The sequence below is a fragment of the Saccostrea cucullata genome, unplaced genomic scaffold (genome assembly GCF_032062105.1).
Source record: "Saccostrea cucullata isolate Sc308-1 unplaced genomic scaffold, CSIRO_AGI_Scuc_v1 ctg3502, whole genome shotgun sequence".
Taxonomy (NCBI): domain Eukaryota; kingdom Metazoa; phylum Mollusca; class Bivalvia; order Ostreida; family Ostreidae; genus Saccostrea; species Saccostrea cuccullata.
Window position 1 is genome coordinate 1 of NW_026926190.1, and position 60,519 is coordinate 60,519.

At 32.1% G+C, this 60,519-nt stretch overlaps 3 protein-coding genes across 3 annotated transcripts; all 3 read right to left on the reverse strand.

Moving 5' to 3' along the window:
• Positions 1–1,846: 1,846 nt before the first annotated feature.
• LOC134271029 (uncharacterized) lies at positions 1,847–22,453 on the reverse strand (the record flags this gene model as incomplete). Its single annotated transcript, XM_062753294.1, has 11 exons — positions 22,405–22,453; positions 19,442–19,741; positions 16,706–16,834; positions 9,607–9,705; positions 9,224–9,322; positions 8,398–8,612; positions 7,735–7,984; positions 7,100–7,267; positions 6,012–6,170; positions 3,496–3,657; positions 1,847–2,061 (listed from the first exon to the last, which is right to left on the reverse strand). Coding segments are annotated over exons 1-11 (1,845 nt in total), but the record flags the coding sequence as incomplete, so codon positions are not given.
• Positions 22,454–23,348: 895 nt separating this feature from the next.
• LOC134271036 (uncharacterized) lies at positions 23,349–41,540 on the reverse strand. Its single transcript, XM_062753301.1, has 13 exons — positions 41,458–41,540; positions 38,825–39,124; positions 38,301–38,429; positions 33,799–33,897; positions 33,336–33,431; positions 31,128–31,336; positions 30,721–30,970; positions 30,415–30,480; positions 27,906–28,073; positions 27,611–27,772; positions 27,190–27,348; positions 24,946–25,107; positions 23,349–23,647 (listed from the first exon to the last, which is right to left on the reverse strand). Exons 1-13 carry the CDS (start codon positions 41,486–41,488, stop codon positions 23,349–23,351), a joined length of 2,130 nt encoding a protein of 709 aa, XP_062609285.1. The 5' UTR covers positions 41,489–41,540.
• Positions 41,541–46,556: 5,016 nt separating this feature from the next.
• LOC134271037 (chorion peroxidase-like) lies at positions 46,557–54,835 on the reverse strand. Its single transcript, XM_062753302.1, has 10 exons — positions 54,678–54,835; positions 54,075–54,271; positions 53,749–53,928; positions 51,370–51,534; positions 50,890–50,991; positions 50,530–50,640; positions 48,773–49,256; positions 48,435–48,653; positions 47,113–47,376; positions 46,557–46,635 (listed from the first exon to the last, which is right to left on the reverse strand). Exons 1-10 carry the CDS (start codon positions 54,833–54,835, stop codon positions 46,557–46,559), a joined length of 1,959 nt encoding a protein of 652 aa, XP_062609286.1.
• Positions 54,836–60,519: the final 5,684 nt, after the last annotated feature.

Below are 60,519 nucleotides of genomic sequence, written 5' to 3' on the forward strand. Positions count from 1 at the left end.
GTTTATTTTTAATGTATACTAAGACATTTTGAAATTAGAGATACATTTAACTTTATGTAGGTTTTTTTCATATAAAACATGTTCTCCAGTCTGTAATAAAATTGCACCATAGTTAGGAAATAAAAAGTATCATTTTATTACTTTGAAAAAAAAATCCATGTGGAATAAAATAAATGTAAAAAAAAGAGTAGTCAATTGCTGTAAAATGTAAACATATCATTAACAAGGTACATATATATACATATTAATGTAGTCTAATTATATATTTATTATAATATGCAAAAACGGAAGCTGTCCCAGTAAATTGCGAACATTTTCATTATGCTTTGTTTTACTAAAACTATAAAGCTAAAAATTAGAGTACATCATTATCAAAACCTTAACTGACATTGTTCTTCATAAAAGTAAAAAAAAAATGGATTGCACCGATCACCAAAATTTAACAACTTTTTATTCCTGTTTTTATATGCATATGCCATCAAAGGCCTACAATAATTTGTCAAAATAACAAAAAGATCAAAAACATGCAGAAATTACAATTTTTCTGTTATGTTGAAATATTCACGCTTTTCTGGGACAACCCTCGAAGGTTTCTATTCAAAATAAATCTTGAAAACGCTGTCATAAGTGCAGATTTTTAAAGTAAATATTGTGAATTAATTCAGCTATCAACATGATTCAAAATATGTATTTTTCTATTATCACTATAGACTATGGAGAAATGGAATTTGTCTTCATTTCCAAAGGGCATGGAATGTTCAAAAACGTCTACTCCGGACATTAAAGTATATAATACAAACAAATCGGTATCCTACCAAAGCTGACAGTTGTGGGTTTGAATCGCGCTCTGGGAAATGGAATTCATATAAACCAAGGTCCGGGGTCGCAGGAGGTGCTGGCATGAAAAAGATCCACCACTGCTCATTGACTCTAAGTGCCGAATATAGGACACAATTTTCAGTTCTCAACCGGCAAGTGTTGGTGTCATAAAATTCTCAAGATGAGCGTTAAACAACACACAGTCAATCTATCAAAATTGATTTGCAATTGGTGAGCCATTGTTGTTAAAACTAGAGAACAAAACATAGCAGGTGTATATATCTTTTGTAAGTGGAATTCAATAACATTACATCTTTCGGGTGCAATCTATGGTCTAGTTAATCACCTTCTTATCATGTAATATTTGCTTCAAAAAGTATCGGCTAATCCTGAAAATGTAAATCAAATTCTTAAACTAAGGACCACAGAAATTATGAAGGTATTTCATGAATTTTCAAAATTGTCCGCTCCAACATTACTGCGTTATTCTTAATTTCTTCTTGTGAACTTCGTTTGAAAATTTCTATTTGAGAAGTTATGACCAAGAAGTTAAACATCGCTCTCACTCACAATAAAGAGGTCATTAAATGAAATGCTTTTAAAATTGTACATGGAAAAACAGTACATGTTTCATAACAATCAACATTTCATTGTTAATTTTCTCATATTACATATACTGGATTGCCATCTGATGAACAAAGCGCATCAGGTGTTGTCTAAACTCATTTTTAACAAATCATATGATATACTGTAAAATCACATATTATCGAGGGGTCAATTTTTCTTGGGTTGAGGAAAATATATTGGTTCAAGGGGATTTAAATTCATGGGTGAAGAATTGTTCAATAGTAATATATATGAAAAATTGCATTTCGTGTTGGTCCCTTTTACCTTGAAAATCACGCAAATTAAACCCCCACAAAGATAAGTAATTTCACAGTATTTATTTAATTTCATCTCTCTTTTTCCGACGATGACAAAAAGTCTTATTTATTTTATTACACATGTTGCTGAAAACATCAATTACATCCGGTAATATTAAGGCTGTTATCGTAAAACTTATCAGAAAGACGCCAACACTTCCTATCTGTACGGCGCTTGGACGAGATTCGTATACACTGATCAAACTTCTGTTATAGGCACTGGTGTTTGATTTATCTACGGAGAGATTCTTCTTCATATTTTTTATCCATTCTGCAAGGGTCTCATTGGTTATGTAGCTTCTGAGTCTCTTTGTTGTATCTAAGAAACGATACAAACCCTTATTTAAGCGGCATTTTAGATAATAAATCAAATGATATGAAAATTGAAAATAATTACATGTTTATTACATTTAAAGAATACATGAAAAACAAGATGTGTTTGTGAAACACTATGCGCCCGGTGGCAACAAAGTTCAAAAATATTTTTAGCAGAGAAGTCACAGTCAAGGTCACAGGGTCATTGACCTTGGTGTCAGTTGAAAGAGCTTAATTAGTGAAGGAAGCATACCAAATATAAAGTCTCTATCTCTCATGGTTCAAAAGTTATGGCGAAAGTTCTAAAAAGCTATTTTTAGCATACAGATCAGTCAAGGTCACAAGATCATGACCTTGGTGTCATTCGAAAGAACTTTATCGGTATAGTATGCATGACATATATGAAGTGTCTATCTCTCATGGTTCAAAAGTTATGGCGAAGGTTAAAGTCGAAAACAGACAGACAGGCAAACAGATAAACAGACAAACAGAGAAACAGACAGGACAAAAACAATATATGCCTCGGATCTATCGATCCGGGTGCATAATAAACAATTATCCCTCAGAGATCGATTATTTGGGAATTATTTTCATTTTTGGGGGGTGATTATGTTTACTTTAAACACAATTCTGTTGGTTTGGAAATATAAAAAAAAAATCTATGAACATGTACGTTGACAGCAATTGTGTCGAAGTCACAAGTGCTTGTGGACAGGATTATCACTAACCCCACCCCACCCCAACTCCCGTTCTTTTCAATTTAAAAAAATATCTGATTTGTTTTCCTTATTTCTAATATCTGACAACTTAATCTACTCGTATATGTTTCTTTTTGAAAACCATAGAAATATATCAGTTATATGCAATTTCTATTCTTTCTAATCGTTCGATTTTCCCAGGTGGTACCTCAATGTAAACAAACCGGACTTACTTTCCGTCTTCCTGTATATATAAACGTGAAACGACTGTCAATAGAAATTGCATATAATTGATATATTTCTGTGTTTTTCACAAAGAAACATATGCATTAAGTTGTCAAAGATTAGAAATAAAGAAAAAAAAATCAAATTTATTTTATATTGAAAAAAGGATAGATAATCCTGTCCACGAGCTCCTGTTGCCCAAGTGAGAGAAAAGGGGACCCATAAAATTTACGAACATTTGTCTTCCAGAAAGTCTGATGATTTTCTCAGTGTTCAATGTTCTTATATATTACATGCATGTAACTATTTGCTGGCAAAACAAAACAAATAGAATATGTATCCAGGGAAATATATTTTTATTTATGTATTCTTATGCTTATAGGCAAGCTCACCGTAGCTTGTTTTTGCTAATTTTGTATAAGTCAAATAAAACACTTTCATAGAGATGAATAATGTCATTTATTAAAATGACGGTATAAATGTGAAAAATTTAATTATTTATGAGATAATAGTACCTTGACACTGCAAACTGGTATTAGTCCACTTTCCAAACATACATGCTATTTTATTGTCAGCATTTGTTGGTCTGTATCCATAGCTACATGCATACATGGCTACGTCATTTTCAACAAGATAATCAGCATTTGTTATATTAGGAACTGGACCGCATGACGACGCTGAAAATATACAATGAGGTAGAGAAAAAATATAACACCCGTTATCAATGTTTAACTGTCGTTATTGTTAAAAGTAAATTTGCCATTATTTTGTGAGTGGGTTGAATTGACGTGCCACCATGATTCTGGTTTTGAAGAAAAGATATATATGAATATCAAATGATAAAATGTAATCTAAAATGCAACTATCAATGGATATGAAATATGAACACAATGAATTATTTGTCTTTGTTCCTACATGAATAAGTCCGGCGAGGCTCTGGGAGATGATTGATTATGCAATGTGAAACCCTAATTAAGAGATGATTATATGATCCGCCTTTGCTAGGGCAATTTAATTCTTTTTTTTTTATTTTCTGATAATCGTAATTCTAACTGTGTCGCAGAATCTTTACTGTGTCGCACGAGTAAAATAATTTGAATCGCTACTGTGTCAGGAAATGCACAGAAAAACAGCCATTGGAGAAACCTGACATGGATATTCCTCTTGACAAGACATTTCAATCGGTATATATATTTTTGACCCTTTGACCCAGAAGTTTGACTTGCATTTGAGATATTTCAACCTTCGCAATGAGATGCAATACGGGGGTATTAGTGTTTAACAAACGAATCTTGTTAAGCCCACGTAATCGAATATTCGTGGATATATATGTTTTGTCCTCACCGTCTCTCTGTCTGCCTGTCTGTCTGTCTGTTTGCATTTTACTTTGTCCGTATATTTTTGACAGGATGGGGCCATAGCTTTCATATTTCACTTATCCTTGTGACAAGAACTGTATTTGAGTACCACAAAATTTGACCACTTGGCCTTGACCTTGGAGTTTTACCCAATTCGACAAAAAAAAAAACAAAGTTTAACCTTGGCCAAAACTTTTGATCAATTGGTGCTAGGGATTTTATGGTTCACAAAGGTGTTCACCCTGACAAGACCTTTAATTTAAACAATATTTTTTTTCACATATGTTATTGTGAATAGGATTGGGCAGCAAGCGCGGCCTATTTTAGCCCTCTCCCTACATTAAGGTCAAGGTACAAACAAATAATGATAATAAGAAAATGTACAAAAGAAGAGAAAAAAAAAAACAAAAATGAGTAAAGTAACAGAAAAAAATACAGAAGAGGTCATATAAGGAAAAATTGTATAAAAGAGAAAAATAGAATGAACAAAATAACAAAAAGAGCAAATTACAAGGAGGGGGGGGGCGCAAAATACAAAGTAGTACCGGTGTAGGAATATTTCTAACAAATAAAAAATCAAATCTATATACATGTATGTATATGACAGTGTTTTATATAAAACGTTTTGTTGTTGCTATAAATGTATCTACAGCTTCAAATATTTGTATATTAACGTCAAGTCTATGATTACAACTGCCAGTTAACAATAAATCACATTCAGGGATAAGGTCACAGTTTATAATATTATGTATTGATTGAAAAAGTACACCTCTTGGAATTGTAAATTTTGGACAAACAATAAAGTAATGATAGGCATCTTCAATACAGTCTGTACAATGTTCACACATTGGAGTTTCTGCTAAATGTTGATTATACAAATCCGCTTTCAAATTACTAGCATTATTCCTTATCTGGCAATGTATTATGTTATATTTTCTTATTCCAAAATTAAAAAGTTCATTACTTTTTCTACAGAAATAAGAATTTAAAAGATTCTTGAATGAACATATTCCTGGGGCATTTTTAATGTAATCTGACAAGATATTCCAAGACAAGACCTTTTGATGAGTATAGATATTTTTAACTTTTGACTTTGACTATAAACCTTGACCCCTTTTCTAAACACTTTACTTTAACATTGACCATGCCATTTGAACAATCATTACTAGGGCTATCATATTTCACAGGAATATTTCTTGTGAAAAGACCTTCCATTTGATACCAAAATATTTGATCTTTTGACCTTATTGTTAGACTTTCAATTGAGAAACTTCTACAATTGCATCGGTGTTTCACTTTTTCGTTTTATTGTTTGCATATTCTATTCGAAATTGTATAGTTCGAAACTATAAGAATTGTCAATTATATAAAAAATGAGCATTGAGACATACTGCACAGACATCTTAAACAAACGACGTCATAGTGAAATATATTTTGAAGTATGTTCAAAGTGTTTTATTTATACAAATATCTTTTCATTTTCACGCTATCAAACTACTAAACCCTATTTAATTACTTTATGTCAATGATACTTACATATGTATAATAATTATTTTAAAATATTCTAAAATTACAAATCATTGTTTTAAAAACAATTTTTCGAAAGTTAAAACAAAGTTTTATTTTAAAAAAACAAGGATTTGGATAGCAAAAAAATAGTGATATCCTCCTACCATAGCAGGTGAAGTTTGTTTTCTGCCACTCAGATAGTAAGCAGTTTATTGAGTTGTTTCCAGATTTTTGAAGAAATCCCTCGCGGCAGGAGTATAGAGCAACATTCTTAGAGACCATGACGTCAGCGTTAGCAATGGTTGGTGGATCAGGACAAGATTCTGTATCGAATACATGCATGTATTGAAATTATATTAATTATTTGATATTTATAAATACAACATATTTATTCATTAACACGATTTACAATTTATATTTACCTTTCTGACTCAAAATGCTTTTAAAATATGATTTGGTGGATACCATTAATACAACCTTTTGTAAAAGATATATTTATGACTTTGTAAAGACTAAACAAAGTGTAACATAAAATATTTATATCGAGCGCAGCAAGCGTCGGAAAACGACGCTCGTCAAGTCGAGCTCTGACGACAACGCCTGTGTGAAGAGAAAATTCGGACTACTGAACATTCATTCGATAGAATTTTTCCGCAGTAATTTGGATTCACAATGCATCGTTTCGTACAAAAAGCTAAAGCAACGTTCTCACCTCACGAGAATAATAAAAAAAGTTAAACGAATAATAAACTTTCCTCGATTTAATTAATTTGTTGCAAAAAAAATTCTTCAATAAAACAGATTTTCATTAAATTCAGCACTGTTCAGGCTTCGATTTGGTAAAGCAACATGCATTCGACGTTGACGGTGCACCGTCAACATACTATTATTTATGAAATGCAATTCAAGACACTTTTTATTTGTAGAAAATGTAAAAAAGATCTTAATCCTTACTTATACATTTAAAGTCAGTGGACGGCCAGGTACTGTTTCTGCATTCAATGACGTCAACTGCATTTTTCATGGTAAAGTATCCCGTTAAGCAGTGATATATTGCTCTATTGTCCTGAACAAGAACTGCTGCATTTTCAACAGCGGGAGGTGATGAGCAGATGACTTCATATTTAAAAAAAAAATATGTCAGAATTTGAATATTTTAATCCTTGTGAATATATGAATATTTTTTCATTGATTGAAAATAGTTTTTGAACTACCGGTATTACATATTTTGTATATCATTTCAATAATATACCTTTGCAGAACATTGACGTCATAGACCATGAGCCATCTACACAGTAAGTTATTACGTCATCAGAACTTTCAGTGAACCCAGCCTTACAAGCGTACAATGCCTTACTACCATTAGTTACCCCATTATATAGTTTATGTGCATTGGCAATGTCAGGAGGGATTGGACATTCTAAAGTGTAGCATTCAGTACCATATAATAAATTAAATCCTGGGAAAAATGAAGTCAAAGAATTTTAAAGAAAACGAAATTTGAACAAAGAATATGGTTGACAATTGTCAGTTTAATTTAATTCTCTATTGTAATGGTCAATTAACAGCGTTTGAAAAAATAGAAGAATATTACAATACAATATTGTGGAGAAGAATTATACCTGTAGATATGCATCTCGCCTTTGACCAATCAGACGAGCATAATTCCGTACCATTACAAGGCGTGCCTACATAGAAGGAACCCTGTATTATTTGATAATTAAATAAACGGAATTCTTCTTATTATTATTTTCTTTTATATCAATATATATAAATAAAAATTGATGTCTAATGCATAATATTTTTCTGCGGGAAGTAGAGAACAAAGAACTTAAATTGAAAGAAAGTGTCATGATTTGATTATTTACTAAATGATTAAATACTTGCCTGTAATGTCAATAATTTTAACAATGACGTCAACAACGTCACTTTCTTGATTACTTTGCCCGTTACCCCACTTTCCACCCAGGTAAACCAAATGTCCATTTGTATTTGTCTGGGATGGTCTCCAGAGCATAACTTCTGTCTCATTGTATCCGTATATTATAGCTCCATATGGGTCATTAGAGGCATCAATCATAGCGCTACCGCCAGCATGAAACATGAATTCCTCATTGTTTTGAGATAATACCTTCATCTGAGAGAATTCAGCGGGAAACAAGTGTATAGAAAACATGGAACAAGGTATATAAGATGTATTGCATTGTAACTTTAATTGTATTTCCTTTTACCTATACTGACCATTTCAACTCCTGAAATTTATTTAGATAATATACATTCCCAGATGCGATTTTAGAATCAAATTCATTTAATCATTTGCTTGACAATAAATGGATTACTAGTATAATCATTAGAAACTCCAAACATTCTGTCATTTTGATGAATAAAACAGTATATATCTTTTTCAATCATAGGAAAAACTCAACATATTGAGGAAAGAGTTTTAAAACGACACTCAAAACTAAAGTAAACTGTTAAAACTAGCGTAAATAATGAATATGACCTGTTTAATATTGGACTATGTTTACATCCCTTAAAATTTATACTTACCAAAACCGAAACTAATGTTGAATCTAGATTATACACTGAATCCAGGCTCACTCGCTCGACAGTGTTTGTGTCGCTCTTATCTAGTGTGAATTGTGTAGAGAAATGTTTATTACAGGAATCCAGTATCCAGGCCTTGATATACAGGCTAGCAGTGTCACCTCTAAAGCTCTCTGCTCGATCTCCCCATCCATCGTGTGCACAAGCCACGGGATTTCCTAAAAATTACGTGAACATAATTCATACTGTATTGATTATTATATGAAATTTAATATTATGAAATTTTAAAAATAACCCACCTACCCCCAAATAAGATTATTTTTATTTGTTTGTTAAACGTCCCTATTAATAATTTTTCACTCATATAGAGACGCAAAATAATTAGGTAAGTGTAGGTATTCACATATTAAAACAAAAAATAGAAATACTGGTTTCTTTTTAAAAGAAATAGATCGTATTTAACAAATCAATTAGTTATCATATCTTAATTGATTGTTACACAAAGGGGATATATATCAAATAAGCATTATAAGCTAAGGTTCATAATTTCTGTTGGTGATCTGGTGCATGCAAACTGATATGTTGATGATTAAAAAAAATCAAATTTGTAAATCCAGGCAAATTTATTTAACCAATTGAAAGAAGATTGGTACATTTTTTTTTAAATTTCCATACAATGTGGATTAGGATCCGTCATATTTTAAAAAATCGAAACAAGTAACAAACCTTTTTTAATTAAAAATGTGCGATGAACAAGTTTATATTTAATTAAATCTACTTGTAATTAATATGATAGAGTGATAACAATGCTCACAGAAAATATTCTTACCAGACATAGACCACAGACGGATTTCGTGGTCGTTAAATGCAAAAACTGTCCCACAGATAGTTTCACGAGTTTTAAATACTTGTGAATTAAATGTCACACCTAAAATAAAATACCATAAACAGATGCATAAATGAATCATACTGGTTCTTTATTGTAAAATGCAAAAAGTTAACAAACATGAGAAAAATACTGTGGAATCATTTCATTCGTGGGGGGATGGGGGGTCAATGATTGAGGATAAACAAAATTTAAGTCAATATATATGTTTACAAAATAGTTGTTCGTGGGGATTTAAAATCTCGAGTTAGTGAAACCGACGATCATTTGGCCTCCACGAACATTGATGATTCCACAGTGTGAAGTAACAATTCAGCTAGACTCACCTGCTGCCTCGGAAACATAGCCATTGGTCATCTTTAACTGTACAACAACAAAATCTGGGTTTTTACCAAGACCGTGTGTAATAGTCTTATAACTCTCTCCTGGTTGAAAAAGAATTTCGTTCATTTAATTCTGGATTTTTAACTTTCCAAAAAAAAAATTGACCAAAAAAATGTGTGTATTGAATCATGTAAAACTCTACCAAATAGGTATTCTCATTTCAAATTAAATATATGTAAGTAATAATGGTTTCTAGAAATGTGGATATATTTTCTTCCTGTCGATAGGGCACAAATAGCTTATGTCTCCAGCTTTAATTTGATCTGAGAAGCGCAGAGCAACGAGCAGCGAAATTTAAAAATGTCTTATCATATACATAATACATTTTTGATGTTTAAAAAATACTTTTAAATATTGTTTTATTTTACTTAATAAGCTTTTTTTTTTAATTTCGTATAAATGCTCATATTAATTTTAATTCATAAAAAATTATAAACATATGATGTGTTTAAAATTAAACTTACATAATGCTCAGGAGAATACTTATGTATATATGACAGATATATGTATAGATGTGTAAGGCTCCAAAATGCGATGGTGTCGCCAAAGTCCGATGGTCTCGCCAAAGCCTCATGGTTTGTTGTCGTTACGGACGCCAAAGTCCGATGGTCACGCCAAAGTCCGATGGTTCGTTTCCTATGAGACGCGCTGCGCTGAAGTGTGTTGGTGTGACACGCCAAAGCCCGATGGTGCGGGAAAAGCTTTTCACGTTTATGACGTCATAGTATTCGGACGACAATCTTTGAACGTATTCAAAACCCAAAGAAAAAAATTGAAGCGGTGGTTTGTCCAGATGATGGATATATCTTTGAAAAAGTTAAGAAGAAGCGGCAGACAAATGACACAAGTCCAGAGCAGTTTTGGTCCCTTATGAAAGATGTCGAAAAAATATGCAAGTTAAAGGCAGAAAATCCCGAATGGTGAGCAAAAAAAAATTAAGGAGGAGCTAAGTATTCAGATGGGGGAAACAAGTATACGGAAATATGTGTCAAATTTTATATTTGACATTGATACAGAGTCCACTTTCTACAAGAGCTCGAAGGTAAGCGAGGTACATAGAAGAGTTCTATCCAAGGATCAGCTGATCGTCGACCACAGAAAAAGTGACGCCATCTATGAAGCAATAAGGAAAATTTTCCCGTCACTCGGGAAAACATTTATTTAAACAGCATGTAGAATGTAACAAGTGTCTTGCAACAGTTGATCTGCCAAAAACGGACAGGACGAGACGGCCCATTCCGGCATCATATCCAAACAGCAGATGGCAGATGGACCTAAAGAAAATGCCACCATGTAGAGGATTCAATTACATTTGTAACATAGTGGACCGTTACAGCAGCTTTGCTTTTGGAGCCTGTTTAAAGCAGAAAGCAGCAAAAGAGGTTTCGGGCGTTCTTCTGCGCTTTATCTACATATTCGGACCTCCAAGGATCCTACAAACAGATAACGGGAAAGATTTAAATAACACTGATTTATCGGCCATAATGGATGGATTTAAAACAAGACATGTAAATGGTAGACCTTACCATCCCCAGTATCAAGGTATTTTTTCTCTCGCTGCCATTGTTTTAAAATTTCTTATAATAGTTAACTAGTATAATAGTTTTTAGATTTACTACAGTTGTAAACATGTCAGGTTAATCAAAATTATTACATCAAAAATTTCATTTTTAATTAAATTAAAACTTAAGTAATATAGAAATGTAAAATAAAAATTCCCAGAGTAGTGTAAGCAAGAGTTAACACATTTTACAGGTCGAGTCGAAAGATTTGATAGAACTGTGATGGCATTCTTCAGGACCCAATTTGTCGACACCAGCGACTGGCCAAGGAACCTGGAAGTGTTTTATTATAAGAACAACATCTGCGTCTACAAGTCTACAGAGCCAATGACACCTCATCAGAATTTTTTAAAGAGACCAAACTTCTCTGTCGTAGTTGAAGAACAGGTAAAAATAATCTTAGAGTTGTATAAAAAAAATTTTAACAATGTAAAAGAGACACATCCCAGATAAAACAACCCTGATAAGTCTAATGGGGCACAAAGAATAACCCTAATCAGTCTAATGGGGCACAAGGACTAACCCTAATCAGTCTAATGGGGCACAAGGAATAACCCTAATCAGTCTAATACGGGCACAAGGACTAACCCTAATTAGTCTAATGGGGCACAAGGACTAACATTAATCATTTTAATACGGGCACACGGACTAACACTGATCATTTTAATATGGGTACAAGGACTAACCCTAATCAGTCTAATTCGGGCACAAGGAATAATCCTTATCACATGGAAGAGGGGGGAGGGGCTAAATTAATCGTATAGTCTGCGATTTATAATCTGTCTCTCTCAGTGATTATACAAGGAGTATCCCCAACGGATCTGCTGAAATGCGAGGATTAACCTACATTCCCCCCTCCCCCGATAAAATGCGAGGTTCTTACCGTAATCGTAATTATGCACTGATCATGAGCGCAGAGATAGTAGGACCCCCCTTTCCCTTCATTTAAAAAACTTTTCTAATGCTTAATGACAAATGAGGAGTTGTAAATCAATTTTGTCATAACGAATGATGATAAAGAAACGATCCGATTTTAAACATTTCTATATTGGTTAATGACAAATGTAGAGTTTAAATTAAATAAAAATTTTGGAGTTTTAAATTAATTTTGTTATAACAGGTCACCACTGGAGATCTAAATACGCTTCCGCTGGATTTGTCTCTCCAGCCCCGTGAAAGCAGTAAACCACTGCAAGATGTAACAAACTCTCAGATTATACGCAACGCTAAAAAAATACAGGTATATCGAACAGCAATGCACTATCATATACATTTAGGCTAAAAATACCGAGTAAGGAATTCGAATACATTTTGATTTCAATACTATTTTGTGTTTTTTGTGAATGATTTCTACACAATATTAAAGATGCACTTTAAGCCGTTTCAGTCCGCTGTAAGTCCATGTAAGTCCATCCTACAAAGATTTGAATACCCGGCTATTCCAGAACCCCTCAGTCAGCAACAAAAGAAGATATTTTGACCCTATTTTGCCCCATGAAAGCTGTAGGACTAAATTCTAAATTCTTTGCATTGGAAAATTGAAGAACAATAAGATAATTATTATAGACAAATTAAATGATTTTTAAAATTATCAAATTTATCCAACAGAATCCTGACCACTGAAACAACGACTTGTATCCACTTGAACTCTTTCCTAAAAAAAAAAAAGAAACAGTGACTGTAGCAACTCTGTAAAAGGGTTGATCCCATTGTGGACGGCATCGTAGATTTTAAACCGAATTCGGCGCTTTCTGCTGGTGCAAACGTTTTCCTGTCGGGCTATTGGAGGAAGGGACGAATAACTAAAATTGACATGGATGATAGCAAAGGAAAAGTGTACACTGTGAAGGACTGCTAGAACTGTAAAATTCACCTTTTGTCTAATTATCTAATACTCCTAACATGCTGTAAATTATAGATATATTTCAACAAATTTACAATTTAGGGTCTGGGAATAAATTTTATTCTGGATCTAGATGAAATATTTGTATTATGTTATAATTATTTATTTAGATCTACCATTGTTCATTGTTTTTGTGTATTTCATTGTACCATGGCATTACGTGGCACCGCAATTTGGCGCCATAGCATGATGACGTCACAAATATCTATCCTCTTAGTACCATCGGATTTTGACGTGCGACCCCATCGGACTTTGGCGACTGCTCGTGAACCATCGGACTTTGGCGTGTCAAAACATCGGAGTTTGACGCAGACCATCGGGGTTTGGCGTGATCATCGCACTTTGGAGTCCCATCGCACTTTGGAGTCCTACAGATATATCTTTTATGTTTTCCAAACAAACACAACTGTCCACAGAATATACTATGCAATCCAATGAAAGATTGTATAAATTATATATTAAGTTACAGAAATTTACTTAATAAATCAAGATATAACTTAGTAATGTTTCATTTTGGTGAATGTTTTATATGCCGTAAAATTTAAGCGGATTCGTTTATCTATGGGCAAAATATTAAAATACAGAAATACAATATGGGAGTTTATTAAAAAATAATATTACTTCTTCTCTTTTCATGTACCTTAATAGAAATGACGTCAGAGTCAATGTTTCAATGTTGTCTTTTTCAAAAAATTCAATAACTTCAAAATGAAATATCGCAATTGCTTCGGGTTTTCTCAAACAACAAAAACTTATTACAGACATGCTCTGTGGGTAAATCCTCCGCTTTGCGTTGGCATTGTTACAATTGAAAGTTTTAAGAATTTTAAAACAATGTTCTTTTTCGTTATTTCATCTTATCTAGCTTTAGAAACACAGTGATCAATATGCGTCTGCAAATCCACCCGTTCAAACGATAAACAAAACTTATTAAAATGCTCAAAGAAGAATGGAAGAATGGAAGAATGAACTTTCATTGCGTTGTGTTGTATGTACTTTTAATCACGATTTCTTCATATAAACGAGTTCATACAGTATGATATGAAAGTATATTCTGCATCTTTCATGTCTTAATTAACATTCACGCGGAGTTAAAGCATTCCTCTAGCGCGTTTAATAGTTAGTCGATAAATTCATTGATCCTTTTGGTTTTGTTTTTGTTTGAATAGGTTCAAAGAAAGTGGTATTAATGAATCAGGTCTCAATGTAAAGATTCTAAAAATATACATTTATTCCTTTAGAATATGCTAAATCATGCATGTTTTTTGGAGCTTTTTCAAATCTTATCTAGTTTCAGAAGTTTATATTTTGACTTTTTTTGTTTTCTCTGATGTTTTGCAGATAAGAGTATAAGAAATATATACATTAATATCAGCGTCATCGTGAAAAACGCACACATAGAAATATTTCGTAATTATATATTTTATTTCATTATTTTGTTACTACAACACAACGATTTTTTGTTTTCTCAGTGTGTTTGTATAATTTTTGATGTTTTGCAGCATCTTCAAAAATTTTTTTTTTAATAGAAAGAAATGTTATAAATATGATAGTGAACAATTAGTTTATATACATTAATACTAGAGAAAGGGAGAAAGAAAGAGCGTCGAAAGAATGAAGAACTCAATTATACAATAAACAACTGTATCAAATAGATTAAAATAGCATTGCAATTAAAAGGATTTGGAATGCAAACTTTTCACAATCTGGAATTCATAGTTACCACATCATAGTGAAAGGCGCAACGTGATCGCTTACAACGAAATCAGGGTCATATAATGGTAACCTTTCAATTATCCAAGCAAATGTTCACTTACGAGGATTTGGAAGTATCTCGAAATTCAGTTACGGAAGTAGCCTGCCAGGAATTGAAAAATCAGTACAGTAATATAACAAGTACTTGCTTTTAATTGTTTTAAAACGTGCGAGCTTGTTTTTTTTATTTTTTCTAATTTGGATTGGGAGTATAAATAACTGATTCAAAATGAAGGGTTTGGGATTGTACCAGTACACTGTAACATAGTTCAACTTTGAATGAATATATTGAATAATTTTGATAGATACAAGTCATAAATGATGTTTACACTTAGGCTTGTAGCACCTGACATTTTCAATCTAAATAAACTCTGATTTCATGACTAATGAAACCATTTCTTTTACAATGGAACATATGGAGATGACGAACAGTATTCAAGATCAAAACAAAAGTCCATAAAACAATACAAAACAGGAGCTGAGCAAACACGGAACTCAAAACATCAGAGGTTGGATCAGGTGCAATTGAGGAGTGAGCATCCTCGGCCGACCGGTCACACCCCTGCATGTTAGCTCCTTGTCATTATGGGGAAATTAATTTTGAAAGATATGAATAACCATGACGATTTCTTTGATTTTCGTTCATTATTGGAGAAAATGCAGCTATAATATTAATGTAATGGCATTCATTATGTTCTTTTGTGATCAACAGAGTAAAGATGAAAAATGATTAGAAATAATCCTAAAAATTATAATAAGGTGGGAGAGTTGGAAAATGCAATCGCATTCATATTATTATAAATTCTCGGTATGGGCTCTATAATATTATACATTTACATTTGAAAATGTTTTCCTTTACATAACACTACTGAAAGCAATGCGTATCTATAACCGTATAAATACCAGTGCGGGGTGAAGGGGTAATAGATGTGCGTATGGATAAACGTTCGACGTAATTTCTCAGTGACGCCATAAAGGGTCGACGCATGTTCAGTGGATTACATACATGCCGTAGGGTTTGAAAAATAATGCATTTCACAAGTTAAAGGTCACAATCAGGCAAATATAAAGTATGAATAAGTCACTAACGTAAATATAAGTAATAAGTTATCATTTTAAAACATCTATCGGGCTATAAAAACGGTTTGGTACGAGATTAAATTCATCATAAAGCCCTTTGGGCTTTGTGGAATTTAACCTTTTGGAATTTAACCTTATTTTGATATACCTTATTTCTTAAATGGGAATGATCACAGCAAAATGTTTTGAGTATAGAAATGATATAGATATATTATTTTATCTTAATTGGCCTTGATACATGTATATGACCAAAATTATATTAAAGTGACTTCAGTATCCGATGAAGCGTTCATAACTTTGCGTCGGATGAATTCTAAATAACTGTGTTTATTTTAGTTGTTTTTTAATGTTCGATATGTTTGATCAATGCATAATTCTCATGGCGGGTGCGACCTGTAAATTCTCATGGCGGGTGCGACCTGTAAAATGTGATTCTAACTTCTATTCCTGAATAGATACAAAGATATTGCCCGTCCCATTTTTTTTGTAAAAGACGCCAAATTTAACGTATTTCATATTTCACCTCGAAAATTATTTTCATTGAAAAAATTGATTTATTTTATAAATTAACAAATTTTTATAATTAAAATGACCTGAATGTATAATTCACTTCTATTATTTAAACTTTTAATTTTCCGTTATCAAAACCGTTGCCATGTGAAAATTTCAGAAACCACGAAGATAACGTTTTTTTTTATGTTTTTGATACAAAATTCATCATTGAAAAAAAGCAAAGCTTACCTTTTGAAATACTTTCACTATCATTACTTGTGAATTTCGCGGGTGGTAGATCACACAATCCCCATACCTTAATCCTAATAAAACCTACTGAATAATTTCCTTCAAATGGTCCAGAGAATGCAGATCCACCTAAAACATAATTAATACTAGAACTCATCGTTGAAGCTATACGCATTATATAAATATTGTACATTTTTATACATATTTCCGGTTTATGTAAAAAATTATATATTCCTGAATGCTTGTTTAGTCTGTCTTTTTTCTTGTGTTTTCATGTACGAGGGCTGTTCGAAAAGTTCGAGGACGTTGTCAACCTTCATTATTATTATTTACAATATAATATGTAAAAATATTTGTTTTGTTGTTATGTGAAGTTTTATTCAATAGAAGAGAAATCATTTACTTCATTTTAAAATCAACATGTTTTTTTTTACCCACGGAGCACACTTAACGGCAACGTCATACCATAGCGTCAAGAATTTAAAAAATATCCTACCCCTTTACATTGCACACGGTATAAACCAATGTCCACTCATTGCATCCTTTTTCTCATACTTGACAAGGATAAGCAACTCTGAAGCGCCTATAACATTCCAACTTTTTAAAAAGTTTTTTAAAGTTTTTGTTTCAGATTTTTACAGTTAAACAGTTTCTTCACAGATTGTCTTCATCCGATACAAAGTCTCTGTCACTCAAATACTGTCTGTGTTATTTGTACACACATGCACAACTTGCATGTGACATATTGTTTTTATTCCATCAACATATTCAGAGTTTATTCTGGAGTTTTGAACTGCTCCGCGATCCGATCTTTGCATATTAATAATCTGGATACGTTTTGAATAAATCATTCTTTTTAAAAAAATAATATACATCATTTGGATTATTTGTTAAAATATTTCTACTAAATTTGGATTGCAAATGACGTCAAATAAAAAAAAGACAAAAGTCCAGGAACTTTTCGAACAACCCTCGTATATACCCCGAATTTTCCATGATTCAACTTCAGCATAAAATTTTGCAGTTTATCCTAGCAACTACCTACAACTACCGTTTAAGCTCGAATGAATGTTTTAAATTAAGGAGGAACGCCACACCAACTTTTTATTTTATAGATCTCTGAGTCAACCTTTTTAAACAATGGTTTCAGCATTGAAAGGTCGACATTAGCTCTTAATTATTTTATATGAAATTTTTTGTACTTTTTCAAAGACAATTAAAAAAATTATTTACATCCAAATAAGATGCTTTCTTTAAAAATTCTGCTGTAAATGAATGCATCACAAATATTTAAAAAATTAATTTCTCTAAAATTTCTCAATTTCGTTTCAATTTCTTTTTAAAATATGACTGACAAACATGTTGTCCTTAGTTGTGACTAGTGTTATGGTGTTTTTAACCATAGGTTTAAAAAATATTCACAAATAATTTTTTTTATTTTCATAAATATTTTTTTATAAAAAATTAAAAAGTCTAACCAACATTTCTTCACATATTTTATAAGATATTTATATGATACATTCATTTACAGCAAACTTTAATTAACTCGAAAACAACTTATTTGGCTACAAATAATTATTTTTTTCATTTTCTTTGAAAAAAATACAAAAAAATTAATGTAAAATAGTTAAAAGCTAATATTGGCCTTTCAATGCTGAAACCATTGTTTAAAAAGGATGACTCAAAGATCTATAAAATAAAAAGTTGGTGTGGTATTCCACCTTAAATGTATTTAAATTATAAATTAAATTTACATGTATTTTGAACTTTTTTTCAAATGAAATCTGTGTCTAGCTCCCATGAACTACCTTCATTGAGAAATGTTATGATTTCATAATATAATAAAATTGTCATAATCTTCATAAGTATGTAACACTTGACTTTGTGTAATCCAATTATGCAAGTCGGCTTTGAGGATCTGTGATTGGCTGAAGCTGATCATGTGACCGTAAACAACACTATATAATGAAGCGCAGCTAAGCAGCGGGTTCTTTTAGCCGGATTGCCAGAAGGAAGAAGACGCATATTTCGGCGAAAAGGTTAGTTGGGTGAGTGGCCTAGTACTACTGAGGCTTACCACAATATTCTATCAATACTAGGTGGATTGCCTGACGATCAAGGCTTGCCACAATAAAAAAGTTCATATTGTGTCACTAACCATTTAGAGGCCGACCATAGAGGGAAGTTAACGTTCAATGGCTTGTCTGGTGACCTCTCTAGATAGTGTACATGTAAGTCTCTGATAGCACTGGATGACTGTTCTTCCTGAATAAGGGCAATTCAGTATTCTCTGTTGTCAGCTGCTGACCACTAGGAGATTAGGACTTAACATCGTGACTGATACTACGGGCATGAATAAGGCAATGCTGGTGTTGGTCTGATGGCAGTAGGTGAACCCTGTTACTTTTGTAAATATAAGGCCCACCTCCAAGTGTTATGTTCCCCTAAGTAAAGGAAGGGCCATATTTGTATATATTTGCAGGCCAATCATTTTATCCAATGATTTTTAAGAGGAAAATCATTGATTGTAAATATCAATCTTTACCGAGATCCTCGAATCAACCAGGTACGACCCCTACGACAACACAATTTACATGTCCTTATAACTTTAAATTCACGAAACTAGTAATTTGTCTGTAAAAATATAATTTGGGATCATTACATTTTTTTCATTTACAAAATCATCCTTGGGGGATAAATATCAAAGCAGTACAAGATTCTTCAATAAACTTTTACCTGTGAATATAAGTACTCCCTTGTTCGAATGGTTATTTCTTACAGGGACAAATATTTTTACATGATTCTCATTGTAAATATAAACAACACCACCGTAGATATTGTCAACGTCATCGTCTCTTTGTGCTGATCCAAATGCAGGGAAAGTGACGTCATATCCGTTTTCTTGAATTTTTACCTGCACCTCAACTTTTGCAGGCATCTGTCCTAGGGGATGTTCAATGAGAAATGGGTCAGATTTTTGTGATTCAACTTGAATCCAGTCGCTGATGTATACAGAATATACGCAACACTCTAATGCTAAATAAAAAAAATAAAACACAAAAGTATCAACAAACAAAAAGTGGGAACTAAAAAAAATATATATATATATATATTTTATGTATGCATAATATAAAGAAAAGTGAATTGATAATTGAGCTCTTTTTTTACATAGTTTTCCCCACAAATTGAACTAAAACCGATATGCATTCTAATGTTTTCAGTGTAAAAAGACATTAAATAATGTTTAGAGCGTTAATCATCTTTTCTAAATAAATATATTTGGTATCAGAATCTTTAGCATATAAACATGATATCAGAAATATATTGAACATGAATACATTTTTCTGTGATTTGTCGACACAAAGTACTATCTCGCAAAAACGCAAAAATGAAATAACGCAAACATTTCATGATCAGAATTACCTCCATTGCTCTAATCAAAATTTGATCTCTCCTCCATTAATTTCATAGATAAATCAATATCTTCAATCTATTTCTCCACGCCATACAATCATATAATAAACATAGTTTAACAAATATTTATTGATCACAAATATTAAATAATTATTTATTGCAAACAAAGATTCAATAAAAAAACATTATCTTTTCCCATTTTTCTTTGTGGATGAAACAGCATTCAATAAAAAAAAATGGTCCCGCTTTCTTACATTTCATTAAATCTTACTGAAAAAATGTAGCTGTTTGGTAAAATGCGGTTATAGTTTTTAAATTCAGTTCTTTATATTCTGAAATAAAAGTGGAAGGAGAGAGAAAAAATGAAAATGATAATCAGGTAATATGTCTCATGCCTAGGTCACATTTAAGACGATGGTCGGGCGACTAAATTTTTCTGGTCTTGTCGGCTGAAAGAACATGATCGGCCGACACAGTATCGGGCGACACGGAGCAGTCACATTATTTCCTAGGGACACCGATGACTTGGATAAATAACACAAACAATCTTTTTTCTTTAAAAATCAGCAATATTTTTTCATAGATCTATGTTTAGATAGGTGATGCAAGTAATGTTTGCGAGGCAAAGTGGCAGAATCTTATAAAATTGTTACTCAATGTTGAAAATGTGTGCAAAATTTTGTATGGAATTGCATAAAAACGAAAAATGGCGCATATCTAAACAGCAAAGAATATTTAAGATTTCTTCATATCTTATGGAATAATTATTAATGTAATATATATCAATCCATGCATCAAAATTTTGTTTGTGTTATGTATCCTTAATAGATTAAATATTCATAAGTCGGCCATTTGTCGCCCGATCATCGAGCTCTGAGCTACAGTTTGATTGTAAACGTCGGCCGAACTAATGAACACCTTTATTGTCGAATGACGGACGACCGTCTTTATAAACTGACTCCCGATGGTCGGATGATGATCGAAGGTTGGTCGACGGATAACTTCAATTGAAAAATCGGCCACCGACGCAGAAAAAATTATAAATTGGACCGATGGACACAAAATTGGTCGGCTGACAATAAAAGAGGTCAAAATCGGGCAAGACAGCGGCTGATGAACTGCCGACTGTCACCCGAAGAATCTCATATTTGCTTCAAAACCCGTCGGCCGTTGGTCGTTTTTGGAAATGTGACTGGGGTTTTACAGTAGACATTTTCGTTATTCTTAAAGTTATTCAACTTTTATAAACAGATATACTTCTACTGAAAATCGCTGTGAAAAGCTGATATCTACCAATTAGTATACTTTGAAGAGTTTTAACTTTTTGTTCATTTACTCATTTAGTGGTTTGAAAATTTTAATCATAAGAACATGATGAAAATCACAAATTAACTTACTGGTTAGAAAGAAGAATAATCCTTTCATTGTGTTAATCTGATTTTACATTGTTTCTTCTTCAAAAAAGCAACCCATTGATATCCGACGATACAAAATTGACGACCGGAGGCGTGAAAAAAGATTCTAAGTCATGTGATCTGGATTAATTTTTATTTCATCTTTGGTATTGATTAACTATCATAAAATGCATATAGACATTTCACAGGTGTTAAATATTAATTAACGTACTCGAAGTAGATGTAATATTATTTCATTTATAAATGGGTTTAAATACCATTTTGATCTAAGGTATTATATCCACTCTTTGTGCGTAATGTCAATACAAGAGGAAAAATATTATACAATATGCAAAAACGGAAGCTGTCCCAGAAAATTGCGAACATTTTCATTATATTTAGTTTCACTTAGACTATAAAGCTAAAAATTAGAGTACATCATTAACAAAACCTTAATTGACAATGTTCTTCAAAAAAGTAAAAAAAAAATTGGAGTGCGCCGATCACCAAAATTTAACAACTTTTTAATCCTGTTTTTATATGCATATGCCATCAAAGGCCTACAATAATTTGTCATAATAAGAAAAAGATCATTTTTCAAAAGCATGCAGAAATTATAATTTTTCTGTTAATTTGAAATATTCACGTTTTTCGTTTTTCTGGGACAGCCCTCGAAAGTTTCTATTCAAAATAAATTTTGAAAGTGCAGATTTTAAAAGTAAATATTGTGAATTAATTCAGCTATTAACATGATTCAAAATATGTATTTTTCTATTTCCATTAGAGGCTATGGAGAAATGGAATTTGTCTTCATTTCCAAAGAACATGGAATGTTTAAAAAAGTCTACTCTGGACATTAAAGTATATAGTACAAACAAATCGGTATCCTACCAAAGCTGATAGTTGTGGGTTTGAATCCCGCTCTGGACATGGAATTCATTTAAACCGAGCTCCAGTGTCGCAGTAAGTGTTGGCACGAAAAAGATCCACCACTGCTCAATGACTGTAAGTGCCGAATATAGGACACAATTTTCAGCTCTCCACCGGCAAGTGTTGGCGTCATAAATTCTCAAGATGAGTGTTAAACAGCACACAGTCAATCTATCAAAATTGATACGCAATTGGTGAACCATTCGTTGTTAAAACAAGAGAACAAAACCATAACAGGGGTATATATCTTTTGTAAGTGGAATTCAAGAACATATTTCGGTTGCAATCTAAGGTCTAGTTAATCACCTTCTTATCATGCAATATTTGCTTCAAAAAGTATCGGCTAATCCTGAAAATGTAAATCAAATTCTAAAACTAAGAACCACAGAAATTATGAAGGTATTTCATGAATTTTCAAAATTGTCCGCACTAGCATTACTGTGTTATTCTTATTTCCTTCTTTTGCACTTCGATTGAAAATTTCTATTTGGGAAGTGATGACCAGGAAGTTAAACATTGCTCTCATTCACAATAAAGAGGTCATTAAAATGAAATGCTTTTAAAATTGTACATGGAAAAACAGTACATGTATCATAACAATCAACATTTCATAGTAAATTTTCTCATGTTACATGTTCTGGATTGCCTTCTGATGAACAAAGCGCATCAGGTGTTGTCTAAACACATTTTTAACAAAACATATAATATACTGTAAAATCACATATTTTCGAGGGTTCAATTTTTTGTGGATTGAGGAAAATATATTGGTTCATGGGGATTTAAATTCATGGGTGAAGAATTGTTCAATAGTAATATATCTGAAAAATTGCATTTCGTGTTGATCCCTTATACCTTGAAAATCACGCAAAATTAAACCCCCACAAAGATAAGTAATTTCACAGTATTTATTTAATTTCATCTCTCTTTTTCCGACGATGGCAAAAAATCTTATTTATTTTTTTACACAAGTTGCTGAAAACGCCAATTACATCCGGTAATATTAAAGCTGTCATCGTAAAACTTATCAGAAAGACGCCAACACTTCCTATCTGTATGGCGCTTGGACGAGATTCGTATACACTGATCAAACTTCTGTTATAGGCACTGGTGTTTGATTTAACTACGGAGAGAGTCTTCTTCATCTCTTTTATCCATTCTGCAAGCGTCTCATTGGTTATGTAGCTTCTGAGACTCTTTGTTGTATCTAAGAAACGATACAAACCATTATTTAAGCCGTCTTTCAGATAATAAATTAAATGATATGAAAATTAAAAAGAATTACATGTTTATTACATTTAAAGAATACATGAAGAACAAGATGTGTTTGTTAAACACTATGCGCCCGGCGGCAACAAAGTTCATAAAATATTTTTAGCAGATAAGTCACAGTCAAGGTCACAGGGTCATTGACTTTGGTGTAATTTGAAAGAGCTTAATTAGTGACGTAAGCATACCAAACATAAAGTCTCTATCTCTCATGGTTCAAAAATTATGGCAAAAGTTCTAAAAAGCTTTTTTTTAGCATACAGGTCAGTCAAGGTCACAAGGTCATGACCTTGGTGTCTTTCGAAAAAACTTTATTGGTGGAGTATGCATACCATATATGAAGTCTCTATCTCTCATGGTTCAAAAGTCATGGCGAAGGTTAAAGTTGACAACAGACAGACAGACAAACAAACAGACAAACAGATAAACAGACAAACAGACAGGAGAAAAACAATATGAGCCTCTGATCTATCGATCCGGGCGCATAATAAAAAAAATTTCCCTCAGAGATCGATTATTTGGGATTATTTTAATTTTGGAGGGTAATTATTTTTACTTTAAACACAATTCTGTTGGTTTGGAAATATAAAAAATTCGACGAACATGTACGTTGAATGCAATTGTGTCGAAGTCAGAAGTGCTTGTGGAGAGGATTATCAATAACCCCACCCCACCGCACCCCCGTTCTTTTCAATTTAAAAAAATATCTGATTTGTTTTTCTCATTTCTAATATCTGACAACTTAATCTACTCGTATATGTTTCTTTTTGAAAACCATAGAAATATATCAATTATATGCAATTTCTATTCGTTCTAATCGTTCGATTTTCCCAGGTGGTACCTCGATGTAAACAAACCAGACTTACTTTCCTTCTTTCTTTATATATAAACGTTAAACGACTGTGAATAGAAATTGCATATAATTGATATATTTCTGTTATTTTCACATAGAAACATATGGATTAAGTTGCCAAAGATTAGAAATAAAGAAAAAAAATCATATTTATTTTAAATTGAAAAAAGGGGAGATAATCCTGTCCACGAGCTCCTGTTGCTCAAGGGAGAAAAAAGGGTGATCCATAAAATTTACGAACATTTGTCTTCCAGAAAGTCTAATGATCTACTCAGTGTTCAATGTTATTATATAGTACGTGCATGAAAGTATTTGCTGGCAAAGCAAAACAAATAGAATATGTATCCAGGGAAATATATTTTTTATTTATGAGATAATGGTACCTTGGCACTGCAAACTGGTATTAGTCCATTTTCCAAACATACATGCTATTTTATTGTCACCATTTGTTGGCCTGTATCCATAGCTACATGCATACATGGCTACGTCATTTTCAACTAGATAATCAGCATTTGTAATATTAGGAACTGGACCGCATGATGACGCTGAAATTATACAATGAGGTAGAGAAAAAATATAACACTCGTTATCAATGTTTAACTGTCGTTATTGTTAAAATTAGATTTGCCATTATTTTGTGAGTGGGTTGAATTGACGTGCCACCATGATTCTAGTTTTGAAGAAAAGATGTATATAAATATTAAATGATAAAATGTAATCTAACATGCAACTATCAATGGATATGAAATGTGAACACAATGCATTATTTGTCTTTGTTCCTACATGCATGAGTCTAGCGAGGTTCTCGGAGATGATTAATTATGCAAGGTGAAAGGATTAAGTGATCCGCCTTAGCTAGGACAATTTAATTCATGTTTTTATTTTCCGGTAATCATATTTCTAACTGTGTCGCCGAATGTTAACTGTGTCGCACGAGTAAAACTGTAATCGTTACTGTGTCGGGACATGCACGGAAAAACAGCGCTTGGAGAAGCCAGACATGGATATTTATCGTGACAAGACATTTCAATCGGTATAAATATTTTTGGCTTTTTGTCCCTTTGACCTTGCATTTGAGAAATTTCAACCTTCGCCAGGATTTGCAATTCAGTGTTTCACAAACAAATCTTATTAAGCCCCCGTAATCGAATATTTCCGAGAGTATATGGCTTTTGCCCTGTCCGTCTCTCTGCATGTTTTTCTGTTTTCCAACAAAAGCTTTAACTTTGTCAATAAATATTTGACACGATGGGGTTATAGCCTTCATATCTCACTAAAGTATTCCTTGTGACAAGCCCTTTATTTGGGTATGGCAAAATTTGACCACTTGACCGCGGAGTTTGACCCACTTTGACAAAAAAGCCAAAGTTTAACCGCCGTGGCCAAAACTTTTGATCAATTGGTGCTTGGGCTTTTATACTTCACATAGATATTCATTTTGACAAGACCTTTTAATGAGTATAAATATTCTTTACCTTTTGACTTTGACCATAAACCTTGACCCACTTTCTAAAAACTTTAATTTAACATTGGTCATAATATTTGAACAAGTATAGTACTAGGGTTTTCATACCGTATAAGTAGAATTTTTAGCAAGAATTTCATTTTGGCATTATTAGCGAGGGTGTCAAGATCGCTAAAATTGAATATCGCTAAAAATTAATTGCGTTTTATTTGTAATAGTTTCTTTAATATGCATTTTAAAATAGCTGAAATAACATCTCGCTAAAAATAAATTACCAGTTTTTAAGGACAAATCGCAAAATTTGCGTCTCGCTAAAATTTCCACTTACACGATATTTCACAAGGATATTTCTTCTGAAAATACCATCCTCTTGATACCAAAATATTTGATTTTTGACCTTGTACTAAGACTTGCATCTTAGAAACTTTAACCTTCGCATCGGTGTTTCACTTTTTAGTTTAGTTGTTTGCATATTCTATTCGAAAATATAAAGCTCGAAACTACAAGAATCGTCAATATGTCCTATTTCGTCAATGGAGGAGTAAATGTTCTTAGTGCGTTCTTTTGTAAAAAAAAAAAAAGAAAAAAAAGTCGCAAAATATACAAATCTCGCAGGATTTCTGGTACAATGGTAACATAAACAATCATCTAAACAATATGTTTGATGTCGGTGAAAAAATCCTAATAAAAATCAAATGAATCATTTTATCAATGTGGACTTTATATGCATCAAAAGTATAAAACGACAACGATATCAATTTTTATCTATTTTTTATAGTATGTATCTGTTTATCACCTGAATAGAATCCACATGCCTCGGGAATTTTTATAAAGGGATGATGGATTTAGGGTTCTCGCTCTCTTACAAATTATGTCTTTTAGTTCATCTACTCTTTAATCGGAATGACAAATACATTTAACTTTTTAAATTGGATTAAGATTTGCATGTTTCAAATTATCCAATTGTGTATGTTCAAGTTTGGTATTTTTACAAATAACTTTTCCTTTTCACGCTATCAAACCATAAAACCCTATTTAGCTACTTTATGTCAATGATATTACATATGCATAATTATCAACGTAAAAAGCACAACATATAAACTGTCAAAACAAAGTTATATTTAAAAAACATGGTTCTGAATAAATAGTGATATCCTCCTACCATAGCAGGTGAAGTTTGTTTTCTGCCACTCAGATAGTAAGCAGTTTATTGAGTTGTTTCCAGATTTCGGAAGAAATCCCTCGCGGCAGGAGTACAGAGCAACATTCTTAGAAACCATGAAGTCAGCGTTAGCAATGAGGGGAGGATCAGGACAAGATTCTGTATAGAATACATGCATGTAGTGATATAACTATAATCAGTTGATATATATACAATATATTAATTCATGACTTACAGACTACTTTTACATTTGTACCTTTCTGAATTTCAATACTTTAAAAATATGATTTGATGTATACTATTAATACAACATTTTGTAAAAGATATATTCATGACTTTTTAAAGACTGAACAAAGGGGAACAAAAACATCTATATTTATAAAATCACTTGTAGAACATGTATAAAGATCTTGATTCTTACTTTTACATTTAAAGTCAGTGGACGGCCAGGTACTGTTTCTGCATTCAATGACGTCAACTGTATTTTTCATTGTGAAATATCCCGTTAAGCAGAAATATTTTGCTCTATTGTCCTGCACAAGAACTTCTGCATTTTCAACAGCGGGAGGTGGTGAGCAAACGACTTCATATTAAAAAAAACACAAATATGTTAAAATTTGAATATCATAATCCTGATTAATATTTTTTTTCATTGATTAAAAATAGATTTTGAACTATCGGCATTACATATTTTGTATACCATATCAACAATATACCTTTGCAGAACATTGATGTCCTTGACCATGTGCCATCTACACAATTAGTTATTACGTCTTCGGAACTTTCCGAGAACCCAGCCTTACAAGCGTACAAAGCCTTGCTACCATTAATTACTCCATCATATAGTTTATATGCATTGGCAATGTCAGGAGGGATTGGACACTCTAAAGTGTAGCATTAATTACCATATTTTAAATTAAATCCTTGGAGAAATGAAGTCAAAGTATTTTAAAGACAACGAAATATGAACAAAGGATATTGTTGACCATTGTCAATATAATTTGTTTCTGTATTGTAATTATCGTTAAGGGACTCCGATCCTAAGCCAGGAAGGACAACTCTTTATTTTGTTATTTGATTCAAAAAGTCTCAAAATGAAGCTCGAAAATTAGATCTTTTAATGCACCAATTTTCAACTTCTCAATGTGCTTCAAAGTTCTTTGACATTCTCAGAAAGGTCTAATTAAAGTCGAATTTTTGCCCAATAAAAGCATTTTAAAATTTCATATATCAAAAAAATGATGTTCATTTCAATCTATATTCATAGATACCGATGTTTATTAACATGATATGAAATTAAAAGTGATTTATGGTGCTTTGCAATAACAGGAGAATCTTTATACACCTTGTATTGTTAAATAATCGAAGTAAATAAAAGAAATAAGAGTACATTATATGCATAACAAGAGACCCAGGGGCCACAGCGCTCACCTGAGCACATCAGCTAGGAAAAAGCACATATCATAATTTGGTCGAACTAGAATCTACACTACCTGAGGATAATTCTACATAAATATTACTAATCATGGCTTTGAAGTACTTGAAAAGAAGATTTTAAAAGGTTTCCCTTTATATTTCCTATGAGAATTAATTTTTGGTCGGCCATTTTGGCCCAAACCCTACCCCCAGGGGTCATGATTTGAACAAACTTGAATCTACACTACGTGAGGATAATTTCACATGAGTTTCATTTTTCCTGTCTCAATGGTTCTTGAGAAGAATTTTTTAAAAGGATTTTCCTATATACTCCTAGGTAAAACTTTGATCAGCCATGTTGGCCCCACCCTACCCCTGGGGGTCATGATTTGAACAAACTTGAATCTACACTATCTGTGGATGAATCCTTATGAGTTTCATCTTTCCTTGCTCAGTGGTTCTTGAGAAGATTTTAAAAGATTTTTCCTATTATATTCCTATGTGAAACTTTTATCGGCCATTTTGGCTCCACCCTTACCCCGGGGGTCGTGATTTAAACAAACTTGAATCTACACTATCTGAGGATGATTCCACATGAGTTTCATCTTTCCTGGCCCTTTGGATCTTGAGAAGAAAATTTTAAAAGATTTTTGCTATATACTCCTATTTAAAACTTTGATCGGCCATTTTGGCTCCACCCTACCCCCGGGGGTCATGATTTGAACAAACTTGAATCTACACTATCTGAGGATGATTCCACATGAGTTTCATCTTTCCTGGCCCTTTGGATCTTGAGAAGAATATTTTAAAAGATTTTTGCTATATACTCCTATGTAAAACTTTGATCGGCCATTTTGTCTCCACCCTACCCCCGGGGGTCATGATTTGTACAAATTTGAATCTACACTATCTGAGGATGATTCCACATGAGTTTCATCTTTCCTGGCCCTTTGGATCTTGAGAAAAATATTTTAAAAGATTTTTCCTATTATATTCCTATGTAAAACTTTGATCGGCCATTTTGGCCCCACCCTACCCCCGGGGGTCATGATATGAACAAACTTGAATCTACACTACCTGAGGATGATTCCACGCGAGTTTCATCTTTCCTGGTCCAGTCGTTTTTGAGAAGAAGATTTTTTTAAAATGGCATTAATTTTTCTCAAATTCATAATTATCTCCCCTTGGAAAAGGGCGTGGCCCTTCATTTGAACAAACTTGAATCCCCTTTACCCAAGGATACTTTGCAGCAAGTTTGGTTGAAATTGTCCCAGTGGTTCTTGAGAAGATGAAAATGTGAAAAGTTTACGACGACAACGACAACGACAACAACGACAACGACGACAGACAACGGAAAAATTTTGATCAGAAAAGCTCACTTGAGCCTTCGGCTCAGGTGAGCTAAAAATTGCGGAATTTTTTAAAAAGCCTGGATGCCTATGATTTTTATTTTTAAAATGTGTTTATTGATCAAATATGAATTGGGAAATGCATAGCAGGTGTTTCTATTCGCAATTCTTGAAAATATATTCGAGATTTACCAATTTTCTCTATATGATATGATTAATTTGGAAGATGAAATTTGAAAAAATATTATGGGTAAAAACACTTTACTTTGAAAATTCAGAGACATTTTTGTGAGCATTTTCAATTAGTCAATGCTTGATTTTTCAGAACCAGAGGATCGGAGTACCTTAAATATTGTTTGTTGAAAAAGTAGAAAAATAGAATAAAACTCTTGTTATTCTTCTCAAACATTGGAAATGATTAATCAAATAACCCTTACAATATCGTGGAGAATAATTATACCTGTAGATACGCATCTTGTCTTTGACCAATCAGGCGAGCAAAAATCCGTACCATTACAAGGCGTGCCTACATAGAAGTAATCTGTATTATTTGACAATTAACTAGAGGTAATTCTTCTTCTTATAATTTCATTTTACATCTATATGTAATCTCAATATCTATTCACAGAAAGTTTGATTGACAGGAAAATACATTCTGATGTCTAATGTACAACATTTTTTTATCTGCAAGGGGTGGAGAGCAAAGAACTTCACATGAAAGAAAATGTCAGGATTTGATTATTTACTTAACAATTAAAATACTTGCCTGTAATGTCAATAACTTTAACGATGACTTCCACAATATCACTCTCTTGATTACTTTGCCCGTCACCCCACTTTCCACCCACATAAACTAAATGTCCATTTGTGTTTGTCTGGGATGGTCTCCAGAGCAGAACTTCTGTCTCATTGTATCCGTATATTATAGCTCCATATGGGTCATTAGAGGTATCAATCATAGCGCTACCGCCAGCATGAAAAATGAATCCCTCGTTGTTTTGAGATAATACCTTCATCTGATGGAATTCAGCGGGAAACAAGTGTAAAGAAAACATGAAACAAGGAATATGAGATGTAATCTGAATTGTTCTCCCTTTTACCTATACTGCCATTTCAACTCATAAAGTTTGAATATTTTAAAATTCCACATATTGCTTTAAAATTCTTACTTACCAGAACAGAAACTAATGTTGAATCTAGATTATACACTGAATCCAGGCTCAGTCGCTCGACACAGTTTGTGTCGCTCTTATTTAGTGTGAATTGTGTTGAAAAATGCTTATTACAGGAGTCCAGTATCCAGGCCTGGATATACAGGCTAGCAGTGTCGTCCCTAAAGCTTCCTGTCCCCCAACCATCTACTGCACAAGCCACGGGATTCTCTACAAATTACATTGATACATTTAATACTGTATTGATTAATTTCATGAAATTTAAAAATTTTTTTATTCTAAAAATAACACAAAAAATAAAGGCAAATTTTTATTTTTTGTTTGTTGTTTAACTCCCCTCTCGAAAATTTTTCACTCATATTGGAGTGCAAAATCATTAGGTAATTGTAACAGTATTTATTCACATGATAAAACAGATAATGGAAATACTGGTTATAATTTCTTTGGCTTCAAAGTTAATAAATCTTTTTAACCAATCAGTTAGCTATTATATCTTAAATGATTTGTAATATTCTAAGTAAATATATATTAAATACGTATTTTTAAAGTAAAGAGATTATAAATTAAATACGCACTTTAAAAGTAAAGTTTAAATCCCTTTGTGATAATTCGGTGAATGGAGGATATTTTATGACAAAATCATAACGTTGATTAAATAAAACAAATTTGTAAATCCAGGCAAAGTAAAACATGAAATTGAGCGTGAATCCATGCATGTTTTATTTCCATACTATGTGATCTAAGACCCTTCTAATTTTAAATCAAGAGGCCAATGGGCCAAATCGTTCACCTGAATATCATTGGTCATGCTATTATTTACCAGATTTCCTCCTTTGTAATATCTATTGTTACCCCATCCTACTCGCTGGGGTCATAATCTAGAGAATATAAAATCTTGGCTACCCCAGAGAATGCTTTCATATAAGTTTCAGCCTTTCAGTGGTTCCTGAGGAGAATATTTTTAAAGATCTCTCCTATATATTTCAATGTAAAACTTGGATTTCCTATTTTGATCCCGTGCGGCCCCGAGGGCCATGATTTTAACAATTTGGAATCAAAACTACCCTAGGATGCCTCCACATAAGTTTTAGCATTTCAGGCCAAGAAGCTCTTGAGAAGACGATATTTCCTATAAATATTTCGATGTTGAATTTGGATTCCATATAATTGGCCAGCCCTACCCCCGGGGTCATGATTTGAACAATTTCGAATCTACACAACCCAAGGATGCTTCCATAGATGTTTAAGATTTTCTGACCCAGTGGTTCTTGAGAAGAATATTTTTTATGCCCATACCCTATTTTTTGTATCTTGCTTATCTCCCCTTCTAGGGGAACTATTCCCTTCAATTTGATAATTTAAACTTCTTTTCCCCCGAGAATGCGTTGTATCAAATTTGATTAAAATTGGCCAAGTGGTTCTTGGGAAGAAGATGACAATATGTGATAAAGAACAAGGCTCACTTTTGCCTTACTTGGCCCTTTGAATTTCTGAAAAACTGCAACTGCATAGTTTTACTTAACAATGCTTTAAATATCACTAAGATCTTTGGTGACTGCGTATCTATCAAAAATGACGTCATTTTCTGGCTAGTCGATGCATTATGAGGTCACGAAATGCGTCAATTCCCGCATATTCCGCGAAAGTCTACAAAAATGGCCAATTTTTAAAGCTACTTTTTTATATTTAATATAGAGCGCAACCTCTGATCTAAAATATGCAACTAGTAAACGATGAATCTGTTTCTGAGGATTAATGGACATGTTTTATTTTTTTGATCATATTATTTTTCTTCACTGAAAGTACTCAATTATACCTGTTTACCTAAAAATTCAAGTACATTGCAACTTCATAAAGCCAGTTCTCCTAGACCTGGACTTTTAGAAGAATTTTTTAAATAGGATATGAAAGTACCAAGTCTCTATTTTATTTTTATGCTTCAAATAGAAAATCAAGTATTGATCAATTAATTGGTATATCTACAGGGCCATTTTATGCATAAAGTGAACCGACTTCTTTGCAGCGGATAGACGGACGAATAAGGGGTGATCAGAAAAGCTAACTTAAGCTTTCAGCTCAGTTGAGCTAAAAAAACTAGAAATAAGTAGTTTTTTTTTAAATCCAAATATATAATGAACAAGTTTTTATCTTTTATTAAATCTAATAGTTATAATGATAGAGCGATTACATGCTCACATTAAAATCTTACCAGACATAGACCAGAGACGGATTTCTTGGTCGTTAAATGCAAAAACAGTCCCGCAGATAGTTTGATGATTAAAGATTTGTGAATTAAATGTCACACCTACAATGAAATGCCATAATCAATAGAATGCCATAAACAAATCCTTAAATGAATCGTCTTGGTTTCATACTGTAAAATACAAAACAATTTACCATCTGAGAAAAATACCGTGGAATCATTTTATTCGTGGGAGGTCAATTATCCTGGTTCAGCATTTTTTTCTTTGAAACTTTAAAAAAGTGCGTGAGTAACTCTTACATATATACAAAGAAGTTTTTATAAGTTCATAAATATGTAGACAAAATAGTTTTTCATGGCGGATTTAAAATCATGGGTTATAGTGGTCTACGAAATCGACAAACAGTGGGTCCCCACGGTCATTGATGATTCTACAGAAAGTGTGAAGTTACAATTTGACAGTACATACCTGCTGCTTCGGAAACATAGCCATTGGTCATCTTTAGCTGAACAACAACAAAATCTGGGTTTTTACCAAGCCCGTGTGTAATAGTCTTATAACTGTCCCCTGGTTAAAAAAGAATTTCGTTTTTTTTAAGTCTGGTTTTTTTAACATTGCAATAAAATTATTGCAATTGCAATTGATAATCAAATAAAGACGTGCAATAGAAATTTGGATTAAAGAATATGTGTATTTTAAAATCACAAGACCCATTTACCAAAAAACTAATTATTTAATTTTCAGAGTAATAATGGATTTTGGAAATATGAGAGAGCCTATCAGAATTTGGGATAGAACGATGTCATTCATCCCTGTCGATAGGGCACAACAATTTAAATGCATTTGCTTTGATCCGATAAGCGCTGAAAAACGTACGAAATTCATAAAACTCTTTTTTCATTCCTAATATATACTTTACGTCTAAAATTATAAATCAATTTATTACTTTACGTCTTAAGTATTATTTATGTTGTGTCTAAGCATAAATTTGAATAATGCTCCAAAAAAATAAGATATTAGATATTTATCTTCTTATGATTTCCAATCAAAAAAAGAATATATTACAAGGAAAGGTTGTATAAATGAAATATTTAGATACAACAATTTACTTAATAAATTAAGATATATTTTAGAAATCTTTCATTTGTTGAAGTTTTATATGTCATAAAATTTAAGCGGATTCTTTTATCTATGGACCAAATATTATAATACAAATATACAAATTGGGAATCTATCGGAAAAAATGATGTTTCATATCTTTCCTTTTCATTTACTTTAACAAACACAAATAATCGATACACTCTTTGAGGGGAAATGTTCCGCCTTGCGTTGTCATTGTTACAGTTGATAGATGCTACGATATGAAAATAGTGTTCGCTTTCGTAAGGTCTTCTTATCTACGCTAAGCTTTTGAAATACATTGATTTTTGTCTGTAAATGCACTCTTTTACTTGTAGTTATTAAAAGCATATTTAAATTGCTCAAAGGAAGTATGGATGAATATTAAACACTTTTAGTGAGTTCTGTTGTATGTACTTCTGATAACGACTTCTTCATACAAAAGTGTTCATATATTATGCATATGAAAAGTATATTCTGCATTTTTCATGTTTTATATTTCATTCACGCATACGGGAGTTAATTAACTTCTTTTGAGCATTTAATGGTTATTCGAGAAATTCATCGTTAATTCTTCTCGTGGAAAATTTATGAGATCGAACTGTTTGGTTTTGTATTCGTTTGAATAGGTTCAAATTTGCGAAAGTATTATCAATGATTCAGGTCTTAATATGAAGATTCTTCAGACATTGATTTATTGTTTAAAAAATATGCTTTGTCATACATGTTAATTTGGAGTTATTTTTCAAATATTATTTAGTTTCAGAGAGTTTTTTTTAACTTTTTATTTGTTTTCTCTCAGGTTTTGCTATTTTTTTTTTTTATTTTTTTTTTTATTTTTTAATATCAACGTTATCATGAAAAATGCACATAAAGGAATATTGGGTGTTTTATTTATAAGAATATTTAATATCTACATGTATATATTTTATTTCATTCATAGCCTAAGTCTTGTAAATCTGCCACACAACAATTCCGCGGGTTTTAAGTTAAGATTTTCAAACATACAGTGTGTTTTATGCTTTTTCGAGAGTTAGAGGAAAAGGTTCCGGAAACGATTTTAATTTTCCTTTATATATTAAAAAATGTCATATTAGAAATATGATAGTGAAAGGTAGTTTGGAGGGCGTCACTAGAGAATGAGAAAGAGAAAGAGAAATGCATTCAACAATTTTATCAGCTAGATAAATAATGAAATACGCAGCACAGTTAAGGTTAAAGTAAGGAGGCGGGGCCTAATTTGTACGGGAAATGTTTACTATGACGTCACACATAATATAAGGACTTCAAAATACCACAAAATGAAATTATTTGCTATTTCAAACAGCTGGATAGCTGTATACTACATACAAACAGTATATACACGATGCATCGATCGCAATGCACTTGTCAATGTGACGTCATCTCGCAAAAATGATGCAGTTTGCACACAGTGGGAAGCTGATCAAGTCACATTTTGTACAATAAAAAATGTCTTTTGTTCTCAAATAAAATATTATTTGCAATTAAATAAAAGGCCGTTAACTTTGATGCGATGTCTATTTTAGTATTTTATTAATAAACTATCCGTACATTCTCCAGACAAGAGAAGTGATGCTGCCGTGTGTTTGTATGCAGAATCATTGAAAAAGTAATGGAAGGGCCCTAATAAATCGATTTATTGCAAGGGCATACCCTCAGTGTGTCTTGTTTAGTTTTTGCATATAAACTCAAGAAGCATTTAGATATTTGAAAAGTGCTGCGAACCTCATGTGAAATCTTGCAAATAAATTAATTTTAGCTATATTTGATGTAGTTGACCAGCAAAATATTTAATCTGCCGTCCAACAAATTAAATTTTAGCAATTAAAAAACTACATATAGTGTTGAAAAGGATTATAAATTAAACTAAGATTTTTATCTTAGTTATGCCCTTGCAATATTGGAATTTATAGATGACCTCTAAACTGCAAGTATAATTGCTAAAATCATTTGACGTCGACATCACGTGAGAAGTCTAAATAAAAAATCTAAATGTCCCCAACATGTAGATTTAAACCACATTACATTTTTTTTATATCAGTGAAGTCCTAAAAAGAATCGCCCATCCTAATAAAGTATGTATTTTTTATCTTAAAAAATTCCCGATATTTCCATTCGTAACCTTAACTGTGCTGCGTAGCATTACAATATGCCTATTAATTAGACCCTTACTATATTCACATTTGTCATTTCCTGATATATTTTTTTATCAGAAATAACATGGGGCATGATAAATGAAGTTTTTTGTTTTCGATATTGACCTTGCTTTGTATAATATTGCACAAACTGAAAGGTTTGATTCATGATTTAGATATTAAATATCACTATCATAATGCTACTTGTATTCATTTAACGTACTAAAGTATTTTATTTAGAAGAGATAAATCTTCACAAGTATTGAATGATTAGATTTATACGACAATGTCATACTCATGTTGAAATTCTCTCTCTATACAATTTCACAATAGTATCCTCTTTCTACACAAAAATTGTTTAGAAACGTGGAGTGATTTATTCATTTTTTTCTAAGTTGGATTGTACGAATAAAAAATGATTAAAAATGAGTAACATTTGAATTATACTATTACGCTGTAACTTAGTTCACTTTTGAATAAATATTTCGAATACCTGTTGACAAATATAGGACATAATATGCTGTTTACACCAGTAATAATTGACAACTTTTTAAGAAAATATGGGAAAATGCACATGTTTATGATGTCACAATTAGCATTTAAAAACACACATGAGAAAATGATTTGCATGATTTTTCTGCATTGAATGTCAATTATTCAGAAGGCATGAGTTTTTAACTTTTACACAAATTTTTTAGCAAATCACAGGGCACAATTTGTGTGGAAACTTTAGAAAATTTGATTTGTAAATATATACAGTATTATTCACACAGAAACGTAGGATTACATAGATAGAATTGTGTTTAATGTCTGTCTTTTTAAAAATTATTACGATAAAAATTGATTGGGAAAGTCAAAGAAAGAATAAGGAATAACTGAGAGAGGGAAAAACAAGGAAGCGATATAAGCATTAATTTTCATTTTCCATACATAAATGAAATCATTTATTTATTTGCAGGTTTAGTTTCACTTTCACACACCGCGGTCAATCGAATCCAGCTTTACTTATAAATGCGCGTGCTACCGAGTATATAGATAACATAATCTGATCATGGCTTAAAATTTTTCATTGGAAAACAAATCATATTTTTGTGTTAGAAATTTATTCAACTTATATCGTACTCGAGAACAGAAGTTCTGGTCTCTTTGGACATCGTTTTTTTCTCTCTCTCTTAAAATTGAAGTGTCGAAGGATGACAATAAGTTACACAGATAAAAGATGCTAAACTTTTGAAAACATGCAACAGGATGTTAAAAGACAAACACTTTCTTGTTTGAAAATCATGTATTTAAGCAATTTTTTAGTCCAGACAATGCTATTTCTTAAGAATTATGCTGCATAAGACATGATCGACTATATAAATATTAGTAATGAATGTAGCGACTGGGTCTTACTGACGTTATAAGCAAAGGAGATAAGCCGCGCTAAATGAAGTTTATCTCCGCATCAAGTAGCTTTGATCGACTCTGCTGCCTCCAACTTGCATAAAAAATCCAAAATGTAAATTCAGGCTTATTAATGTTGCTCAGATGAACTCATTTCCGTATACAACCCAAAATGCTCAGGACATTGTTTCGTATAACTTTAATGAATTTTAAATATTAAATATTATTGGTAAACATTCCTGAATAGATACGAGATAACATTTGTAATGTCTTGATGCCAAATTTATGATTAAAGGAAGAAAATCTTACCTTTTGAAATACTTTCACTACCATAGCTTGTGAATTTCGCCGGTGGTAGATCACACAAACCCCATACCTTTATCCTAATAAAACCTACCGAATAAATTCCTTCAAATGGCCCAGCGAACGCAGATCCACCTAATAAGTTAAGATTCGATGAATTACTTAGAAAGGTTATGATTTTATAATATAATCATACTGTCAATATCCTTCATAAAAACACATTTACATGTACTTTTATATGTACTATAACTTTGAATTCACGAAACTACAAATTCATCTTGTTAAAATATAATTGTATGTACACTTTTTTTTTTGTTATGAAATCTAATTTTGTGTAATAAATGTCTAATAGAAAGTTTATGATTTTATAATATAATCATACTGTCAATATCCTTCATAAAACACATTTACATGTACTACTATATGTACTATAACTTTGAATTCACGAAACTACACATTCATCTTGTTTAGCTCACACTTTTTTCATTTTAAAAAACAAAGCAGGAAAATATCTTTCAATAAATTTTTACCTGTGAATATAAGTACTCCTTTATTTGAGTCATTATTCCTTACAGGGACAAATATTTTTACATGATTTTCATTGTAAATATAAATAACACCACCGTAGATATTGTCACTGTCATCGTCTCTTTGTGCTGATCCGAATGCAGGGAAAATGACGTCATATCCGTTTTCTTGAATTTTTACCTGCACCTCAACTTTTGCGGGTATTTGTTCTAATGGATGTTGAATGAGAACTGGACTAGATTTTTGTGATTCAACTTGAATCCAGTCGCTGATGTATACAGAATATACGCAACACTCTAATGCTAAATAAAAAATAATGATGATAGTATCAAAAAAGAGGCCCATGGGCCACATTGCTCACCTGAGCACTATAGCTTGAAAAAAGCAGAAATCAATACAGAAAAGTTTAAACCCAAAAGTGGTCCCAACCAATCCTTAATGGGAAGAGGGTATGATTTGAACAAACTTGAATCTACGCTAACTAAGGATGCTTGCATATTTATTTGACTACCTGTGGCTTCTTTATTGCCTTTTACATTTAACTTAGTTTGTGGCCCCGTCCTACCCCCAGGGGTCATGAATTGAACAAACTTGAATCTACATTACCTGAGAATGCTTCCATATAAATATGACTAATCACGGCTTTGCTATTTTTGAAAAGTAGATTTTTTAAAGAATTTTTCTACATATTTCTATATAAAACTTGGATTCCATGTTGTGGTCCCGTCTTTCCCCCGAGGGCCATGACTTGAACAAGATTGAATCTATACTACCTAAGGATATTTCCATATAAATATGATAAATCATGGTTTTGCTATTCTTGAGAAAAAGGTTTTTAAAGAACATTTCTTTGTAAAACTTTGATCAGTCATTGCGGCCCCACCCTACTCCCGGGGTCCTGATTTGAACAAAATTGAATCTACACTACCTGAGAATGCTTTCCTAAAATCCCTATAAATATGATCATTCATGCCTTTGCTAATCTTGAGAAGATTTTTAAAGAATTTTCCTATATGTCTCTAAGTAAAACTTTGATCGGCCATTGTGGCCCCGTCCTACCTACACTACCTGAGGATGCTTCCATATAAATATAATCAACCATGCCTTTGCTTTTTTTGAGAAGAAGATTTTTAAATAATTTCCCTCTATATTTCTATTTAAAACTTTGATCGACCATTGTGGGCCCGCCATACTCCCGGGGGTCATGATTTGAACAAACCTGAAACTACACTACCTGAGGATGCCTCCCTATAAGTTTCATCCTTCCTGGCACAGTGGTTCTTGAGAAGATTTTTAATACATACCTCTAAATATTCACTAATTCTGAATTATTTCCCATTGAATATGGGCCCGGCCCTTCATTTGAACAAACTTAAATCCCCTTCTTTCTCCCAAGCATACTTTGTGTAAAGTTCGGTTGAAATTGGCCCAGTGGTTCTTGAGAAGATAAAAATGGAAAAAGTTTACAACGACAACAACCACGACAACGACGACAGACAATGGACAAATTTTGATCAGAAAAGCTCACTTATGCCTACGGCTCAGGTGAGCTAAAAATGGAGAAGTAAGTAAAATGTTATATATTTTACATTTGCAGAATATCCAAAAGTCCTTTTTAAATTTCAGTAACTTTCTAATGTAAAGAAGTATGACTTGTATAGTCCAAAAATATCACAGAGAGGAAAAAAGCAGCATTGTTTCCAGTTTACATTTACAAAACAGCTCAATCATTAAATATTATTATTCATAAATTGATTATTTAGCCCTTAATATTTTTGCATATTTGTCTACAAATTGAACGTACAATAGTCATGAATTCTAATATTTTCAGTCATTTGCTTAGTTAAAGAAGTATTTTGTTCATAATATACAAACAAGTATACAATGAAAATGGATTGACCAGCAGGCCAAGGGCCTATAATATTTCACTTCATACAAAAAACTGCCCCGCTATCTTTCAGTAAATTCTGTCCTTTTTTAATAAAATAGATAATGAGACGCTACCTCAATTGGTGTGATCAAAGTACTAATTTTATTGTAAAACATTGATATTTTCAATCTATTTCTTCACATCTTACACGTAATACGTAATATACATGTAAATAGTTTCACAAATATTTCATTGATAAATGTATGCTCACAAATATTTTATATTTATTGCAAACAAAGAGATCCAATCAAAAACACAGTATCTCTTCCATTTCATTTTGTGGATGAAACAGCGTTTAATGAAAAAACTGTCCAGCTATCTTATGTTTCATTGAATTGTGTTTTTAATATATAATAAGTAATGAGTCGTTGCTTTCTCTTATTTGAAAAAAATGTCTGTGAAGTGAAACTCGGTTATAGTTTTTAAATTCATATTTTTTATATTCTTCTATAAAGTAGAAGACAGAAAAATTGGAAATAATATGCAGGTAGCTTGTCTTACAGCAGAGATTTTTATTATTCTTAAAGTAATTTTCCTTTTATTGACAGAGATACAACTTAACACTTCTATTGAAAACCAATGTGAATAGCTGATACCACCTGCCAATTAGCTAGCACTTTGAAAAGTTTAATTTTTTTTAATGCATTTAGTGATTTGAAAATTTTAATCATAAAAACAAGATAACAATAAAAAGGATTAACTTACTGGTTAGCAAAAAGAATAATCCTCCTGTCATTTCGTTAATTTAATTTCATATAGTTACTTCTTCAAAAACATCCTTTAATGTCCTGCAATATACAAATGCAGAATATGATCATGACACCGAGGCGGGAAAAAAAATCTATGTCATATGATCCGGATTAAATTTTCATTGTATCTTGGATATTGATTAACTATACATGAAAGGTATATAGACATTGACAGGTGTGAAATTCTAATTATCACACTTGAAGTAGATATTATCTTTTTTTTAATTATAAATGAGTTGATATACATTTTAATCTAAGGAATTATATCAATCATTCCTTCAATTTTTGTCAACGCAAGAGGGGGTTTAGTTTAGCATTCATTAGATTTCCCTATTAAATTTGATGCACGAGACCAAAACAAAACTGTCCGTCTGTTACGTTTTGGGGTATCTATCTCTTATCTGCGATTCCTCTTATATCAATGAGTGATGTTTTATTTAGGATTTCTCCATAGTTCTGGTACTTAATGCCATATTGTGCACATCCTACTTGACATTGTGGATTCCAATGGCAAAACTACCATTAATTGTATAACATGGAAGGGTACCCATCCCTTATCCGCAGCTCTTCTATACCACAGAATAAAATTTTAAGATATTTTTTCACAGATTTTTCATAACATATAGCCATTGTGCACTTTCCTTTTTGATTTTTGATCTGACACTTATTTCGGGTCTCTCAGAGGAAAACATGAAATTTGTCATTATACATGCAATCATATGGGAGGCAAGGTACCATTTACTGAGCTCTTTGCTCAAACTTTAATTACCCTATATATACCTTTACAAAGAAACGAGTATACAACTAACAGAATTATCAAACTTTCCATTCTTGACACCCAGATGCAGGTCACATATTGAATGAAAAGGATGACGATAACGGAAAAATATCTATTGCAAATAATCTGCCAATACTAAATATACAAATCCATATTAAATGAAAAGAGTGACGCGCGATAGCAGAAGGTCTATTGCAAATAATGTACCAAAGATACAAATACATGAACAGGGCATAAACACGGTCCCATAGAAAAAAAAAACTTTTAACTTTTTAACCACTTTTAACTCTCTCTTGAATGATATTTTATATGTTTCTAAACACAATTTTGTCAGCACCTTTCTAAGTTTATCAGCACCGGCCGTAAAAATGTCAGTCATTGTCTAAGTTTCTCAGTAAAAATGGGAATGTCTCTACGATTCTGACTCAGTAGTGTATAGTTTCAGCTCTTGATGTAAATCAATGTTTGGAAGTTGAAATATTCCTTTGAAATTTAGAGCAGGTCACTTGTCCTTAATAATATTTTTTTTTAATTTTGCTATTTTGTAACTCTTACAAATATATTTCATGTACTTTATTTTTCTCTTCTCAAAATAAAAAATTCTATGTAGCTGTTGGGTGCCTACAGATTTGATACCTAGAATGCAACACATACTGAACATATTTAAATGTCGATAATGCCAGCAAAAGAAAGATTTTGACAGAAATCATGATCTTTTCCAACAAAATCATTAAGGGACTCCGATCCTCAGCCAGGAAGGACAACTCTTTAATTAATAATTTAATTTAAAAAGTATCAGAATGAACCTTGAAAATTAAATCTTTTCATGCAACAATTTTCATTATATACCTCTTCATGTGCTCCAATGTTTTTCGAAGTTCTCAGAAAGGTCTAATTAAAAGTCGAAATTTTTACCTCTTAAAAGCATTTTACATATATCAAGAAAATGGTGTTTATTTTAATCTAACCATAGATACTAATGTTTATTATTATGATATGAAGTTAAAAGTTATTTATGGAGCTTTGCAATGACAGGAGAATCTTTATACCTTTGCATTGTAAAATGATCGAAGTAAATAAAAGAAATTAAAGTTCATTATATGTATGAAAAGTGTGGAATTTCTTCAAAAGCCTGGATACCTATGATTTTTCTTATGTATTAAAGGTACTTGGACACAGATTTGAAGTTAATTTTTTCTGTATAATATCACGAATTATATATCTAAATAGCATTTCACACAAAAATTAATTAAAAATCTTTTTTCATTTAAAAGTTATTAAAACTTTTAATTTTTTGGCGAGTTTGATTGACACATCCTTTCACTACCACAAATTTTAACTTTATTCTTAATCCTTAGGAAAACTGGCAGTCTTGTTGTGTATTAATGAAAAATATTAATACTATAATCCAGAAAATTCAGAGTGGACATGTTCGAAAGTAAAACAAACACACAATATATTGTCAGTCTGTGCAGTTGTAGTGAGCAGACTTTGGCGATTAAACGCACCCGGTGAACCAAAACACCAAACAATAACAGAGCTTTCGCCCTGTTTACAAAAACTGTGTACATAACACGAGTGTGCTCGATTTGCTAAACTCTGTACACAACGGAATGACGATACTTGTGAAGGAGTTTTGCTTTCTAACATTTCTACTCTGAATAAAATTATTTTTCTGGATTTAAATTTTAATATTTCTCATTAATACACAACAAGATTGCCAGTTTTCCTAAGGATTAAGAATAAAGTTAAAATTTGTGGCAGTGAAAGGATGTGTCAATCAAACTCGCCAAAAAATTAAAAGTTTTAATAACTTTGAAATGAAAAAAGATTTTTAATTAATTTTTGTGTGAAATGCTATTAAAATATATAATTCGTGATATTATACAGAAAAAATTAACTTCAAATCTGTGTCCAAGTACCTTTAATTGTTCAAGTTTGAATTGGAAAATTCATAGCAGGTGTTTTTATTTGCAATTCCAGAAAATGTATTTGAGATTTACCAATTTTCTCTATATGATATCATTAACTTGAAAGATAAAGTTTGAAGAACTATTATGGATAAAAACACGTTACTTTCCAAATTCAGAGGCTTTTTTGTAAGCATTTTCAATTAGTTACTGCTTGGTTTTCAGAACCTGAGGATCGGAGTACCTTAAATCTCTAATAGACGTCTGAATTTATTAGTCGAGTCGGATTCTAATGTGTCATGCTCATGCATTGTGTACATAGAGAAGTATATACATGTATACTTACCCTTTTCAATATCACATCCTGTTTCAGTCCGAGACAACAAAAATCAGGCAAAGGGCTGATATCCGTCGGGGGCTGGTGCAGGGTGTGATGTGGGAAAGGGTATACTTTATTATGATTATTCCATACTTTGTTATAAAATACAGAATACATCAAGTTGCAAAACATATAAATAATCATGCACGGACTTCTGACATTAACATTGCTTATCGTCTCACATAATTTTTTGTAGGTATGTTTCTACTTCTATTTCGATTTGATGTGCATTTTGCATTGTTTGAAACAATCTTATATCAATTAAATGCTACAATCAAAATGAAGAAAATGTGTACCCCAATAACATGTGCATTATATAAAGTACTTTTTTTTAGCTTTAACTGCTAGGGATGTGATATTGATCCGTCACATCCACGCAGGCATATCACACATACAACAAGCTAATTCAGAAAATTTGTGTCCCCCGCTTAGGGAAAAAGTAAACCATGCGCAGTTGGGGGAGGGAGGGGGGGTGACGGATGCCCTTAACTGAATGTGTAGAATTATTAAATGTACCTGTATACAGGTATACTGAAGCAAATAAAATATGCCAATATGGATATAAAGAATTGATTGCTTATTCTTTATTATGTGTACAGAAGATTCTTTTAAGATGGAATATTTATCACTCTGTAATGACGATTTTATGAGTTTGTACAAGCCAGACCTCATAAATTTTTCATTTCACATGCTGAATTCTATCATTTAGAAAAAAAATATTTTGGAAAAAAAAAGAAAATGGATCGTCCGAGATTCGAACCCGTGACCTCTAACTTGTGAAGTGAAAGACATACCACTACACCACGGAACCGCTTTAAACTGGCAAAAATTATATGCAAAGCTGAAGTCACATACATATATATATTCACGTTCGATATTGTTAAAATTTTACAAAATGCATGATGTCTAATTTAACCTTTATTAAACAGTTCTAATAGATGTAATAAGAATATAAAGTCCGCCGAGAATCTGTTTCTATACGTAATAACTCTCTTCATGCCCCTGTGCTAAAAATAGCGACATGTAATAAAATAAATACTTATAAAACAAACGGGGCGGGACACTTTGAGGGGGTGAGAGAAGTCCTAGGGAGTTTTGGTATAAAATTACATTTCAAAAGCTCAAAATCTTCTTGAAATATCGCCCGGAAAGGATAGTGTTACACACAGAGAGAATGTATAAATTTATGATCTTGAACTTTGACCTTTTGACCTCAAAATCAATAGGGGTCTTCCTTAGGCCACAGGAAGTTGTTATGTAAAATTTCATTGCAAAAGCTCAAAGGGTTCTCGAGATATCGCGCGGAAACGAAAGTGTTATAACAGACAGAATTTGCAAATTTATGACCTTGACCTTTGACCTTTTGACCTCAAAATCAATAGGGTTCTTCTTTTGTCCATAGGCAGTTGCTATGCAAAATTTCATTGCGAAAGCTCAAAGGGTTCTCGATATATCGTGTGGAAACGAAAGCGTTACAGACAGACAGAAAGACGGACGGACGGATGGAAAGACGGACGGACAGACAGACCCAAATTAACATTCCCCACTTTTCAAGCGGGGGGCAAATTCCTGTATAGATTACTTATATGTGAAACATGCACATCGAGAAGTTAATTGTCAATGAGTCAAACCCTTTTATAAGATGTGAATATAAACTTCCCTTTTGAAAAATTCGACGATGTGAAACTAGTATTTTTGACAGGCATTACAAAGACGGGGAAAACAGTGCCATTTTGCAAATATTTCATTACTTCTTCAGCGGTTTTACCATAAGATATAACATTTTAGAATCAGGTATCAGATAATTGATTCGTAAAAGGTATATTTAATATTGAAGATTACAATCTTTATTTGTTTTAAGTTGTGCAGCGAAAACAACTTCACATCACCACCGTACAAAAGAAAAGACACACAATATGCATATCATTTTAATGACGTAATAGTACATATTGAAACAATATATCAAAACATGCTCTATTTTTTCAGTTTTAAGGGATTGTGTTTTCTTCTTTCCATAGAGTGAAATCAATGTCTGCACCAATAGTTGAGCAATCCACCAAAGGGGCTCTGAAAGATGATATTTCACATATCAATTTGAACTGATTATTGAATTACATTAACTTAATTTAACAATTACTTTTGTTAGCATTCATTTACCTAAAAAGTAAATAAAAATCAAAATTTAAAAAAATCAGAAAAGAAAAAGAGAAAAGAAGTTCGTTTGGCTTTCATTTATAAATAAAATCTTAAAGCTTTATTAAAAAATTCATAAATATCATGAACGTAATGAAGTTCCTTCGATTCTACAAGTAAAAGATGATTTTGCATAAATTTTAAAGGTTAATGTAATAAGAATTTTAAAATATATTAACAAAAGTATGTTAAAAATTAAATTTAGAAAATTTTTATCTAGCAATTCTCATAAGCTGTCAATTAAGATTTCTACATTCTTCCCAATCAAACACTTAATCAAATTCATCTTAATAAGGTAATTATTTAGATAAATTATTAAAATGTAATTTCACTCTTAAACAGAATACTTACCCATGTTGAAAAACTTCTTTTTGAACTTTTCCTATGTTTGAATTTCTGCAGATGACTTGAGCAAGTGTAACATTTTTTATCTGATTAAGTTGCTCCATTGTAAACTTCGTATATTCTTCGTTATTTTCATAAAAGAAGCGGTCACCGAACTTTAGAGCTTTGAACTGAAGTCCAATAATGCAAGCAAATGTTGGTCCCACAAGAGCTCCAGGAAGCGGCTCCTCTGTCACCCCTCCGGTAAATAGGTCAATGTCCTCTACATGTCTGCAGAATATTAAATAAAGATAAATACTTAGACTAGTAAATCAAACAAAATGTGTGTAGTATATGCTTAGTGAAGTATAGTGGATACCCTTAACATAATAGTTGGTCTCTAATATACTTACATGCATGTCATAGAAATTAATTTTTACAGGCAGTAATTAAGGGGCAAAGATTTCGTGAAAATTAATGACATGAATTCGTGAAACAACGACCGGTGACAAAATGTAACTTACATTACTTTTGGTTCATCAATAATTGTCTCAATATTGATACTACTTATAATAATTACACAGACATGCATGTTTTACATTCCATACATCATTGCAGTTTTGTATATATGCCATATAGACTAAAATGTTGGAGTATTCAATTTGAAGGGAAGGGGTTAATGAGATATTTTTCCTCTGAAAAAAAGCTTTTAATTTTTTCTTTTGTAAAATTCGAAGCTTTTGTGAAATATGCAAGAATATACATATAAGAATAAAAATACATTCTTACATACAATTATATAACTCTTTTTAACTGCATTTGCTTCTCATATGCTTTTCTTTTTCATAATGATAGCTCTTATTTCAGAACATTTAGAAAACCTATTTCCTGTATCTCATATGAAATAATTTATAAATTTAAAATTCCAATACTTAATTGTACATGTATGTATCTTATTTTCATCTATGTTCTTTTTTAACATCTAAGGAATGCAAAAGAGCTCGAGAATGGTATTTTCATCTTTTGGTTAAATAAATCTTATAAATAATTCCCCTAAAGGGACTTTGAAACTCTCCGCCAAGGAGGAGTACGTAACATTGATTTATCTGTCTGAAAAACTGTACTTACTTATTTAAGTCAAAATCAATTTTAATTAGAGGCTTCTCTGGACAGTAATTTAAATCAAGGGATTTTTTTTAAATTTTTATTCCTTTTTAATGATATTCAAGATATATTCTGATTGTCGAAAGGTGAAATGATTTTTACACTTTGATTTTTTTTTTCTTTTAAGAGAATAAACATTTAATTTGTTTATTTGGACAACACAAGAAGGAAGAATTTTGTCATACTCATAGACACTCTTTAGACGATAAATCACTTCTTTCGTGTGATCAGTGAGGCCACAGAAACTATCTGATGTGGGTAGCTTGCACATTCTCCTGTACTCCATGTAACCAGGCACGCCGTGATCACGCCCTCTGTTGATATTGGTTGAGATGAGGTCATTTCCGGATCCTGGATGACCATGCTCTTCAAACAAATGATTGCTTACTTCTTCGGTTTTGAATCTATATCGTAATTACAAATAAAAGTTTAAAATCTTTAATGCACTTAAAATTTTTTTAATGTGTAGAGAAAGTTAAAAAGAAAGAGAGAGAGAAATTCTATTCATATTTATTAGACAAACCTGTCAACACTCTGTGAATGCTCATCATACAATCCTCTTACTATACTTTCAAACCCCTCCATTTCATAAATATCGTCTGGATTAAAAAGCGAATTTCTCAGAAGAACCCTTCTATTACTTCCATCCAATTTTCTGAACCCGAAATTGTCGTTTATCATGCTATGTCCAAATCTGAAAGCAGCCACCATAAAGCTCGATCTTAACATCAACATCACTTTTGGGTCATAGCCTTTGAAGTACTTTCCAGATGGTTGAGGACCGAGATCAAAGCGATCCATAATTGCAGTGCCAAGGACCGTGGGTAAGTATTCATTGTAAGTGATGTGCTGAAACTGGGCAATAACAATTCGTCTTGCCTCTTGAAAAAGTCTTTCATCATCCCAGTTGGTTAAGCCTTCCAGTATTCTGGCTATTCGGTTATGTTCCCTAAGCCATAAAGTATGCTGCATGATCAAAGGAGCGTTTTGGTTAACACGGCCATCACCTTCAGATCAAATGTTAAATACAAATACAATGCTATATTTAATCATAACATGTTATTATGAACATCAATATATTCATAAGAAATAGTTTCAAATTTTAATTTCATGAATTATAGAAATTGAACAACAAAGTCATACAAAATTATCAATATATGTACATATATTTTTGAATCAAAAAGAGAATTTAAAGCTGAACAGGATTCGTATATGGAATGTGTCCGCCATTTTTGCTCCCGATTCTCGCTACTCTGCAGACCCCTATAAATATAGCAGGACTTGGTCACTGTTCAGTGTAATCAGTCGACACCGGTGTAGACGGACGTATGCTATGCAGCACTCGGTAGGAGAATAGTAACGTAATACTTCGTCCAATGCAGGAAAGTAAGATACCAAATGCATTTATGAATATAGTTGTACAGGTCAGTGCAGAATACAAACAACAAAGATAAACGTTACTGCAATAAAATGCAAACAAAGGTGATACAAAATAACCAGCACGAACACGGGTCGCCATTCCACGCCGATACCCGTGACAATAAAGCAGTCAGGTCTAACGAATGCAACGAGTACCCCCTAGTGTTGATGTATCGTAGATAATGATATCGAAAATGGCGTATGCCTATTTACGAGTCATAGGCATCAGAACCGGGGAGGGGGGCTTAGCCCCCACTTTTTTCTAAATATATACTTAGTATAGACATTGAACATTGCTTCGTAGGTCAAGCCCTCCCCCCTCCACTTTGCACAGACACTTCACAGTATATATTAAAAATGGGGAAATTGGTGGTGTTTGGAAAAAAAATTGGTACTCTAGTTCGAACTTAACCCCTCCCCCCCCCCTTACGAAATAGGACTTTTTTGTTTGGAAATGGACATTTCCTTTCTTTTGTCAGTTTTTTTCCAGGTAAAAATATTTTTTATTTATACACTTAGCGCCCCCCCCCCCCACTTTCAATTCGCTTTTGATGCCAATGCGAGTCGTGTTCAGCTTTAAACATATATACGCTTAAGACTAGTCTAGGATAAATCAAATGTAAATGTAACTATACGTTACATCAAAACACTATGCCAAGTAAACCTGTTCAGGCAGTTAAGACCGAAAATATATTTTACATATAACAGACTAAATACAGAAGGACTCAATTCCCCTTCCCTTTACACCCAGTCCCCTCCTCTATAATCCCCTAGTATCATCTCCTAACTATATTCATTTATTTATTATTCCATTTATATTTTTATCAGTGTTATAAATTTATTAAAAATTGCATGTATTACCAGAATGGAAACACTGAAATTTCTTAGGTTCACAGTCTTCTGCATCCTCTTGATTTGCAGAAGGCATCAGTTCCAGGTTATCGACAGGATGATTTTGTACTCTTAATAACCCTGCAACAAACCCGTATTTTACATCCAACTTTTAAATTTGACACCTAATTTACAATTAACATTCACACTTTTAAACATTTAACATTTGCCATTCGCATGCATTTAACAAAATTGCAATGTATGCTGGATAGAGTGAATAATAGATATTAAAGGTAGTTGTGTTTGAATTATTTAATTTAATTTAATTATCAAAAAATATCCCCTTTGTAACCTGAAAGAGTTGAAAAAGCAAATAGCTAAAAGTAATACCAGAAACGTTTGCTCTCAGATCTGGATATTCTTGAGGACTGGAGCCGTAGGTGGAAGAGACGTCAATGGGCATTGTGTATTCTATGACCTGATGCCGAGTTTCTAATTTGACAAAAAAGAGGTTTAAAAATTATTATATGGATATAATTTCTTAATGGTAATACTTATTATTTATTATTATTTAAATATGCAATAATTTAATTATTTTTGATATGTATTTGGTTGGAAGATAAACAAACCTGTTAAATTACAATTTACCATCGAATATATTTATATATATACTTCATGAAAACGAGGATTTCCATTTCATATCTCTGGTATTTATTTATTTTCTTTATTAATTCGAATGCAACACACTAAACAGTATAAAAAGAGTATGCATATTTAGGAAAATCACCAAAGAACTGAATGTTATTTGGTTGAACATTACTCCTAATAGTCAGATTACAACAATTTTATCAAAATTCACAGGATATTTACCCAAATTACAATGCAGGTCTGGACTTGGCTGAGACCTAGCAAAGTTTAGGCAAGTTACTCCAAACTGTCCAAAAAAGGGATCATTACGACGGACTTTGATTGGCATGATACAGTTGGGGTCATTTTTGTGTTTTCCACAGCACTCCAGATCGTCGCCATCGGGAGCTGCAAATGGATAACGTCGACATAGAGTAAAACAAAAGGTGTTTTCCGGAGTATAATATACTCGTAATAATGATTTGTTAAATGTACATATTTTTTTTATTTTGAATATTACTTGTTGTAAAAGGAATATCAATTAATATTGTATAAAAAAAATGTTTTTAAAACATTGTATATCTTGATAATAGGAAAACTTTGTAAAAATAAAAAAACAAGGAAAAACAAGGCTCATAAAACTATTTGCTCACATAACCATTTTGGATAAGGAAAAGCTAAAATCAGTTCAGTACTGAAAAGTATAAAATTGATCTAAAATTAGTCCTTGGGATTTGTGGGATGATTCGGAAAAAAAACCTCACGTACACTGAAGATGCTTCCATATTTTTTTAACTTATGGAATCAAAGTATCAAAGAAGAAATTACAGAACACCAAAAGAGCATGTTCATTTTATTTAAAGAATTTTTATAACGTATTAGCATTTCAAAACATTATTTCAGTAACAAATATATAAATGAATTTCTTACATGAAAATTCATACGTTTATATTATATTGAATACAGATAAATACGTAAAATGATTTAATATCATGCTAAACCATGGTGATAAAAATTCTGTTAAACGTGTAATATATTATAATTATTTCAAAACTAGCAATATAAATTGTAAGACACTAACAGTGAGTTTTCGATCCAAATACCACGGTCCGATTTTGTCAGAATCAAAATTAATCTGGTACTACGGCTGAATGTAAACAAACAGGCCAGTCGGGTTCCCTCTCATGTTTTTCCTCGTTAGTGTAGAGAACTACGATAACACTGATTATCAGAAATCCTTACGCTAATAAACTATGTTCTTTGACTTAAGAATGAAGTTTTCAAAGTTATTTAGATAAAACTTCGTTTGATTTATGTTGCTTTATTTAGCGTTTGTATTATTGTTCAGAAGTTCGTTTGCGGTTGAGAGTAAGAACTCACGTTTTCAAAACATCTCAACGTTGGGCTCAATATTTTTACACGTAACTTTAAAATGGCGACTATGGGGTTGACATCCTGTCTTGAACAGGGTGACATAAGCCGGCAATTGCTCTTTGAGCAATAAGCCCGGCTAAAAATAGATGTATTAAAAAAATCCATTGATGTTGAACTTTTATCGTCTGCTTGTGCGAGGATATGACCTCCGCACCCACCTACATCCTTGAAGATCTTTTTCTTTATACAGTTTTTTAACAGAATAAAATTTGTAAAAATATGCAACTAGAACCAGTAACTGAATTAATGCTCTTTTAATAAATATGTCTTATCATGGTTTTGCAAATTCTTTACAGGTTGCAAATATATGTTTTAAAAAGGCAATAACTGTTTTTCAGATTTGATGAAATTCTTTGTAAAGATTATAAAGTTTATTCACCCAAAATGCATGTCTTGCACTATATAGTGGTCATTCAATCGAACAAATATGACTCTACACTACCTAATATGCGCCCATGTTATAAAACACTAATGACCTTTTTTGTTTTTGAGATTTTTCAAACGTATGAATATGAAAAGCTTTGATTCTAATTGATACCCTACTATACTCTGGGATCATTAATTGAACAAACTTAAATCTACATCATATAAGATACTTCTATATAACTATACCATATCTTTGCTTTTAGGGTTCTCGAGATGAACATTTTAAAATATGTTGTTTTTTTCATTTGTTTTGTATTTCGTATGATATATGCCCTTTGATACTCCACCCTACTCCCTCTGCTATCTTTTGAACAAAGTTGATCATCCACTACCTACCTCTAAAAGGGGATTCTTTTATATATACATGTAGTTTTCATATTTTCTAGCCTAGAAGTTGTAAAAAAGATTTTGTCTTTGATAAATGTCATTCAATGTTCAAAAAAAAATTGTTACAAGCCCCACCCAACCCCAACCCTTGGAGAAATGCATGTATTTTTCATCTGAGCATTAAGTTGTTAAAATCACCCCAGTAGTTCTTGAGAAGTCAAAAATATACAAAGTACACATAAAGACTGACAGACGGACGGACAAAATATGATCATAAAAGCTCATTTGAATCTTTGGTTCCGTTCCCCAAAAGGAATAGAAGAATATTTTAATTCTTTTTTAATCAAAGGATTTCATTTGTTAAAAAAAAAATACGTTTTTTAAATAAAGAGTTTCCCCTGCAAACAACAATAAAACAGAAATTAGTATACTTGCCCTCCGCTTTAATGTTTTCTAACATGTCGTGACTGAGAAACTGTCCAAACGACATCCCAAAGTGATTAATATTTTCTAGACGATGCCTAGGAAAACTCTTTTCATGGATCTTAAGTCTTATTTCCCTTGGAGTCGGCAATGGATTTCCAGATTTAGCCCTACTTCGAGGCGCACCTCTACCTATTAAGTTTATAAAAATAATTATGAAGCTGATTTGATAATATTAAAAAATTGAAAAAAAAAAACGTGCTACTGAATATAGTTTATTTTTTTTTAATAGCAATTCAGTCAGTTACCTTTAAACAACTGTTCTATTTTATACTTACCGTCTTCATATGCAGATGGCAAAAATCGAATTAAAGGGGTTTCAGATTTTCCCCAAATTGGGTTTTCCAAATTATTGCAGGTGCCATCAATGGTTCTGAATTTAGATGTTGCATTGCATTCGATGGGATCCAGGAACTCGCATCTGAATTCCGGATCGTCCACGCTCTTAATGCTGGTGCGCCGTATTCTTTTACTTCTGAAGCATAAGAACAAACTCTGTCTAAATTGACAATGAGCAAACTTAAATAGAATTTTTTTATCAGGCATTCAATGAAAGTTCAATGATATTTACATACGAAATTGAAAACATTGTATGTACAATACCTTACGGAAATGTTGTAAAAGCCATTATCACTGAACGTATTTTAAAGATTAATTATCTTTCTTTTGCAATATTTCTTTTACAAAATCAAATTTAAAAAAAAAAAAAAAGATATACTAAAAAAAATTAAACTGGATGCTCTTGCAATACAGGATTTTTCATATGCATAATACTATTGTTTCCCCAGATCTTACTGAATCTCTTACATTACTTTCTTCATCAATAATAAACCTATAAAGCACATCAAAATGCCTAGAGAAGTTCAAAACAAACAACCAACCCTGCAAACTCTGAGGCAGATCTTTTCCATCTTAAAGGAGTGTTGTACATAAGGTCATGATAGTTGAAATTTCCTTTGGCTGCCTTGGTCAACAGTCGGTGTTGATCTGGGTTAGGTAAAACTCGCTTGTTTCCTTCCTCCAAGCCACAGGAATCCATCCCTTTTGATAATTTCAATTTTATTTGAGCACTGAAAAATAAAATATAATGTAAAATAAGTAAAACGAAGAAATAATAATTTAAGGTTTAAAATTAGTACATGAATTTCCATTTCTGATATTTAGGCTTTCAAAGATCAAATGTCTTTTGAATTTGAAAACAAGAGGCCCATGGGCTACATCGCTCACCTGAGAAGCTTTGACCATGCTATTCTTAATCCATCGTACCCCACGGGTCATAATTTGAACAATTTAAAATCAACACTTTCCCTGGATGCTTCCACATAAATTTAAGCTTTTCCGACCTAGTAGTTCTTGAGAAGAAGAATTTCAAAGTATTTTTTCCATATATTTCCATGTAAAACGTTGATTCCCTATTGTGGCCCCGCAATACCCCCGAGGGTCATGATTTGATCAATTTAGAATCTACACTACCCCCAAGGGTGCTTCCACATAAGTTTCAGCTTTTCTGGCAAAGTAGTTCTTGAGAAGAAGAATTTCAAATTTTTTCCCTATATATTTCTTTGTAAAAATTTGACTCCCTATTGTGACCCCAACAAACCCCCAGGGGTCATGATTTAAACAATTTAGAATCCACAATACCACAGAATGCTTCCATATAAGTTTCAGCTTTTCTTGCCCAGTGGTTCTTGAGAAGAACATTTTCAATGTTTTTTCCTTATATATTTCCATGTAAAACTGTGATTCCCCATTGTGACCCCACCCAACCCCCGGGGGTCATGATTTGAAAAATTTTAAATCTACAGTACCCCAGGATGCTTCCACATAAGTTTCAGCTTTTCTGGCCCAGTTTGGGTTGTGGCCCTTCATTTTAACAATTTAAATTCTCCTTTACCAAAGGATTCTTTTTACCAAGTTTATTTAAAATTGGCCCAGTGATTCTTTAAAAGGTGAAAAGTTTACAGACGGACAGCTGGACGGATGACGGACGGACAGACGACGGACAAAATGTGATCATAAAAGCTCAATTGAGCCTTCGGCTCAGAAGAGCTAAAAAAAAAAGCTCTTAAGGCCAAAATCTGGTAAATAACTTTTTCATGTTTGAATCATCATGATAACTATTAACCCCCCTCCTTTTTTTACTCCTCTGACAATGTTATATAGACATCAAAAGTATTATCATCATTCAGAAGTTATTTGTAAAATAACTGCAATATTAAAAGGCTAAGTCCATATTATTTACCGATTTTTGATATCTTAAGATTGCAGGCAATCTGGATTAATTGTCTATGACAGATATTGACAGATATCTTTCATTATTAATAAATGTAAGTCTTAATTTGGTTATATCTTTGAAGTACCTGCAGAACTGTAGCTCTCTTCTTTAAAAAAATCGAACATATAAGGCACTGAGCTACAGACTACATCATTGTTAAACCTTCGATTTATACCGCCGTTTTTTGTCGTTCACAGTATTAAAGAAATTTATTTGTCAATTTTGAGAAATTTGTAGACTAATTTGTAAGATCTTCACCTTAAAAAGATGCATCGGTATTAAAAATATCAAATAAATCATCCAGATTTCAAATTAATACGCTAATGGGTCTAATGCAAATAAATTTAGTAGTTTAAAATTGAGTGACTGTTATGTAAAAGAAATATTGTAACTTTTTAAAGAGAATTAATAGAACAGTCTCACTAAGATTTTATTGCACCCATTAATTAATTATGTTCTTATTGACACCCTTTACATCAATCTAATTAAAATCAGACTTCTTAGATCCGCGCCGTATATATACACTCTGCGTAAGAGTGTATACGGCGCGGATCTAAGAAGTCATTACATATTAACGTTCTCATTAGCATGGGTCATTTTCTCTTCTATGGAATGAAATTTCGCCTTTATAATCACTTCATAAATTATAAACAATGTTGAACTTTTTTATGCTAAAATATTTTAATTTGCTTCTTCTTCTTTCAAATCATTATAGCGTGAACAAAAGCTTTTTTTCTAGATATGATAAACTGCTAGCAATGTAGAATAAATTAACTAACCTTATTTTTAAATGATTACAGCTAGAATGGTGCTTTTTCTCGTGTGGTCTTGATTTATGTCCATTCTCATTGTTATAATTCGTATTTCCAACTCTTCCTTTACCGTTTTTTCCATAAGCATCAATGACACTGGCACCAATGAGGAACGAAGCGATTAACAACCAAGTGGACTAAAATTAGAGATTTCCAGCAAAGCATTCAAAATCCAGTTAATTAAACTTCGACAGACAAATTAAAGGCAATCTAATATTCTGTTAAAAAAATATATCTCATTATAAATTCTAAGGAAGCAATTCAAACTAATTCTAACAAAACTTAATAACTCAATGATATTTCAATGACATTTGTTTTATTTCAGAAAAACATAAACTGTAAATGTATTACATCTTTATAGTTGTTATATTCTTTTTAATCCTTTAAGGGAAAGAACCTTACCCTAAATTAAGTACAATGCAAAATTCCTTGCACTATATGCAGTAATAAAACATTGAGAAATGCGCGAAACCAAATCTACGATAATTTGTTCAAAATTCAACTTAATCCGCCAAATATTGTTCACCCGTAAAATAATACGTTTAGATAATATAAGAATAAAATGAACAACTAAAAATATTTTCACAGTATGTAGAGAACTGATTCTAAATAAATACTCGAAAATTCCATTGCCTTGCCATTGGTTATATTCCAAAAAAACAACATTTTATTGTGCTTAAAAATGCCCTAAGTTGTGCATCTAAAAATTCTGATTGACTAACTAACTATGTGGGAGTTGAAGTTCAGGTCTTCAACAATCCGTCTGATTTTCGAAGGGTACCAATAGCGTCTGTTGCAGCAGACTTACTTAAATTTGTATTCACATGAAGCAGACATTATTAATAAACGTATACATGAAAGAAAAAAAAAACACTTGTTACGGCCTTTAAATCGACATTCAGGTGTATCGGTGATATAATATTAAATGACAAAATTTACATTCATTCATATGTCGGATTTTTATAAACAGTTTAACTTTCAATAAAAAGATTTTAAAGAGTCAATGGTAATCTAACAAAACTTTATAATGAACATGATCACATAATTTACTTTTTCTACCTCTAATATCACTTACTAGTATCTAAGTACCGTTATACCATTTTTCTGCCAAAGGTGCAATTTACAAGTTCATTCAAATTACAGTAAGATTTAAGAACGTACCTTTTTTTTAAAAAAGCAAGCTTTTGAAAAACAATTTGATGAAACAAAAAAGAGTTGTTAAAAGTTATCAATCACTAGTTTTATTATCGAACCAATGACATTTTCTACAAGTTCATCGTATCATTAAGTCGGATGCCGAATGAACTTTTCTATACTTATTTTACAATCATTATTTTTTCCGCTTTTTGATTTAAGAAATGAATGTAATATTTTTTCATTTGATCGACGTATGCGTAGCGTATTGATGAAAATGTTTTCCGTTCATTTTTTTTCTTAGATACATCGATCAAAGGAAACAAATATTACATTCATTTCTTTTCATTTAATCATGATTTTAAATTTTTAAAATGAAATTTCTTTCACTTAACTTTTAAATTTACGCATCAGAAAACAGTGCGTATGAATATATATCACAACAACGTTAACGATGCTGAAGTTCAAAATGGCTAATTTATAGGCCTAACGAAAAAACAGGGTTCTCAAATATTGTTGTGTCATTAACAACCTTCTCTAACAATAATTTTAAAACAGTTCTTTAACATAAAAAAACTAACCTGTTGTATAACTATATTTTTTTCTTTCCCACTGGGTATATTTTACAATATTTTCCCTAGTTAATTCGTAAATGTACTGGGAAGCTACTCAAATGTCCTAACAGATATAGGTAACTTTTTTGAATTTCATTTGCACATCTTTTCATCTGAATTTCAAACCGAACATATAAATACGTAACACAACCTTTCAATGCTGTAAAATCTGAAAGAGTCTGTTGCTGACTGTTTACGATTTAAAGAATTCCGTCCTCATTCATGCGGTGTCGTTTTTCTTTTTCCTAAGAATTCACAGATTAACAGCAGTTCCCAGCTTTGGTAGCATAAAAGCATTTCTTCACAGTTTTATTATTCATAATAGTTACATTGTATCTCAAAGACAAGCATTTAACATAAGAATGCTGATTCCTTTCTTCTTTCTCATAACTGCATTGTCATGCAGACAATTTGATTTGTTTAGCAATTGGAAGTAATTCTAAACGGAACAAAAGTAGAAAATAAGTCAGGAAGTAACGTATAAGTTTCAAAATTCAGGAAAATATTTATTTAAGTAAAACTATTTAATCGTTCTTTCAAAAACTGGTCTGGAAGCGGGGAATATACATGTACATGTAAAGACAGCCAAAGTAAGATCTGGCGGCTTAGTGCAACCGAACTCTAGATTTCAATGATGCAGTTATATTTACATTTCCAATATCTATGTCCGAGATAAAATTACAAATACTTAATGTACTTTATTTCTTCATGAATGCACTGGTTCATCAATAGGCGCGGTTAAAAAAATTCGCCTGCAGTGCAGGACAAATTAATCATGTTAATAGCTATACAGAAGCAGAACTTGTAGCACGTGGATTGGCGGAATCAAGGGCGTGTAAATATAAGGAATAACTGTCTTATTTTTCGATTTTATGAAGACGATTAATTGATTGGCTTCCGTGATAATTTTATGCATATACGCCTTTGGCGTTTATGCAAATTATCATGCAAGCCAATCGATTGATCACATCATGAATTCGAAAAATGAGACAGTTATCTCTTAAATCAATAGAATTTTTTAATCCAATCAGATTCAAATATTTCATAGAAATTAAATGGTTATGTTTTCTTCCCGTCTATCTTATCAAGACTGGGAAGACACGGTTGATGTTACCAAAGGACAGGATCCTCATTTGACCTGATTTCATCTTTGCATGATTATTTAGAGTACCATGTTTGCTCCACTCCCCATTTGTGTAGTTCAGTGAACTTCTGATTAGTTTTTATCTCCATCTTTCATGTTCAGTGATTTGCATTCCTATGTTATCAACTGCATAAATCAATCTTTCCAAAAGATCTCTTTTTAATTTCCTTTATCTTATTCTTTAAATCAGAAAGATCCCTGTACGGAAGCATCCATTACACTTTTAGTTTCACAATTACAGATTTATATTGTGGCATGACCTGTCGATTTGGAGATAGGAACGAAGGGATAATTAAATAAGAATATTATAAGCCTCATTTAAAGTCATCGTTTGGTAAATTATATGGGCTATACAATAATCTTGGCAGCAAAATCAATCTGTCATTAAGTCAAATACTGTCCGACGCCTTTCATACTAATTGTTAGGTCATTTTTACACTAAATTGTCGAAGGATTTCCCCGCTGTTTCCCGAAAATAAAATGGAGCAGACTGTCAGTGTGGCCCGTTGGCAAAGATCATCTCACTCCCACATGGCATTTGATTTCACATTTGATGTTTTAGAGGTCCGTGTTTTCTTCGTTCTTTACTTTTGAACATGAATACTGTTTTTTCATTGGTCCATTCAATGAGCAAGAGATGGAGAATAAGAACCCCTTTTTGTGGGCTTAAAGACATTTAGGATTGTTTATGATCTACATGTATAGATATAATGCTAGCATTGAAAAAAGTTTTGATTTATAATA

What these genes read in the sequence shown, in the direction of transcription:
- LOC134271036 (XM_062753301.1), bottom strand. Translation starts at nt 41,488, where the DNA reads ATGACAGGAGGATTATTCTTTTTGCTAACCA. An exon ending in CCGTCTCTGGTCTATGTCTG is followed by an intron (nt 31,337 to 33,335) that starts GTAAGATTTTAA and finishes TGTAATTTGTAG; the next exon opens with AGAATCCCGTGGCTTGTGCA. An exon ending in TAAAGTTATTGACATTACAG is followed by an intron (nt 30,481 to 30,720) that starts GCAAGTATTTTA and finishes ACTTCTATGTAG; the next exon opens with GCACGCCTTGTAATGGTACG.
- LOC134271037 (XM_062753302.1), bottom strand. Translation starts at nt 54,835, where the DNA reads ATGGATTCCTGTGGCTTGGAGGAAGGAAACAAGCGAGTTTTACCTAAC. An exon ending in GCCATCTGCATATGAAGACG is followed by an intron (nt 53,929 to 54,074) that starts GTAAGTATAAAA and finishes TAAACTTAATAG; the next exon opens with GTAGAGGTGCGCCTCGAAGT. An exon ending in AGAAAACATTAAAGCGGAGG is followed by an intron (nt 51,535 to 53,748) that starts GCAAGTATACTA and finishes ATCCATTTGCAG; the next exon opens with CTCCCGATGGCGACGATCTG.